Below are 72,089 nucleotides of genomic sequence, written 5' to 3' on the forward strand. Positions count from 1 at the left end.
CTAAGGTACCGGAAGGTTATGTTATGAGTGAAGAAGCAACTAGAGATATTCTTGCTTGTAATGATAGAGATGATCTAGAGAAATTATTACACAAGTATAAAGAAAAATCTCTGAATGCTAGAATGAAATGTGATCCTAAATTTGCTACTTCACCTATATTTTTTGATGACAAGGATTATGAATTCTCTATAGACCCAGAGTTAATTACTTTGGTTGAATCTGATCATTTCCACGGTTATGAAACTGAAACTGTTGTGGCACATCTTACTAAGTTGAACAATATAGCCACCGTTTTTACTCATGATGAGAAAACTCGCTATTACTTTACTCTCAAATTATTTCATTTATCATTAAAGGGTGATGCTAAAGCTTGGTACAATACTCTTGCTCCTGGTTGTGTGCGTAGTCCCTAGGATATGATTTATTACTTCTCTAAAAAATATGTTCCTGCTCATATGAAACAAGCTGCCTTACAGCAAATATTTAACTTTTCTCAAACTAAAGAAGAGAGTCTCCCAAAAGCTTGGGGGAGGCTTTGCCAGCTACTTAATGCTTTGCCTGATCATCCTTTTAAGAAATATGAAATACTTGATATCTTCTATAATGGACTAACCGATGCTTCTAGGGACTTCCTAGATAGTTGTGCAGGTTGTGTTTTTAGGGAACGAACTGTTGGACAAGCTGAAGAATTATTGAATAACATATTGAAAAATTATGATGATTGGACTATTCCTGAACCACCGCCTAAACCCACTCCAAAGAAGAGGGGTATATTATATCTCAGTCCCGAAGATATGCAAGAGGCAAAGAAATCTATGAAGGAAAAAAGTATTAATGCTGAGGATACTAAAAATTTACCTCCTGTTGAAGAAATACATGGGCTTAATACACCACCAATGCCTAAGGTGGTGGAGGTAAATTCTCTTATGAAGTTTAATGATAATGATAATCCTCACAATATGCATCCTAGTCAATGCCTTTATGAGTTTGAAAACTACATTAGAAAACAAGATCACTTCAATGCAAATGTTATGAAACAATTGAAATACAATTCTGATATGATTGCTCACTTGAGTGACTTTTTATTTAGAATATAAAATGATGTTAGAGGTGTTGGAAAACATGCTTCTATGGTTCAAACTCAATTAGAACAAGTTGCCAAATCTCAAAGGGAATTGCTTGATGAAATGAATCATAATATGCATGACTTCACTATTAGAGTTGCAACTAGAGGACGTAAAATTACTCAGGAACCACTTTATCCTGAGGGACACCCTAAAACAATTGAACAAGATTCACAAAGAGATAACACTAGTGCACCTAGTACTTCTAGAAATAAAAAGAAAAAGAAAAATGATAGGACTTTGCACACTTCTATTAAACCTGAAATAGAAAAACCTTCTGATAATGAAAATGAAATTTCTATCTCTGATGCTAAAACTCAATATGGTAATGAACACTCAACTAATGATAATGAAAAATATAATGATGAGGTTCATGAAGACTCTCAACCAACCAATGATAAAGAACCAGATAATGATGTTGAGGTAGAACCACCTGTTGATCTTGATAACCCACAATCTAAAAATAAAAGATATGACAAAAGAGACTTCATTGCTAGAAAAAACGGTAAAGAAAGAGAACCATGGGTTCAAAAACCTATGCCTTTTCCACCCAAGTCAATTAAAAAGAATGATGATGAAGAATTTGAACGCTTTGCTGAAATGCTGAGGCCAGTCTTTTTGCGTACTCGCTTGACTGATATCTTGAAAATGCCTCCATATGCAAAGTATATGAAAGACATCATCACAAATAAGAGAAAAATACCGGAAGCTGAAATCTCCACTATTCTTGCTAATTATACTTTAACGATGGAGTACCTAAAAAACTTGGAGATCCAGGAATTCCAACTATACCTTGCCCTATCAAAAAGAATTATGTGAAAAGTGCTTTGTGTGATTTAGGAGCTGGTGTTAGTGTTATGCCTTTCTCTTTATATAAAAGACTTGACTTGAATAAACTCACACCTACTGAAATATCTTTGCAAATGGCTGACAAATCAACTGCCATACCTATCGGTATCTGTGAGGATGTGCCCGTTGTTGTCGCTAATGTTACTATTTTGACTGACTTTGTTATACTTGAGATGCCCGAGGATGACAACATGTCGATTATCCTTGGTAGAACCTTCTTAAATACTGCAGGGGATGTTATTGATTGCAATAAAAGCAAGGTCACTTTTCATATTAATGGCAATGAGCATACGGTGCACTTTCGGAAGAAACAATTCCAAGAGAATGGTATTAGTGTTATTGAAAAATCTCCGAAAATCACTATTGGAAGTTTTCAAATACCTCTACCTACTGTCAAAAAGAAATATGAAATGCTTATTGTTGGGGAAATGCATATCCACATTGAGGTAACTTAGTGGTTTCTGAAAGTTCTTCGGTTTCATGCTAATCGAAAGTGGTTGTTAATAAGACTTGATCAACCTTATTAATGGATCATTTTTGAACGGTATGAAGTTGATGAATTTAGTAAGCACTACTTTTTATTATCTATTTTTATTAGTTAAATAAAATAAAATGTCATGTTTTGTCTGTTTTCTGAATTTCCCGTGTAATAAAAAAATGACCCAAAAATAAAAGTTCTCAGAATGCCCAGAAAATTTAATACGATTTTTTGTGAATATTTGAGAATTTTTGCTGCAATAAACATCACAGGGAGGTGCACCAGGTGGGCACAACCCACCTGGGCACGCCAACACCCCCAGGCACGCCCTGGTGGGTTGTGGTCCCCATGTGGCCCCCCTCGCTTATCTCTTTATCCCACATCATCACTTACCTCCAGAAAAAATCTCCATTGCTCTCTTTCCCGTGTTCTTGAGCTCAAACCCATGGATTTCGATCTCTTTTCTCGAAGCTCCCTTTCCGAAACTGTTTCAGGGGATTGTTGCTTGGTATGTGACTCCATCATTTGTCCAATTAGTTTTCGTTTTAGTGACTTATACTTTGAATAATTAGCTACTCTTGGTGCTGCTGTGGATGTGCCTGCATGTTGAATTCTTAGTGTTCTAAGTTGTTTGAATGCTTGTTATGGCCTCTATGTATCGGTATTATTAGTTGCTATAAATCTTACAAAGTTTTGTTGAAAAATTTTTGTCACTCCAAAATTTTTATTTTCAGAAATTGTACGCAGACATGAATATCTTCAGGAAGTTTGGCTCTAAGAAGAACTCCAAGGGTGTTATTGGGGAGTCTTCTGACACTGATCTCCACCCTCGGAGGTTGGCGGAGGTATAGCCGTGCGAATGGCCGCACACCCCATTCCTACAAGAGGCTGGAATTCTTGAGGAGTTCACGCAATATATTGCCAACGCCGGCCTCACTGACTTCATTGCAGATGAGTGTGACCAGCACCAAATCGTCACAAACATCTTTGCTCAGAGCTTTACTTTCTTGCCTAGAAATAATCCTCCTGAAGTGAGCTTTGATTTATACGCTGGAAACCATCAGATACCACTTACTGAGTTTTGTGACATATGCTTGATCCCGTCTGATGGGAGCTTGGCTGAGCCTAGACTGGCCGAGTTTGAGGCCATTTATCGCACTTTTACAATGGGTGATGAGAGAGTAGTGTCAGCCATCACTTCCGGTGGCTTACATTTTCCCGCTATTCATTACTTTAAACTTTTTATTGCCAAATGCTTGAAGGTGGGTGCATTTAGTTCACCAGACCTTGCTGTTTTATGTCGTGCATTAGAGGGCGACAACACTTATAGCTTGGGAGCTATTGTGGCTCGTCGCCTCCATCTTAATAAATTCCAGGGCAAAATACATGGTGGGATTTATGCTACTCGTTTGACGGCTCACTTCGATGTTGAGATACGCCCTCATGATTTCCCTCTTACCACAGTTTACCTAGACCGTGCAGCCATGGATCACCACCATTTCACTGATATCGAATCCCCTCACCTCCCTATTCCGTATAATCTGGTTTTTAGTGTGAGGAATCGTGTTGTTATTCCATTTCCTGCTCCTGCTTTGTTTGATTCTGTTGTCAGGGACGGATATAGGATTATGCCTGTAGACATCATCGCCTACCGGAATGCTCAGGCTGCTACTGAGGCAGCACACCAGGCACCTCCGCAGTGGGACCAGTGGATGCCCGGTCCTTAGGATCCCTACTACCCTCCAGGCTAGTGATTCATTACCAAGTTAGGCCAAAAGACTAAGCTCGGGGGAGTACGTGTCTCTCACCGACATTACATTCATGTTCACTTATTCTATTTGTCAGTGTTCACACTTTTTCATTGTATCATCCATGCTTAGATTTATTTTCTTGCTTTCTTATTGTGTGTTTGAAAAACTTTAGAAAAACCAAAAAAATTAATTATAGTTAATTTACTTTCTATGCATGCTTAGTTGTAGTATCAAAAAGAAAACCCAAAAAGATTTCCTTGTTCTTCTTTTGCTTGTTGGGAGCTTTCCGTGTAAATAGTTTTTCTCATTTTTGTTTTTTTCCTTATTTGCTTACTTTATAAAACCAAAAACTCCAAAATATTTCAGTGTGTTTCTATGAATTTCTTTTCTTTTATTTGAGTTGTACCGAGGAGAAGACGACAATGAAAATGTTGAGTGGCTCTGATTTGAATAATTGTTGAACTAATAGAGAGCCAATTTTACCTTGTCTTCTCCTGTTGAATAAAATATTTTGCAGATTCAACTTAGTCCATGGCACTCTTGCACTATTATTATTTTCATATCATTTGGTCATGCAAGTGAAAGGCAATAATGAAGATATTTGATGAACTAGCCGTGGCAAAAAGAAACTGGTATGAACTCGACTTGTCATGTATGTGTAAATATGTTTAACCTAGCATCCATGCTTCAGCCCATTATGATTAAACATGTTTGCAATGAAAATTAGAGATTATAGTTTCTCATGCCATGCATAAGTAGCTGGGAGTTAATAATGATTTATCTTGGATATCAACATAGCGTTAAGATGATTGTGATGTAGTATGATGATATTGTATCCTCCTCTGAATGTTCAAGTGCCTGACTTGGTACATGTTCATGCATGTAGTTGAATCAAAACCAACATAGCCTCTATAATGTTATGTTCATGGTGTTCATATCCTACTCATGATAGTGTCCAATGTTACTTATGCAAAATGCATTGTCATGATCGTTGTTGCTCTCTAGCTGGCCGCTTCTCAATCTAAATTGCTATCCTTCGCCTATACTAAGTGGGGATTCTGCTTGTACATCAAAAACCTTGAACCCAAAGTTATTCCAGATGAGTCCACCATACCTACCTGCGATATTACCCTACCGTCCTAAGTAAATTTGCATGTGCCACCTCTAAAAACTTCTAAAAATTATCCGTTTTGTGTGCCTGGATCGTTCATGGAACGACAGGAGGTGGTCGATATCTTCCGTGCTTGGCGGGTTATTCCCAGGTCAAGTATTTATTCACTCGCCATCACACGAGAAAATGGGCGGTAACAGGGATGCCCGGTCCCAAACTGCAAAATACAAAAAGAGTTCATCTCTTAAATAATCAAACAAAAACTCCCAATGGAGTCAGAACCTTTACTTTTACCGCTTGGGAACCGCCACTAGCGTCCTTAGCATGGAAGATGTTGATAACTGATGGTCGTGAAGTGAATAAGAAGGGTGCATGTCTCAAAATATCATTGATCTTTGTTTTAAAAATGGAGCTCTGACACCTTTGCAAATCACGGCTTCCCTCTGCAAAGGGACTTTCTATTTACTTTTATGTTGTGTCATCACCCTCTAAAAAACAAGCGCCAGAAACTGAGTAGAGCATAGCTGTCATGATTTATGCATTGTGTGTAGCTAATGTTGGGTGCATCATGACTGGATCTTTTCTACCATGAATTACAATGTTTAGTCATTGCTTGAACTTTGGAGGCGCTCTGCATTTATGTTTTGCGGTCTCAGAAAGGGCTAGCGAGATACCATTATTGTCATATTATATCATGGTTGTTTTGACAATGTGTCACCGTTTGAGATATCTTATTATTGCTCGCTAGCTGATTATATCATTGATATGAGTCATTATAATCTTTAAGAGTTATTGTCGACATGGTTAGTTATAATGCTAGCTAAAAACCTGTGTGTTGTTTAAGCTTATTTATGCAAACAAGAGCAAAAGAGTTCGTAAAAGTTTTTCTTTCTCACTTTCAGTTTATCAACTGAATTTCTTGAGGACAAGCAAATGTTTAAACTTGGGGGAGTTGATACATCTCCAACGTATCTACTTTTTCTCACGCTTTTCCTCTTGTTTTGGACTCTAATTTGCATGATTTGAATGAAACTAACCCCGAACTGACGCTTGTTTCAGCAGAACTACCATGGTGTTGTTTTTGTGCAGAAATAAAAGTTCTTGGAATGGAACGAAACTTTGCGAGGATTTTTAATATCAATAATAAGAATTTCTGGAGCCAAGACCCACCAAAGAGGGGCCCCTAGGTGGGCACAACCCACCAGGGCACGACCCCCTCTCCTAGCGCGCCCAGGTGGGTTGTACCCACATGGTGGCCCGCTGACGACACCCCTGATACTACAAAATCACATATTTCCAGAAAAAAATCAAGGAGAAAGAATTATCATGATCCACGAGACGGAGCCGCCGCCAAGCCCTGTTCTTCCTCGGGAGGGCAGATTTGGAGTTCGTTTGGGGCTCCGGAGAGGGGGGGGTCTTCGTTCTTCGTCATCACCAACCCTTCTCCATCACCAATTCCATGATGCTCCCCACCGGGAGTGAGTAATTCCTTCATAGGCTCGCTGGTCGGTGAGGAGTTGGGTGAGATTCATCATGTAATCGAGTTAGTTTTGTTAGGGCATGATCCCTAGTATCCACTATGTTCTTAGATTGATGTTGCTATGAGTTTGCTATGTTTAATGCTTGTCACTTTGGGCCCGGGTGCCATGATTTCAGATCTGAACCGTTTATGAATTCATCATTATATCCATGTTTTAGATCCGATCTTGCAAGTTATAGTCACCTACTATGGTTAAGATCGAACAACCCCAGAGTGACAACAACCGAGCCCACTCTCGATGATGACCGTAGTTTGAGGAGTTCATGTATTCACTATGTGTTAATGCTTTGTTCTGGTTCTCTATTAAAAGGAGGCCTTAATATCCCTTAGTTTCCAATATGGACCTCGCTGCCACGGGAGGGTAGGACAAAAGATATCATGCAAGTTCTTTTAATAAAGCACGCATGACTATTTACGGAATACATGCCTACATTATATCGATGAACTGGAGCTAGTGCCATATCACCCTAGGTTATAACTATCACATGATGAATATCATCCAACAAGTCAGCGATCCAATGCCTACAAATTTATCCTTATTGATCTTGCTGCATTACTATTGCTATCATCACTGTTACACTTGCTACAAACTATTGCTATCATTGTTACTGTTACCATTGCTGATGTCACTATTATGAAAACTATCAAACTACTTTGCTGTAGATAATTAATCTCCAGGTGTGGTTGAATTGACAACTCAGCTGCTAATACCTTCAAATAATATTTGGCTCCCCTTGTGTCGAATATATAAATTTGGGTTAAGTATTACCCTCGAAAAATGTTGCGATCCCCCATACTTCTGGGTTATCATGCAGCAGGGGGACACTTGGCCTTTTACAGGCCTATAAGAGGAAAGGGCAACAGTAGCAATCATCCTACGCTCCCATTCCATCACCCTTGCACGTGGAATCCTGAGCTTCGACGCCCAGATCCATTCTCAAATTCACCCATTTCCTCTAGCGCTCACATCTTCGACTTTCAGCAATGGCTACACCAACTTGAAGGGCCACTTGGTAGGCTCCCTCATCATGGAGGGCGTGATTCAGGAGCTCCAGAATGCCGGATACATCCGCATCAACGTCGCTTACTGGTCTCCAGAGCCAAACCGGCGGGTCCCTACTCCCAAGCCAGGGAGAGGGCTATCTTTTTTCCCCACCTCATATGAGGTTTGGGATTTCCCATGCACCCCTTTGTATGTCGGATCCTCTTCTACTATGGGTTAGATTTCCACCATCTAGCCATGAATTTGATCCTTCACCTGGCAGCATGAATCACTATTTGCGAGGCCTTCCTCCGCATTAAGCGGCACTTTGGCCTATGGCTGAAAACATTTGGCATCAAGCCGAAGAGCAGCAGCGATGATCTAGCAGAGTGCGGAGGAGCAATGATTAGCAAGATCCATACACTTACTTGGTTCGAAGGCACCTTCGTGGAGACAATTAAGGAATGACAGCAAGAGTGGTTCTACATTACTGAACCACTCATCGGCGGCCATGCCGAGGTCATAGCCTTCTCAGCGGCGCCTCCGAGGAGGCTCATCTCTTGAAAGAAGAAGGGCCTAGATTGGGGGCAAACCAGAAGAGTGAGGAGTTCATGTATTCACTATGTGATGACAACCCCGGAGTGACAACAACCGGGACCACTCTCTGTAATGACCATAGTTTGAGGAGTTCATGTATTCACTATGTGTTAATGCTTTGGTCTGGTACTTTATTAAAAGGAGGCCTTAATATCCCTTAGTTTCCAATAGGACCCCGCTGCCATGGGAGGGTAGGACAAAAGATGTCATGCAAGTTCTTTTCCATAAGCACATATGACTATATTCAGAATACATGCCTACATTATATTGATGAACTGGAGCTAGTTCTGTGTCACCCTAGGTTATGACTCTTACATCATGAACCGCATCCAGCATAATTCTGTATCACCGATCCATTGCATACGAGCTTCCATATATTGTTCTCCGCTTATTTACTTTTCCGTTGCTATTGTTATCATCACTATAAAACACCAAAAATATTACTTTTGCTATCGTTACCTTTTATCACCCTTACCATTATTATGATATTAATTTTCTACTAAACACTTTGCTGTAGATATTAAGTTTCCAGGTGTGGTTGAATTGACAACTCAGGTACTAATTGCTACCTCTTGAGCTTGCGTTGGATTTCCCCGAAGAAGAAAGGATGATGCAGCAGAGTAGCGTAAGTATTTCCCTCAATTTTTGAGAACCAAGGTATCAATCCAGTAGGAGGCCATGCTCAAGTCCCTCGTACCTACAAAAAATGATAGCTACTCGCTACCAACGCGATTAGGGGTTGTCAATCCCTTCACGGTCACTTACGAGAGTGAGATCTGATAGATATTATATTTTTTGGTATTTTTGGTATAGAGATGCAAAGTAAAAAGTAAAAGGCAAAGCAAAAAGCAAAGCAAGATTAAAGTGATGGAGATTGATATGATGAGAATAGACCCCGGGGCCATAGGTTTCACTAGTGGCTTCTCTCAAGAGCATAAGTATTCTACGGTGGGTGAACAAATTACTGTTGAGCAATTGACAGAATTGAGCATAGTTATGAGAATATCTAGGCATGATCATGTATATAGGCATCACGTCTGTGACAAGTAGACCGAAACGATTCTGCATCTACTACTACTACTACTCCACTCATCGACTGCTATCCAGCATGCATCTAGAGTATTAAGTTAAAAACAGAATAACGCTTTAAGCAAGATGACATGATGTAGAGAGATAAATTCATGCAATATGAAATAAACCCCTTATTATTATCCTCGATGGCAACGATACAATACGTGCCTTGCTACCCCTTCTGTCACTGGGAAAGGGCACCGCAAGATCGAACCCAAAGCTAAGCACTTCTCCCATGGCAAGAACTACCAATCTAGTTGGCCAAACCAAACGGATAATTCGAAGAGACTTGCAAAGATAACCAATCATACATAAAAGAATTCAGAGAAGATTCAAATATTATTCATAGATAGACTTGATCATAAACCCGCAATTCATCGGTCTCAACAAACACACCGCAAAAAGAAGAAGATTACATCAAATAGATCTCCACGAGAGAGGGGGAGAACTTTGTATTGAGATCCAAAAAGAGAGAAGAAGCAATCTAGCTAATAACTATGGACCCAAAGGTCTGAGGTAAACTACTCACACTTCATCGGAGAGGCTATGATGATGTATAAGCCCTCCGTGATGATGGCCCTCTCCGACAAAGCTCCGGAACAGGCCCCAAGATGGGATCTCGTGGATACAGAAAGTTGCGGTGGTGGAATTAGGTTTTTGGCTCCGTCTCTGTTCGTTTGGGGGTACGTAGGTATATATAGGAGGAAGAAGTATGTCGGTGGAGCTTCGGTGGGCCCACGAGGGTGGGGGCGCGCCTGGGGGTATAGGGCGCGCACCCCTACCTCGTGCCCACCTCGAAGCTTCCTTGGCGTAGGGTCCAAGTCTCCTGGGTCATATTCGGGAAGAAAATAACGTTCCAGAAAGGTTTATTCTGTTTGGACTCCGTTTGATATTCCGTTTCTTCGAAACACTGAAATAGGCAAAAAACAACAATTCTGGGCTGGGCCTCTGGTTAATAGGTTAGTCCCAAAAATAATATAAAAGTGGAAAATAAAGCCCAATATAGTCCAAAACAGTAGATAATATAGCATGGAGCAATCAAAAATTATAGATATGTTGGAGACGTATCAGGCATCCCCAAGCTTAATTCCTGCTCGTCCTCGAGTAGGTAAATGATAAAAAGAGAATTTTTTATGCGGAGTGCTACTTGGCATAATTTTAATGCAAATCTTCTTAATTGTGATATGAATATTCAGATTCGAAAGATTCAAGACAAAAGTTTATATTGACATAGAAATAATAATATACTTCAAGTATACTAACAAAGCAATTATGTCTTCTCAAAATAACATGGCCACAGAAAGTTATCCCTACAAAATCATATAGTCTGGCTATGCTCTATCTTCACCATACAAAGTATTTAAATCATGCACAACCCCGATGACAAGCCAAGCAATTGTTTCATACTCTAACTTTTTCAAAACTTTTTCAATCTTCACGCAATACATGAGCGTGAGCCATGGATATAGCACTATATGTGGAATAGAATGGTGGTTGTGGAGAAGACAAAAAGAGGGGAAGATAGTCTCACATCATCTAGGCGTATCAACAGGCTATGGAGATGCCCATCAATAGATATCAATGTGAGTGAGTAGGGATTGCCATGCAACGGATGCACTAGAGCTATAAGTATATGAAAGCTCATCAAAAGAAACTAAGTGGGTGTGCATCCAACTTGCTTGCTCACGAAGACCTAGGGCATTTTGAGGAAGCCCATCATTGGAATATACAAGCCAAGTTCTATAATGCAAAATTCCCACTAGTATATGAAAGTGACATAACGGGAGACTCTCTATCATGAAGATCATGGTGCTACTTTGAAGCACAAGTGTGGTAGAAGGATAGTAACATCGTCCCTTCTCTCTTTTTCTCTCATTTTTTATTTGGGCCTTTTCTCTTTTTTTATGGCCTCTTTTTTATCTCTTTTTTTATTTTTCGTCCGGAGTCTCATCCCAACTTATGGGGGAATCATAGTCTCCATCATTCTTTCCTCACTTGGGACAATGCTCTAAAAATGATGATCATCACACTTTTATTTTTCTTACAACTCAACAACTCGATACTTAGAACAAAATATGACTCTATATGAATGCCTCCGGCGGTGTACCGGGATATGCAATGAATCAAGAGTGACATGTATGACAAAATTATGAACGGTGGCTTTGCCACAAATACGATGTCAACTACATGATCATGCTAGCAATATGACAGTGATGGAGCGTGCCGTAATAAACGGAATGGTGGAAAGTTGCATGGCAATATATCTCGGAATGGCTATGGAAATGCCATGATAGGTAGGTATGGTGGCTGTTTTGAGGAAGGTATATGGTAGGTGTATGATACCGGCGAAAAGTGCGCGGTATTAGAGAGGCTAGCAATGGTGGAAGGATGGGAAAAAGTGCATATAATCCATGGAATCAACATTAGTCATAAAGAACCCATATACTTATTGCAAAAATCTAGAAGTTATCAAAGCAAAGTATTACGCGCATGCTCCTAGGGGGATAGATTGGTAGGAAAAGACCATCGCTCATCCCCGTCCGCCACTCATAAGGAAGACAATCAATAAATAAATCATGCTCCGACTTCATCACATAACGGTTCACCATACGTGCATGCTACGGGAATCACAAACTTTAACACAAGTATTCTTTAAATTCACAAGTACTCAACTAGCATGACTCTAATATTATCACCTCCATATCTCAAAACAATTATCATGCTTCAATCTTTTCTTAGTATTCAATGCACTCAAAAGAAAGTTTCACAAATCTTGAATACCAAGCTTGTTATTATTAAGAAAATTACCATGCTATTAAGAGACTCTCAAAATAATTTAAGTGAAGCATGAGAGATCAATAGTTTCTTTAAAACAAATCCACCACCGTGCTCTTAAAAGATCTAACTGAAGCACATAGAGCAAAATTATAATGCTCAAAAGATATAAGTGAAGCACATAGAGCAAAACTACATAGCTCAAAAGATATAAGTGAAGCACATAGAGCAAAATTATAACGCTCAAAAGGTATAAGTGAAGCACATAGAGCAAAACTACATAGCTCAAAAGATATAAGTGAAGCACATAGAGTATTCTATCAAATTTTAATTCATGTATGGCTCTCTCAAAAGGTGTGTACAGAAAGGATGATTGTGGCACACTAAAACACAAAGACACAAATAATACAAGACGCTCCAAGCAAAACACATATCATGTTGGTGAATAAAAATATAGCTCCAAGTAAATTACCGATGGAAGTGGACGAAAGAGGGGATGCCTTCCGGGGCATCCCCAAGCTTTGACTTTTTGGTATCCTTGGATTATCTTGGGGATGCCATGGGAATCCCCAAGCTTAGACTCTTGCCACTCCTTGTTCCATAATCCATCAAAAGAATTCATCCAAAACTTGAAAACTTCACAACACAAAACTCAATAGAAATCTCGTGAGCTCCGTTAGAGAAAGAAAACAAAAGACCACTTCAAGGTACTGTAATGAACTCATTATTTATTTATATTGGTGTTAAACTTACTGTATTCCAACTTCTCTATGGATTATAAACTATTTTACTAGCCATAGATTCATCAAAATAAGCAAACAACACACGAAAAACAGAATCTGTCAAAAACAGAACAGTCTGTAGTAATCTGTATCTAGCGCAAGATCTGGAACCCCAAAAATTCTAAAATAAATTTCTGGACGTGCGGAATTTAATATTAATCATCTTCAAAAGGAAGTACCTAAATATCACTCTCCAAATAAAAATGATGGCAGTTCTCGTGAGCACTAAAGTTTCTGTTTTTACAGCAAGTTCAACAAGACTTTCCCCAAGTCTTCCCAACGATTCTACTTGGCACAAACACTAATTAAACACACAAAAAACAACAAAAACAGATGCTAAATAAATTATTTATTACTAAACAGGAGCAAAAAGCAAGGAAAAAATAAAATTGGGTTGCCTCCCAACAAGCGCTATCCTTTAACGCCCCTAGCTAGGAATAAAAGCGAGGATAGATCTAGGTATTGCCATCTTTGGTAGGCAATCCATAAGTGGCTCTCATGACAGTTTCATATGGAAATTTTATTTTCTTTCTTGGAAAGTGTTCCATGCCCTTTTTTAATGGAAATTGAAATCTAATATTCCCTTCCTTCATATCAATAATCGCACCAACCGTTCTAAGGAAAGGTCTACCAAGAATAATAGGGCAAGAAGGACTGCAATCTATATCAAGAACAATGAAATCTACGGGCACATAATTCCTATTTGCAAAAATAAGAACATCATTAATCCTTCCCATAGGTTTCTTAATAGTAGAATCCGCAAGATGCAAGTTTAGAGAGCAATCATCAAAATCGCGGAAATCTAGCAAATCACACAAAGTTTTGGGGATAGTGGAGACACTAGCACCCAAATCACACAAAGCATAAAACTCATGATATTTAATTTTAATTTTAATAGTTGGTTCCCACTCATCATAGAGTTTTCTAAGGATAAAAACTTTCAACTCAAGTTTTTCTTCATAAGATTGCATCAAGGCATCAACAATATGTTCGGTGAAGGCTTTCTTTTGACTATAATCATGTGGAGAATTTAGCATGGATTGCAACAAGGAAATACAATCAATTAAAGAGCAACTTTCGTAATTAAATTCCTTGAAATATAATATAGTGGGTTTAGCAACATCTAGATTTTTATTTCTTTCAATCCCACTTTCATCAATTTCATCATAAAGATCTAAATACTCCGAATTTTTAGAACGCTTCTAGGTAAAGGAAGATCATATTCAGTTTCATCAAGATTCATATTGCAAAACAAAGATTTAATAGGAGACACATCAATAACTTTTAGATCTTCATCTTGATTTTCATAAGAATTGGAAGAACACGCTTTAATAAAGTCATCTTTGGAAGCACGCATCCTAGCGGTTCTTTCCTTGCACTCATCAAGGGAAATTCTCATGGCTTTGAGAGACTCATTGATATAATGCTTAAGAGGAATAGATCTAAGCTTTAAAGAATCAACCACAAGAGAAATTCTATCAACTTTCCTAGCCAAATCATCAACTTTAAGCAATTTCTCTTCAAGCAAAGCATTAAAATTCTTTTGTGAATTCATAAACTCTTTAACACTATTCTCAAATTCAGAGGGAATCTTATTATAATTTCCATAAGAGTTGTTGTAGGAATTCCCAAAATTATTAGAAGGATTACTAGGATATGGCCTAGGATTAAAATTCCCTCTATAAGAGTTGTTACCAAAATTATTCCTACCAACAAAAATCACATCCATAGATTCATTGTTATTCTCAATCAAAGTAGATAAAGGCATATCATTAGGATCAGAAGAAACACTCTTAGTAGCAAATAATTTCATAAGTTCATCCATCTTTCCACTCAACACATTGATTTCTTCTATCGCATGCACTTTTTTATTAGAAGATCTTGCAGTATGCCATTGAGAATAATTAACCATAATATTATCTAGGAGTTTAGTAGCATCTCCTAAAGTGATTTCCATAAAAGTGTCTCCCGCGGCCGAATCTAAAAGATTTCTAGAAGCAAAATTCAATCCGGCATAAAAAATTTGTATAATCATCCACAAATTCAAACCATGAGTAGGGTAATTACGTATCATTAATTTCATGCTCTCCCAAGCTTGTGCAACATGTTCATGATCAAGATGCTTAAAGTTCATAATATCGTTTCTAAGAGAGATGATTTTAGCGGGAGGGAAATACTTAGAGATAAAAGCATCTTTGCACTTGTTCCAAGAATCAATACTATTTTTAGGCAAAGACAAAAACCAAGCTTTAACACAATCTCTAAGCGAAAAAGGAAATAGCTTCAATTTAACGACATCATTATCGACATCTTTTTTGTTTCGCATATCACATAAATCAATGAAGCTATTCAGATGAGTAGCGACATCTTCACTAGGAAGGCCAGCGAATTGATCTTTCATAACAAGATTCAACAAAGCAGTATTGATTTCACAAGATTCAGTATTGGCAAGAGGAGCAATCGGAGTGCTAAGGAAATCATTATTATTGGTATTGGTGAAGTCACACAATTTGGTAGTATCTTGAGTCATCGCGACAAACAAGCAATCCAACACACGAGCAAACAAAAAGGCAAGCGAGAAAAAGGCAAACGAAAAAGAGAGGCGGAGAAGGAGATTGGGAACTTCAAAGTATCTGTGGGTCACCATATGATACACATCAATAGACCCTAATGTCACCTAGATACTCCAATGTCACCACAAGTATCTGTGGGTCAATTATATGATATGCATCAAACAACTTAATATTCATAATATTCAATCCAACACAAGGAACTTCAAAGAGTGCCCTAAGATTTCTACCGGAGAAACACGAATGAAAACGTGCATCAACCCCTATGCATAGATTACCCCAATGTCACCTCGGGAATCCGCGAGTTGAGTGCCAAAACATGCATCAAGGGAATCAATAGAACACCCCATTGCCACCACAGGTTTACCATGCAAGACATACATCAAGTGTTCTCAAATACATAATAGTATTCAATCCGATAATAGTGAAACCTCGAAGATAAAACTCAATTCATCACAAGAAGGTAGAGGGGGAGAAACACAATATGATCCAACTATAATAACAAAGCTCGTGGTGCATCAAGATCGTGCCAAATCAAGAACACAAGAGAGAGAGAGAGAGAGAGAGAGAGATAGAGAGAGAGAGAGAGAGAGTAATCAAACACATAGCTACCCTTAGCCCCAAGGGTGAACTACTCCCTCCTCGTCATGGAGACCACTGGGATGATGAACATGGCCTCCAGTGATGGTTTCCCCCTCCGGCACGGTGCCGGAATGGGCTCCCGATTGTTTTTTCATGGCTACAGAGGCTTGCGGCGGAACTCCCAATCTAGGTTTCTTTCTCAAGGTTTCTCTATTTATAGGAATTTTTGGCATTGGTTTCACGTCAGGGGGGTCAAGGCAGCGACAAGACAGGGGGGGGGGCATGCCCTCCACCCTTGCCACTTCCTCGTGAAGCTTCTGGTTCAACTCCGATGCTCCGTGGGCTTCTTCTGGTCCATAAAAAATCACTGTAAATTTTAAGCTTGCTTGGACTCCATTTGATATTCCTTTCGTGTATAACTCAAAAACAAGGAAAAAACAGAAAATGGCACTGGGCTCTGGGTTAATAAGTTAGTCCAAAAAATAATATAAAATAGCATATTAATGCATATAAAACATCCAAGTTAGATAATATAGTAGCATGGAATAATCAAAAATTATAGATACGCTGGAGACGTATCAAGCATCCCAAGCTTAATTTTTGCTCGTCGTCGAGTAGGTTAATTATAAAACCAGAATTTTTGATGTGGAATGCTACCTATCATATTTATCCATGTAATCTTATTTATTGTGGCAAGAATATACAGATCCATAAGATTCGAAACAAAAGTTTAATATTGACATAAAAACAATAATACTTCAAGCATACTAATAAAGCAATCATGTCTTCTCAAAATAACATGGCCAAAGAAAGTTATCCCTACAAAATCATATAGTCGAGCTATGCTCCATCTTCATCACACAAAGTACTAAATCATGCACAACCCCGGTATTAGTCAAGAAATTGTTTCATACTTAAGTATTCTCAAACTTTTTCAACTTTCACACAATACATGAGTATGAGTTATGGATATAGCACTATAGTTGGAATAGAATATGGTGGTTGTGGAGAAGACAAAAAGAAGGAGATTGTCTCACATCAACTAGGCGTATCAATGGGCTATGGAGATTCCCATCAATAGATATCAATGTGAGTGAGCAGGGATTACCATGCAATGGATGCACTATAGAGCTAGAAGTGTATGAAAGCTCAAAAAGAAACTAAGTGGGTGTGCATCCAACTCGCTTTCTCACGAAGACCTAGGGAAATTTGAGGAAGCCCATCATTGGAATATACAAGCCAAGTTCTATAATGAAAAATTCCCACTTGTATATGAAAGTGAAACCATAGGAAACTCTCTATCATGAAGATCATGGTACTACTTTGAAGCACAAGTGTGGTAAAAGGATAGTAACATTTTCCCTTCTCTCTTTTTATCTAAATATTTTTTATTTGGGCTCTTTGGCCTTTTTTTCTTTTTTTCGTTTTTTTTTATTTTCCATCTGGAGTCTCATCCCGACTTGTGGGGGAATCATAGTCTCCATCATCCTTTGCTCACATGGGACAATGCTCTAATAATGATGATCATCACACTTCTATTTACTTTATAGCTCAAAAATTACAACTCGATACTAGAACAAATATATGACTCTATATGAATGCCTCCGGCGGTGTACCGGGATGTGCAATGATCAAGAGTGACATGTATAAGAAATAGAATGGTAGCTTTGCCACAAATACGATGTCAACTACATGATCATGCAAAACAATATGACAATGATGAAGCGTGTCATAATAAACGAAACGATGGAAGTTGCACAGCAATATATGTCGGGATGGTTATGGAAATGCCATAATAGGTAGGTATGGTGGCTATTTTGAGGACGGGTATATGGTGGGTGTAATGCATCGACGAAAATTGTGCGGTACTAGAGAGGCTAGCAATGGTGGAGGGTGAGAGTGTGTATAATCCATGAACTCAACATTAGTCATAAAGAACTCACATACTTATTGCAAAAATTTATTAGCTATCGAAACAAAGTACTTCACGCACGCTCCTAGGGGATAGGTTGGTAGGAGTTAACCATCACGCGCTCCCGACCTCCACATAAAGGATGACAATCAATAAATAAATCATGCTCTGACTTCATCACATAACGGTTCACCATACGTGCATGCTACGGGAATCACAAACTTTAACACAAGTATTTCTACTAATCCACAATTACTCACTAGCATGACTCTAATATCACCATTTTTATATCTCAAAACAATCATAAGGAATCAAACTTCTCATAGTATTCAATGCTCTTTATATGATAGTTTTTACTATATCCTTGTTGCAACTAACAAACTACTCCAAAAAATTATAGGTGAAGATCAATGAGTAGTTGAATAATTATGTAGCTATGTGAAGAATCTCTCTCATAAATAAAATTTCAGATCTTAAGTACTTTATCCAAGCAGCAAGCAAAACAAAATAAAATTACATTCCAAGGATAGCACATATCATGTGAAGAAGCAAAAACTTAGGTTCAACCAAAACTGACCAATCATTGTTGAAGAAGAAAGGGGGGATGCCAACCGGAGCATCCCCAAGCATAGATGTTTGAGACTTCCTGAAATATTAACTAGGGACGCCTTGGGCATCCCCAAGCTTGAGCTCTTGTGTCTCCTTAATTCCTCTCATATCATAGTTTCCCATAATCTTAAAAAGTTCATGCACACAAAACTCAACAAGAACTCGTGAGATAAGTTAGTATAAATCCATGCAAAACCTTATCATTCTCTACTGTAGAATATCACTAAAATTATAATTTGATATTGCATATTAAATGCCTATGCATATTTAATACTCCTATCCTCAAATAGAATCATTAAACAAGCAAACATATGCAAACAATGCAAACATAACAGCAATCTGTCTACACAGAACAGTCTGCAAAGAGTGCAAGAGGAACCATGCTTCCCTACTCCAAAAATTCTGAAAACTTACCACACTGTACAATTTTTTTACTCATTGTGTAAAAATTTCAAGATTTTATCATGTTTTGACTATTCACAACTATTCATACAATGATAGAAAACTTTTTATTTTCAAGACAACAACATATAGACTTGCAAAATAAGCATGGTAAAGGCAATACTTGACCTTTTTATTGAACTAAAAGATCAAAAAATTACTCTAAATAACAATATGTAAATCCTAATAAAATAAAATGATGCTGCAAGCAAAACTCATATCATGTGGTGAACATAAAATAGCCTCAAGTAATTTTACCGATGGATCGAAGACAAAAGAGGCGATGCCATCTGGGGCACCCCCAAGCTTAGTTGCTTGGGTATTCCTTGAATGTTACCTTGGGGTGCTTGGGAATCCCCAAGCTTAGGCTCTTGCCACTCGTTATTCTGTAGTCCATCGAAACTTCACCCAAAACTTGAAAACTTCACAACACAAAACTCAACAGAAAACTCGTAAGCTCCGTTAGTATAATAAAGCAAATCACCACTTAGGTACTGTTGTGAACACGTTATTTATTTACATTGGTGTAATATCTACTGTATTCCAACTTCTCCAAGGTTCATACTGATACGTCTCCAATGTATCTGTAAGTTTTTATTGTCCCATGTTGTTATATTATCAATCTTGGATGTTTTATAATCATTTTATAGCCATTTTATATCTTTTTTGGTACTAACCTATTGACATAGTGCCAAGTGCCAGTTCCTATTTTTTCCGTGTTTTTTACATCGCAAAAATCAATAACAAATCGAGTCAAAATGCCATGAAACTTTACGGAGATTTTTTATGGACCAGAAGGAACAAGTTGAGCCCTGGTTGCACCTGGGGAGAGTCTCGAGGAGGGGACATGTAACACCCCGGATATGATTTACCCAATATGTACTCCAACTCTTTCCGTTTCCGGCCTTAAGTTATTTTATTTTCTCGGGTTCGGGTCTTTGTCTCCATGTGTTGTTATCGTTGTCATGCATCGCATATCATGTCATCATGTGCATTGCATTTTCATACGTGTTCATCTCATGCATTCGAGCATTTTCCCCGTTGTCCGTTTTGCATTCCGGCGCTTCGTTCTCCTCCGGTGGTCATTTCTACCTTTCTTTCATGTGTGGGGATTAACCATTTCCGGTTTGGACCCAGACTTGCCAAGCGGCCTTGGTTTACTACCGGTAGACCGCCTGTCAAGTTTTGTACCATTTGGACTTCGTTTAATACTCCAACGGTTAACCCAGGGACCGAAAAGGCCTCGTGTGTGTTGCAGCCCAACACCTCTCCAATTTGTCCCAAAACCCACCAAAACCTTCTCCATCATCTAGAGCGTTCGATCACGACCGCGTGGACTAAAACCGCACCTCATTTGGACTCTCCTAGCTCCCTCTATGCCTATATATAGACCCCTCATTCCAAATCTCGAATCCCCTCCTCGAAACCCTAAAAAAAACACCTCGCGCCGGCCGGACAACGTCCGCCGCCGCCTCTGGCCAACCGGGGCGCGCCACTTGGCCCATCGCTGCCTTCCTCCGCCGCTGGCCCGGGAGGCCCGAGCCGGGCCCCCGAGGCCCATCGCGGCCACCGCCGCCATCTTCGCCCCGCCTCCCTCTTCGCCCGGCCCCGCCACCATCTCCGCCGACGCCGGTGACCGGAGCCGCGCCGGCCGCCTCGCACCTCGCCGGCCGGAGCAAGCTCCGCCACGGCTGCTTCCTCCCGCCGGTGCCGACCACCGCCGCCACGACGCCGCCCGGAGTACGCCGCGCCACCGCGCCTCGCCGTCCTCCCCATCCGGCTCCCTCTCCTTCCTCCTCACCGCCACAGCAAGTCCGGCCACCACAACTCCATTTTCGCCGGCGACCTCGAGCTGCTACAGTGCATCTACAGTGCCAGATCTGAGATCTAAACTCGCGGTTGACTTTTTATCCCCGAAACCCTAATAATTTGCTATGTTCATCGTGCCGTAACTCCTCATCCGTAGCTCCGTTTTGGGCATATAGCATATCAAAATGTTGGTCTCAGAGAGTACATCATTTCATCTCATTGCATCATTTTCATTTGAGTTCATCTTGATGCCCTACATGCTGTTAGAAGAAGGCTATTTGAGATAATTGTCAGATCTGCTGCTCCAATTAGATATTTGTCATTTTTTCCATGAATATTGTGTGCATGATATGCCAATGAGATCTACATATGTTTTGTTACATGTTTTTCCATCTATCTAGGGGTGCAACCCATGTATTTTTGTGATGTGTGTGGTGACTAGCACAAGCTTGCAAAGTGAGGCATTCGTTAATGCTGATTTCAGGGACTTAGCATTTCCACCAAGTCCTTGACCTGTTTATCTCATATGGCCATATGTTCATGTTGTTTCCTAGTGATCCGTGCCTCTTTTGAGGTTGATCAGTAAGGATGTTTTGTTAATCTTGTAGTGCTCTCTCCATCCATTTCTTTGTTTGCAATTATGGAGCACCCTAGGTTGAGTCAATCGAGCTCTACTTTTGCTATTTCGTGAATCTGGGCAGATTGTCTACTTGTTAGCGATTTTGCCGAGGATGTTGTAGTTGATCCGTGCATGCTATGTTATTGTTCTTGCCATGTCTAGCTTGCATTTTGTGTATTCTTGATGGGTGTATGCTTAGCTTGTCATGGCTTGCTCTGTAGTGAGTGCATCGAGCTCGTAAACATGCCTACTTGATATCTGTTTTCAGCATGCTCCAGTTTTCACCAAGTCTGAGAACTGATTATGTTTTTGCCATGTTCACATGCTTGCAAATGTATTTTCTGATCCCTTTTGGCTCAAGGTCACTAAGGGACTTTTGTTAAGCTCTTTGAGTAGCTCCATGCCATGCTTTACTTTGCCATGTTCCAGGTCTTGTATCATGTAGTTTTGTTGCTCCAAAGAATGCTATCTGATCTGAAATTCCAGACAAGTGTTAATTTCACTAAGTCTGAAATCTGTTTGCCAAATGCATTTTTGCCATGCTTGTTTGAACCTGTTAATGGATGAATTGGCCGTAGCTCAGTGCTAGACTTTTGTTAAGCATCTTTAGTGGATCCCTGCCATGTATTTTGATGCCATGTTTGAGTGTTGTAGCATGTTCATCTTGTTGCATTTAGATGGCTACTTGCTGTAAATCGCAGACCGGTGTCATTTGAATCGCTTGCCATTTCCAAACCGTAACTCCGAATCCGGTGATCTTTATATCGTTTTCAAGCGATTTCATCTCATCTTTCCAGTGGCACACTTGGTTTTCCAAGTTGATGCCAGGTTCAGGCTTTCCTTGTCAATTCTTGCATATGCATCACATATCGCATCCCGCATAGCATACCATGTTTGCATCATATTGTTTGATCTTTGCACGTGGTTGATTGTGTCCTTGTTGCTTGTTTGTCTTGTTTGGGTAGAGCCGGGAGACGAGTTCGCTAACGAGGAGCCCGTTGAGTTTTCTTTCGAGGATCCAGTCAACTCTGACAACTTTGCAGGCAAGATGATCATACCCTCGAAATCACTACTATCTTTGCTAGATGCTCGCTCTTTTGCTATGCCATGCTACGATGCCTACCACTTGCTTTCAAGCCTCCCAAATTGCCATGTAAAACCTCTAACCCACCATGTCCTAGCAAACTGTTGATTGGCTATGTTACCACTTTGCTCAGCCCCTCTTATAGCGTTGCTAGTTCAGGTGAAGATTGGAGACCGTTCCTTATTGGAACCTTATTTTACTTGTTGGGATATCATTATATTACCATGTTATCTTAATGCATCTATATACTTGGTAAAGGGTGGAAGGCTCGGCCTCTCACCTAGTGTTTTGTTCCACTCTTGCCGCCCTAGTTTCCGTCATATCGGTGTTATGTTCCCGGATTTTGCGTTCCTTACGCGGTTGGGTTATAATGGGAACCCCTTGATAGTTCGCCTTGAATAAAGCTTTTCCAGCAATGCCCAATGTTGGTTTTACCATTTGCCACCTAGCCTCTTTTCCCTTGGGTTTCCGGAGCCCGAGGGTCATCTTATTTTAAACCCCCCTCGGCTAGTGCTCCTCTGAGTGTTGGTCCGACAGAGCTGCCTGCGGGGCCACCTCGGGGTAACTTGAGGGTTGGTTTTACTCGTAGCTAGTCTCATCTGAGTGTGCCCTGAGAACGAGATATGTGCAGCTCCTATCGGGATTTGTCGGCACATTCGGGCGGTGTTGCTGGATTTGTTTTAACCTGTCAAAGTGTCTTGAAGAACCGAGGTACCGAGTCTGATCGGAATGTCTTGGGAGGAGGTCTATTCCTTCGTTGACCGTGAGAGCTTGTCATGGGCTAAGTTGGGACTCCCCTGCAGGGATTTGAACTTTCGAAAGCCGTGCCCGCGGTTATGGGCAGATGGGAATTTGTTAATGTCCGGTTGTGGATGACTTGAACCTTAACTTAATTAAAACAAATCAACAGTGTGAGTTACCGTGATGGCCTCTTCTTGGCGGAGTCCGAGAAGTGGACACAGTGTTGGAGTAATGCTTGCCGCAGGATTTCTCTCTAGTTACTCGACCATGCTTTGCCTTCCCTTCTCGCTCTCTTTTGCGAACAGGATAGCCACCATATATGCTAGTCGCTTGCTGCAGCTCCATATATTTACCTTGTCTTACCTATTAAGCTTAAATAGTCTTGATCACGAGGGTGCGAGATTGTTGAGTCCCTGTGGCTCACATATTACTATTAAACCAGATGCAGGGCCTGATGATTCCGCTCCTGATGGCGCTCTTGAGCTCAAGTGGGAGTTCGACGAGGACTCTCAACGATACTAGGTTTGTTTTCCTGATGATCAGTAGTGGTGCCCAGTTGGGGTGATCGGGACCGTGTCGCATGTTGGGTTGTCTTTTATTTTGGCGCCGTAGTCGGGCCATGAGTGTTTGCATGTTGTAATGCTATTTATGTACTTGATTGATGTGGCGAGTGTAAGCCAACTATGTTTTCTCCCCTTTTATTATCTATATATTACATGGGATGTTGTGAAGATTGCCTAACTTGCGACATTGCTTTCAATGCGGTTATGCCTCTAAGTCGTGCCTCGACACGTGGGAGATATAGCCGCATCGAGGGCGTTACAGGACAACCCACCAGGGTGCGCTAGGAGGCCCAGGCGCGCCCTGGTGGGTTGTGCCCACCTCGGATGCCCCCCGGACCTCCCCTTTGCTCTATAAATACCCAAATATTCCCAAAACCCTAGGGGAGTCTACGAAATATTCATCCAGTCGCCACAGAGTCCAGAACCACCAGATCCAATCTAGACACCATCTCGGATGGGGTTACCCACCTCCATTGGTGCCTCTCCGATGATGCGTGAGTAGTTCTTTGTAGACCCTTCAGGTCCATAGTTAGTAGCTAGATGGCTTCATCTCTCTCTCTCTCTCTCTTGATTCTCAATACAATGTTCCCTTGGAGATCCATACGATGTAACTCTTTTGGCGATGTGTTTGTTGGGATCTGATGAACTTTGAGTTTATGATTAGTCATATCTTTTTATATCCATGAAGGTTATTTGAGTTTCTTTGATCTTTTATATGCATGATCTCTTATAGCCACATATTTCTTCTCCGATATTTGGGTTTTGTTTGGCCAACTTGATCTATTTATATTGCAATGGGAAGAGGTGCCCGGTAGTGGGTTCGACCTTACGGTGCTTGATCCCAATGACAGAAAGGGAACCGACACGTATGTATCGTTGCTACTAAGGATAAAAAGATGGGATCTATATCTACGCAATAGATACATGGATCTTGCCTACATCATGTCATCGTTCTTATTGCATTACTCCCTTTTTTCGTGAACTTAATACACTAGATGCATGCTGGATAGCGGTCGATGTGTGGAGTAATAGTAGTAGATGCAGGCAGGAGTCGGTCTACTAATCTTGGACATGATGCCTATGTAATGATCATTGCCTGGATATCGTCATAATTATTTGAGGTTCTCTCAATTGCCCAACAGTAATTTGTTTACCCGCCGTTTGCTATCTTTCTTGAGGGAAGCCACTAGTGAAACCTACGGCCCCAGGGTCTTCTTCCTCATATATTTGCTTGCGATCTACTTTTCCTTTGCATTTTTATTCATACCTATTAAACCAAAAATACAAAAATACTTTGCTGCACTTTATTTTATTTGTGATCTATTATTTCAATCTACTACAATTTTCTGGCATCGTTACCCGAAAGGGATTGATAACCCCTTCAACGTCGGATTGCGAGGTGTTGTTATTTGTGTGCAGGTCCGGGTCTCCCAGTTCCTTCCGTTGTCCGTTCTGAGCCCAGACAAACTTGCACGCGCCCGCGGCATGTTCGAAATAGTATTTTATAAGTGGCCGGAAAATGTTCTCGGAATGGGATGAAAGTCGGCATGCGGTGTTGTTTTATTGTCAGTAGACCGCTTGTCAAGTTTCATCGCATTCGGAGTCCGTTTGATGCCCCAATGATTAAATATAGCGGCAATATAGCCGGTCTAACGTCGGACATTTTTGGTCTCCGGAAACAGTCGCCGGGCCTCCCTCTCTTCTCTTCTCTCAGCTCGAGACCGTCTACACAGCCCACTACCTACCGCCAGATCCAACCTAAGCTCTCTCGTCATCCCGCGGTCCTCCTCACGCGCGCGTCCGATAGCTGTCCCGAACCCGACCCGGACTGTCGCCACCGTTGGGTTCGGATCATCCCCAAACATCTACAAAATATCTCCGTTTTCTTATTTGGGCGCCCTAGCCTATTTATCCGGGACCGTCCGATTTTGATCGGGTGATCCAAATTTCCCTCTTTTCTCTATTTATAGTCCAACCTCATACCTAATCTAGACTAACCCTAAAACCTAGGAGGTTTGTCCCATCCCTTCACCGCTGCCACTTGTCCTCAGAATCCTCCCAGATCTCATCGTCCAACCACGCACAGCCAAGGCTCCAACTTCTCGATCCCCGTCCAGCCTCCACCAATCCATCCAACTGCTTCGGCCCGAGAGCCTCGCTCGACCCCGCGCGCCACCACCGGCCGGTGACCTCGCCGGAGTTCTACCAGAACCACCAGGCCAGCTCCTCGCGACCCACTTTTTCCATTCCCTCGTCCCTGCAAATCTCTCTTCCTAATCCCTCATCTCTCTGTACCTGAACAAGAGACCAGCGCCATGGAAGCCTCCCGATGGACCCCGGCCTCCTCTTCGCCTCGTCGGTGCACGCCATAAGGTCGCCGTCTCGTTTTTCTCCTCCTCCTTTCCCTTTATTTTTCTCTCTCGTGCTCTCTGTCTAATCCTTCTCCCTCTCCATGCGTTTTCCTTCTTTGTTAGGATCTGCCTGAAGCGATGGCCGGCCTGAGCCGCCCTTCTCCCTTCGCCTTGCACGCTCGCCGGAGCTCGTGCACTGCTCTGCGTCGCGCCGCCGTGCCTGCTGGCCCTGTCATGCTACTCGGCTTCTCCCATTCGCCCGTTGACCGAGAGCACGATCATCTCGAGCAAGTCCCCTGCCTCCTCGTCAGTCATGTCGCCGGTGACCAAGGCCACCAGGACCCCCCCCCCCTCAACGGTGCAACATCGCCGGCCACTTCTCCAAGCAGAGCCGCCGGATCCAGCCGTCGCCTGCGTCCTCCTCGTCCTCCATCACCTGGAGCCGCCAGAACCACGTCAAGTCCGTCGCCGCGCCCCTGTTTTCCTGCCCGGAGCCCCGCGTCCCCGCCTCTGTCTGACCATCCACATCGCCGGCTCACTCAGCACATGAGCCCTGCCGCGCCTGAGTCCATTACCTGCTCGCCGCCGTTCTGCTTCACGCCGTGCCGCCATGCCCGATGCGCCTCGTCGAGCTACTCTGCTTCGCCCGCTCGTACCCGTTGACCGCGTTGGGGCTACGAGCGACCGCTAGTGGGCTTCCTAGATCCAGCCGGCCCAGTGCCTCCCTTGCCAGCCCCTCTCCTCATCGACTGGGCTTGGCCCATGGTGAGAACACCCCTGGCGCCCCACCCCTTTTTTCCTGTTGTTGGGCCAGCAGATCTGGCCCAGTATCTATTTTTTGAGGCTCTGCGAATTTAGCTATTATCCCAGGTTTTGCAGTTTTACAGAAAACCCCTTGCACAACATGCATATAATAACTCACAAACGGTGCATCATTTTAAAAACAAACTTTTATATGAAAGATGCTTAGAATTTTGTGTAGTTTCATAATATGTCATTTCCATCCATGTTCAAAATGTTTAAAATGTTGTTTGTTTAAATTTGCTTAAATAACTTGCTAAAATGCTTTAATTCCTAACTAAATAACCGTAGCTCCAAACCTAACAAACTTTATATGTAAATGGGGTAGAAAAATGCATAGTTTAACTTGGTGGCATCACTTTGCATGTTTAACAACTCTAAAATATGGTTTAGGACAGAACAGTACCAAATCCTTAAATTGCACATGGGGATTTTTCCGGACTTGTTGTTTGTTGTTCCAGCCTCATTTAAACTTTACTAGACAGGTAGTTTTACTTTGCTTCACCCTCTTGCCATGTTTAACAACATTTAATATTGTTGGGTACATAAACGAGATCGAAGTAAATAACTTGAATGTGGTGTTTCTTCAATATGCAACGGGGTTGCATGTTGAGCTCCACTTAATTTGTAGGATTGTTTGTGCATTTTGCCATGCCATGCTTCATTTAACCGGACATGCATCATACTTGACTATGCATCATGCCATGTTTGTGTGATGGTTGTTTACTATGTTGTTTGCTTTCTTTCTGGTGTACTTCTTCACGGTAATCCGGTAACGTCGTGTTGTGAGGATTCGTTTGACTACGTCCGTTTGTCTTCTTCATGGACTCGTTCTTCTTCCTTGCGGGATCTCAGGCAAGATGACCATACCGTCGAAATCACTTCTATCTTTGCTTGCTAGTTGCTCTCTCTAATGCTATGCCTATGCTGCGATACCAACCACTTGCTATATCATGCCTCCCACATTGATAAGCCAAGCCTCTAACCCTCCTTGTCCTAGCAAACCATTGTTTGGCTATGTTACCGCTTTGCTCAGCCCCTCTTATAGCGTTGTTAGTTGCATGTGAAGATTGGAGCTTGTTCCATGTTTGGAACATGGATATTTGTTGGGATATCACAATATCTCTTATTTAATTAATGCACCTATATACTAGGTAAAGAGTGGAAGGCTCGGCCTTATGCCTGGTGTTTTGTTCCACTCTTGCCGCCCTAGTTTCCGTCATATCGGTGTTATGTTTCCGGATTTTGTGTTCCTTACACGGTTGGGTTATAATGGGAACCCCTTGACAGTTCGCCTTGAATAAAACTCCTCCAGCAAGGCCCAACATTGGTTTTACCATTTTCCACCTAGCCTTTTCTTTCCCTTCGGTCGACCAACCCAAGGGTCATCTTTAGTTTAACCCCCCTGGGGCCAGTGCTTCTCTAAGCGTTGGTCCAAATTGAGCGATGTCCGGAGCTACCAGGGGCAACTCTGGGCTAGCCTACCCGACGTTTGGCTCATCCGGTGTGCCCTGAGAACGAGATATGTGTAGCTCCTATCGGGATTTGTCGGCACATCTAGGTGGCTTTGCTGGTCTTGTTTTACCATTGTCGAAATGTCTTGTAACCGGGATGCCGAGTCTGATCGGATTGTCTTGGGAGAAGGAATATCCTTCATTGACCGTGAGAGCTTGTGATGGGCTAAGTTGGGACATCCCTGCAGGGATATGAACTTTTGAAAGTCGTGCCCACGGTTATGGGCAGATGGGAATTTGTCAATGTCCGGTTGTAGAAAGGTACTCGTCGCTTCGGTATCAAAGGGAAGCTTGCCCCTAGATACGTGGGACCTTTCAAGATTGTCAGCAAGAGAGGCGATCTCGCCTATCAACTCGAGCTTCCTTCAAACTTTGCAAATGTTCATGATATGTTCCATGTCTCTCAGCTTCGAAAGTGCTTCAAGACTCCTGACCGCACCATCAACTTTGAGGACATTGAGCTCCAAGAAGATCTCTCCTATCGTGAGCACCCCATCGCTATTATTGAAGAGACTGAACATAAGACTCGCAACAAGTCAATCAAATTCCTCAAAGTCAAGTGGTCACACCATTCCGACCGTGAAGCTACCTGGGAACGCGAGGATCACCTCCGTTCTCAGTACCCGGCGTTCTTTCACTCCTAGATCTCGGGAGGAGATCCTTTCATAGTGGTGGAGTGTTGTAACACCCCGGATATGATTTACCCAATATGTACTCCAACTCTTGCCGTTTCCGGCCTTAAGTTATGTTATTTTCTCGAGTTCGGGTCTTTGTCTCCGTGTGTTGTTATCGTTGTCATGCATCTCATATCATGTCATCATGTGCATTGCATTTGCATGCGTGTTCATCTCATGCATTCGAGCATTTTCCCCGTTGTCCGTTTTGCATTCCGGCGCTTCGTTCTCCTCCGGTGGTCATTTCTACCTTTCTTTCGTCTATGGGGATTAAACATTTCTGGGTTGGACCGAGACTTGCCAAGCGGCCTTGGTTTACTACCGGTAGACCGCCTGTCAACTTTCGTACCATTTGGATTTCGTTTAATACTCCAACGGTTAACCCAGGAACCGAAAAGGCCTCGTGTGTGTTGCAGCCCAACACCTCTCCAATTTGGCCCAAAACCCACCAAAACCTTCTCCATCATCTAGAGCGTTCGATCACGACCGCGTGGCCGAAAACTGCACCTCATTTGGACTCTCCTAGCTCCGTCTATGCCTATATATAGGTCCTCATTCCAAATCTCGAATCCCCTCCTCGAAACCCTACAAAAACACCTCGCGTCGGCCGGACAACGTCCGCCGCCGCCTCCGGCCAACCGGGGCGCGCCACATGGCCCATCGCCGCCTTCCTCCGCCGCCGGCCCGGGAGGCCCGAGCCGGGCCCCCGAGGCCCATCGCGGCCACCGCCGCCATCTTCGCCCCGCCTCCCTCTTCGCCCGGCCCCGCCACCATCTCCGTCGACGCTGGTGACCGGAGCCGCACCGGCCGCCTCGCACCTCGCCTGCCGGAGCAAGCTCCGCCGCGGCTGCTTCCTCCCGCCGGTGCCGACCACCGCCGCCACGACGCCGCCCGGAGTACGCCGCGCCACCGCGCCTCGCCGTCCTCCCCATCCGGCTCCCTCTCCTTCCTCCTCACCGCCACAGCAAGTCCGGCCACCACAACTCCATTTTTGCCGGCGACCTCGAGCTGCTACAATGCATGTACAGTGCCAGATCTGAGATCTAAAACTCGCGGTTCACTTTTTATCCCTGAAACCCTAATAATTTGCTATGTTCATCGTGCCGTAACTCCTCACCCGTAGCTCCGTTTTGGGCATATAGCATATCAAAATGTTGGTCTCAGAGAGTACATCATTTCATCTCATTGATTCATTTTCATTTGAGTTCATCTTGATGCCCTACATGCTGTTAGAAGAAGGCTATTTGAGATAATTGTCAGATCTGCTGCTCCAATTAGATATTTGTCATTTTTTCCATGAATATTGTGTGCATGATATGCCCATGAGATCTACATGTGTTTTGTTACATGTTTTGCCATCTATCTAGGGGTGAAACCCATGTATTTTTGTGATGTGTGTGGTGACTAACACAAGCTTGCAAAGTGAGGCATTCGTTAATGCTGATTTCAGGGACTTAGCATTTCCACCAAGTCCTTGACCTGTTTATCTCATATGGCCATATGTTCATGTTGTTTCCTAGTGATCCGTGCCTCTTTTGAGGTTGATCAGTAAGGATGTTTTGGTAATCTTGTAGTGCTCTATCCATACATTTCTTTGTTTGCAATTATGGAGCACCCTAGCTTGAGTCAATCGAGCTCTACTTTTGCTATTTCGTGAATCTGAGCAGATTGTCTACTTGTTAGCGATTTTGCCGAGGATGTTGTAGTTGATCCGTGCATGCTATGTTATTGTTCTTGCCATGTCTAGCTTGCATTTTGTGTATTCTTGATGGGTGTATGCTTAGCTTGTCATGGCTTGCTCTGTAGTGAGTGCATCGAGCTCGTAAACATGCCTACTTGATATCTGTTTTCAGCATGCTCCAGTTTTCACTAAGTCTGAGAATTGATTATGTTTTTGCCATGTTCACATGCTTGCAAATGTATTTTCTGATCCCTTTTGGCTCAAGGTCACTAAGGGACTTTTGTTAAGCTCTTTGAGTAGCTCCATGCCATGCTTTACTTTGCCATGTTCCAGGTCTTGTATCATGTAGTTTTGTTGCTCCAAAGAGTGCTATCTGATCTGAAATTCCAGACAAGTGTTAATTTCACTAAGTCTGAAATCTGTTTGCCAAATGCATTTTTGCCATGCTTGTTTGAACCTGTTAATGGATGAATTGGCTGTAGCTCAGTGCTAGACTTTTGTTAAGCATCTTTAGTGGATCCCTGCCATGTATTTTGATGCCATGTTTGAGTGTTGTAGCATGTTCATCTTGTTGCATTTAGATGGCTACTTGCTGTAAATCGCAGACCGGTGTCATTTGAATCGCTTGCCATTTCCAAACCGTAACTCCGAATCCGGTGATCTTTATATCGTTTTCAAGCGATTTCATCTCATCTTTCCAGTGGCACACTTGGTTTTCCAAGTTGATGCCAGGTTCAGGCTTTCCTTGTCAATTCTTGCATATGCATCACATATCGCATCCCGCATAGCATACCATGTTTGCATCATATTGTTTGATCTTTGCACGTGGTTGATTGTGTCCTTGTTGCTTGTTTGTCTTGTTTGGGTAGAGCCGGGAGACGAGTTCGCTAACGAGGAGCCCATTGAGTTTTCTTTCGAGGATCCAGTCAACTCTGACAACTTTGCAGGCAAGATGATCATACCCTCGAAATCACTACTATCTTTGCTAGATGCTCGCTCTTTTGCTATGCCATGCTACGATGCCTACCACTTGCTTTCAAGCCTCCCAAATTGCCATGTAAAACCTCTAACCCACCATGTCCTAGCAAACTGTTGATTGGCTATGTTACCACTTTGCTCAGCCCCTCTTATAGCGTTGCTAGTTCAGGTGAAGATTGGAGACCGTTCCTTATTGGAACCTTATTTTACTTGTTGGGATATCATTATATTACCATGTTATCTTAATGCATCTATATACTTGGTAAAGGGTGGAAGGCTCGGCCTCTCACCTAGTGTTTTGTTCCACTCTTGCCGCCCTAGTTTCCGTCATATCGGTGTTATGTTCCCGGATTTTGCGTTCCTTACGCGGTTGGGTTATAATGGGAACCCCTTGATAGTTCGCCTTGAATAAAGCTTTTACAGCAATGCCCAACCTTGGTTTTACCATTTGCCACCTAGCCTCTTTTCCCTTGGGTTTCCGGAGCCCGAGGGTCATCTTATTTTAAACCCCCCTGGGCCAGTGCTCCTCTGAGTGTTGGTCCGACAGAGCCGCCTGCGGGGCCACCTCGGGGTAACTTGAGGGTTGGTTTTACTCGTAGCTAGTCTCATCTGAGTGTGCCCTGAGAACGAGATATATGCAGCTCCTATCGGGATTTGTCGGCACATTCGGGCGGTGTTGCTGGATTTGTTTTAACCTGTCAAAGTGTCTTGAAGAACCGAGGTACCGAGTCTGATCGGAACGTATTGGGAGGAGGTCTATTCCTTCGTTGACCGTGAGAGCTTGTCATGGGCTAAGTTGGGACTCCCCTACAGGGATTTGAACTATCGAAAGCCGTGCCCGCGGTTACGGGCAGATGGGAATTTGTTAATGTCCGGTTGTACATGACTTGAACCTTAACTTAATTAAAACAAATCAACAGTGTGAGTTACCGTGATGGCCTCTTCTTGGCGGAGTCCGGGAAGTGGGCACGGTGTCGGAGTAATGCTTGCCGCAGGATTTCTCTCTAGTTACTCGACCGCGCTTTGCCTTCTCTTCTCGCTCTCTTTTGCGAACAGGATAGCCACCATATATGCTAGTCGCTTGCTGCAGCTCCATATATTTACCTTGTCTTACCTATTAAGCTTAAATAGTCTTGATCACGAGGGTGCGAGATTGTTGAGTCCCTGTGGCTCACAGATTACTATTAAACCAGATGCAGGGCCTGATGATTCCGCTCCTGATGGCCCTCTTGAGCTCAAGTGGGAGTTCGACGAGGACTCTCAACGATACTATGTTTGTTTTCCTGATGATCAGTAGTGGTGCCCAGTTGGGGTGATCGGGACCGTGTCGCATGTTGGGTTGTCTTTTATTTTGGCGCCATAGTCGGGCCATGAGTGTTTGCATGTTGTAATGCTATTTATGTACTTGATTGATGTGGCGAGTGTAAGCCAACTATGTTTTCTCCCCTTTTATTATCTATATATTACATGGGATGTTGTGAAGATTGCCTAACTTGCGACATTGCTTTCAATGCGGTTATGCCTCTAAGTCGTGCCTCGACACGTGGGAGATATAGCCGCATCGAGGGCGTTACAGGACAACCCACCAGGGTGCACTAGGAGGCCCAGGCGCGCCCTGGTGGGTTGTGCCCACCTCGGATGCCCCCCGGACCTCCCCTTTGCTCTATAAATACCCAAATATTCCCAAAACCCTAGGGGAGTCTACGAAATATTCATCCAGTCGCCACAGAGTCCAGAACCACCAGATCCAATCTAGACACCATCTCGGATGGGGTTACCCACCTCCATTGGTGCCTCTCCGATGATGCGTGAGTAGTTCTTTGTAGACCCTTCAGGTCCGTAGTTAGTAGCTAGATGGCTTCATCTCTCTCTCTCTCTCTTGATTCTCAATACAATGTTCCCTTGGAGATCCATACGATGTAACTCTTTTGGCGATGTGTTTGTTGGGATCTGATGAACTTTGAGTTTATGATTAGTCATATCTTTTTATATCCATGAAGGTTATTTGAGTTTCTTTGATCTTTTATATGCATGATCTCTTATAGCCACATATTTCTTCTCCGATATTTGGGTTTTGTTTGGCCAACTTGATCTATTTATATTGCAATGGGAAGAGGTGCCCGGTAGTGGGTTCGACCTTACGGTGCTTGATCCCAATGACAGAAAGGGAACCGACACGTATGTATCGTTGCTACTAAGGATAAAAAGATGGGATCTATATCTACGCAATAGATACATGGATCTTGCCTACATCATGTCATCGTTCTTATTGCATTACTCCCTTTTTTCGTGAACTTAATACACTAGATGCATGCTGGATAGCGGTCGATGTGTGGAGTAATAGTAGTAGATGCAGGCAGGAGTCGGTCTACTAATCTTGGACATGATGCCTATGTAATGATCATTGCCTGGATATCGTCATAATTATTTGAGGTTCTCTCAATTGCCCAACAGTAATTTGTTTACCCGCCGTTTGCTATCTTTCTTGAGGGAAGCCACTAGTGAAACCTATGGCCCCAGGGTCTTCTTCCTCATATATTTGCTTGCGATCTACTTTTCCTTTGCATTTTTATTCATACCTATTAAACCAAAAATACAAAAATACTTTGCTGCACTTTATTTTATTTGTGATCTATTATTTCAATCTACTACAATTTTCTGGCATCGTTACCCGAAAGGGATTGATAACCCCTTCAACGTCGGATTGCGAGGTGTTGTTATTTGTGTGCAGGTCCGGGTCTCCCAGTTCCTTCCGTTGTCCGTTCTGAGCCCAGACAAACTTGCACGCGCCCGCGGCATGTTCGAAATAGTATTTTATAAGTGGCCGGAAAATGTTCTCGGAATGGGATGAAAGTCGGCATGCGGTGTTGTTTTATTGTCAGTAGACCGCTTGTCAAGTTTCATCGCATTCGGAGTCCGTTTGATGCCCCAATGATTAAATATAGCGGCAATATAGCCGGTCTAACGTCGGACATTTTTGGTCTCCGGAAACAGTCGCCGGGCCTCCCTCTCTTCTCTTCTCTCAGCTCGAGACCGTCTACACAGCCCACTACCTACCGCCAGATCCAACCTAAGCTCTCTCGTCAGCCCGCGGTCCTCCTCACGCGCGCGTCCGATAGCTGTCCCGAACCCGACCCGGACTGTCGCCACCGTTGGGTTCGGATCATCCCCAAACATCTACAAAATATCTCCGTTTTCTTATTTGGGCGCCCTAGCCTATTTATCCGGGACCGTCCGATTTTGATCGGGTGATCCAAATTTCCCTCTTTTCTCTATTTATAGTCCAACCTCATACCTAATCTAGACTAACCCTAAAACCTAGGACGTTTGTCCCATCCCTTCGCCGCTGCCACTTGTCCTCGGAATCCTCCCAGATCTCATCGTCCAGCCACACACAGCCAAGGCTCCAACTTCTCGATCCCCGTCCAGCCTCCACCAATCCATCCAACTGCTTCGGCCCGAGAGCCTCGCTCGACCCCGCGCGCCACCACCGGCTAGCGACCTCGCCGGAGTTCTACCGGAACCACCAGGCCAGCTCCTCGCGACCCACTTTTTCCATTCCCTCGTCCCTGCAAATCTCTCTTCCTAATCCCTCATCTCTATGTACCTGAACAAGAGACCAGCGCCATGGAAGCCTCCCGATGGACCCCGGCCTCCTCTTCGCCTCGTCGGTGCACGCCATAAGGTCGCCATCTCGTTTTTCTCCTCCTCCTTTCCCTTTATTTTTCTCTCTCGTGCTCTCTGTCTAATCCTTCTCCCTCTCCATGCGTTTGCCTTCTTTGTCAGGATCCGCCTGAAGTGATGGCCGGCCTGATCCGCCCTTCTCCCTCCGCCTTGCCCGCTCGCCGGAGCTCGTGCACTTCTCTGCGTCGCGCCGCCGTGCCTGCTGGCCCTGTCATGCTACTCGGCTTCTCCCGTTCGCCCGTTGACCGAGAGCACGATCATCTCGAGCCAGTCCCCTACCTCCTCGTCAGTCACGTCGCCGGTGACCAAGGCCACCAGGACCCCCCCCCCCACCCTCAACGGTGCAACGTCGCTGGCCACTTCTCCAAGAAGAGCCGCCGGATCCAGCCGTCGCGTGCGTCCTCCTCGTCCTCCATCGCCTGGAGCCGCCAGAACCACGTCAAGTACCATCGCCGCGCCCCTGTTTTCCTGCCCGGAGCCCCGCGTCCCCGCCTCTGTCCGGCCATCCACATCGCCGGCTCACTCAGCAGATGAGCCCTGCCGCGCCTGAGTCCATCACCTGCTCGCCGCCGTTCTGCTTCACGCCGTGCCGCCATGCCTGATGCGCCTTGTCGAGCTACTCTGCTTCGCCCGCTCGTACCCGTTGACCGCGTTGGGGCTTCGAGCGACCGCTAGTGGGCTTCCTAGATCCAGCCGGCCCAGTGCCTCCCTTGCCAGCCCCTCTCCACACCAACTGGGCTTGGCCCATGGTGAGAACACCCCTGGCGCCCCACCCCTTTTTTCCTGTTGTTGGGCCAGCAGATCTGGCCCAGTATCTATTTTTTGAGGCTCTGCGAATTTAGCTATTATCCCAGGTTTCGCAGTTTTACAGAAAACCCCTAGCACAACATGCATATAATAACTCACAAACGGTGCATCATTTTAAAAACAAACTTTTATATGAAAGATGCTTAGAATTTTGTGTAGTTTCATAATATGTCATTTCCATCCATGTTCAAAATGTTTAAAATGTTGTTTGTTTAAATTTGCTTAAATAACTTGCTAAAATGCTTTAATTCCTAACTAAATAACCGTAGCTCCAAACCTAACAAACTTTATATGTAAATGGGGTAGAAAAATGCATAGTTTAACTTGGTGGCATCACTTTGCATGTTTAACAACTCTAAAATATGGTTTAGGACAGAACAGTACCAAATCCTTAAATTGCACATGGGGATTTTTCCGGACTTGTTGTTTGTTGTTCCAGCCTCATTTAAACTTTACTAGACAGGTAGTTTTACTTTGCTTCACCCTCTTGCCATGTTTAACAACATTTAATATTGTTGGGTACATAAACGAGATCAAACTAAATAACTTGAATGTGGTGTTTCTTCAATATGCAACGGGGTTGCATGTTGAGCTCCACTTAATTTGTAGGATTGTTTGTGCATTTTGCCATGCCATGCTTCATTTAACCGGACATGCATCATACTTGACTATGCATCATGCCATGTTTATGTGATGGTTGTTTACTATGTTGTTTGCTTTCTTTCCGGTGTACTTCTTCTCGGTAATCCGGTAACGTCGTGTTGTGAGGATTCGTTCGACTACGTCCGTTTGTCTTCTTCATGGACTCGTTCTTCTTCCTTGCAGGATCTCAGGCAAGATGACCATACCGTCAAAATCACTTCTATCTTTGCTTGCTAGTTGCTCGCTCTTTTGCTATGCCTATGCTGCGATACCTACCACTTGCTATATCATGCCTCCCACATTGATAAGCCAAGCCTCTAACCCTCCTTGTCCTAGCAAACCATTGTTTGACAATGTTACTGCTTTGCTCAGCCCCTCTTATAGCGTTGTTAGTTGCAGGTGAAGATTGGAGCTTGTTCCATGTTTGGAACATGGATATTTGTTGGGATATCACAATATCTCTTATTTAATTAATGCACCTATATACTAGGTAAATAGTGGAAGGCTCGGCCTTATGCCTGGTGTTTTGTTCCACTCTTGCCGCCCTAGTTTCTGTCATATCGGTGTTATGTTTCCGGATTTTGCGTTCCTTACACGGTTGGGTTATAATGGGAACCCCTTGACAGTTCGCCTTGAATAAAACTCCTCCAGCAAGGCCCAACATTGGTTTTACCATTTTCCACCTAGCCTTTTCTTTCCCTTCGGACTACCAACCCAAGGGTCATCTTTATTTTAACCCCCCTGGGGCCAGTGCTTCTCTAAGCGTTGGTCCAAACTGAGCGATGTCCGGAGCTACCAGGGGCAACTCTGGGCTGGCCTACCCGACTTTTGGCTCATCCGGTGTGCCCTGAGAACGAGATATGTGTAGCTCCTATCGGGATTTGTCGGCACATCTAGGTGGCTTTGCTGGTCTTGTTTTACCATTGTCGAAATATCTTGTAACCGGGATGCCGAGTCTGACCGGATTGTCTCGGGAGAAGGAATATCCTTCGTTGACCGTGAGAGCTTGTGATGGGCTAAGTTGGGACACCCCTGCAGGGATATGAACTTTTGAAAGTCGTGCCCGCGGTTATGGGCAGATGGGAATTTGTCAATGTCCGGTTGTAGAAAGGTACTCGTCGCTTCGGTATCAAAGGGAAGCTTGCCCCTAGATACGTGGGACCTTTCAAGATTGTCAGCAAGAGAGGCGATCTCGCCTATCAACTCGAGATTCCTTCAAACTTTGCAAATGTTCATGATGTGTTCCATCTCTCAGCTTCGAAAGTGCTTCAAGGCTCCTGACCACACCGTCAACTTTGAGGACATTGAGCTCCAAGAAGATCTCTCCTATCGTGAGCACCCCATCGCTATTATTGAAGAGACTGAACGCAAGACTCGCAAAAAGTCAATCAAATTCGTCAAAGTAAAGTGGTCACACCATTCCGACCGTGAAGCTACCTAGGAACGCGAGGATCACCTCCGTTCTGAGTACCCGACGTTCTTTCACTCCTAGATCTCGGGACGAGATCCTTTCGTAGTGGTGGTGTGTTGTAACACCCCGGATATGATTTACCCAATATGTACTCCAACTCTTGCTGTTTCCGGCCTTAAGTTATTTTATTTTCTCGGGTTCGGGTCTTTGCCTCCGTGTGTTGTTATCGTTGTCATGCATCTCATAGCATGTCATCATGTGCATTGCCTTTGCATACGTGTTCATCTCATGCATTCGAGCATTTTCCCCATTGTCCGTTTTGCATTCCGGCGCTTCGTTCTCCTCCGGTGGTCATTTCTACCTTTCTTTCGTGTGTGGGGATTAAACATTTCCGGGTTGGACCGAGACTTGCCAAGCGGCCTTGGTTTACTACCGGTAGACCGCCTGTCAAGTTTCGTACCATTTGGACTTCGTTTAATACTCCAACGGTTAAACCAGGGACCGAAAAGGCCTCGTGTGTGTTGCAGCCCAACACCTCTCCAATTTGGCCCAAAACCCACCAAAACCTTCTCCATCATCTAGAGCGTTTGATCACGATCGCGTGGCCGAAAACCGCACCTCATTTGGACTCTCCTAGCTCCCTCTATGCCTATATATAGACCCCTCATTCCAAATCTCGAATCCCCTCCTCGAAACCCTAAAAAACACCTCGCGCCGGCCGGACAACGTCTGCGCCGCCTCCGAACAACCGGGGCGCTCAATGTGGCCCATCGCCGCCTTCCTCCGCCGCCGGCCCGGGAGGCCCGAGCCGGGCCCCCGAGGCCCATCGCAGCCATCGCCGCCATCTTTGCCCCGCCTCCCTCTTCGCCCGGCCCCGCCACAATCTCCGCCGACGCCGGTGACCGGAGCCGCGCCGGCCGCCTCGCACCTTGCCGGCCGGAGCAAGCTCCGCCGCGGCTGCTTTCTCCCGCCGATGCCGACCACCGCCGCCACGACGCCGCCCGGAGTATGCCGCGCCACCGCGCCTCGCCGTCCTCCCCATCCGGCTCCCTCTCCTTCCTCCTCACCGCCACGGCAAGTCTGGCCACCGCAACTCCATTTTCGCCGGCGACCTCGAGCTGCTATAGTGCATCTACAGTGCCAGATCTGAGATCTAAAACTCGCGGTTGACTTTTTATCCCCGAAACCCTAATAATTTGCTATGTTCATCGTGTCGTAACTCCTCATCTATAGCTCCGTTTTGGGCATATAGCATATCAAAATGTTGGTCTCAGAGAGTACATCATTTCATCTTATTGCAGGTGACACAACCAAGCTCAAGGAGGAGCTCGATGAAGATCGTGTTCGTTATGTTCCGTTTCCAGTTGATCAGTAGTGGAGCCCAGTTGGGACGATAGGGGATCTGTAGCATTTGGGGTAGTCTTCTTTTATTTTGGTTCCGTAGCCGGACCTTGAGTGTATCTAGATGTTGTAATGATTTATTCATGTATTGTGTGAAGTGGCGATTGTAAGCCAACTATGTATCTCTTTCCCTTGTGTATTACATGGGTTGTGTGAAGATTACCTCACTTGCGACATTGCTTACAATGCGGTTATGCCTCTAAGTCTTGCTTCGACACGTGGGAGATATAGCCACATCGTGGGCGTTACACCAGCTAAAGGCCCACGAGATTTCACCGACATTAATGGGCCGGCCCAGCTATAGGCCCACAAGATTTTGAGGACCCTAGTAGGCCGGCCCATTAACTGGCTGCCATGTTTTGGGACAAATGCCGGCCCATATTTGATCCGGTCCATTAACGGCCTGCCACATTCCGGGCCTGATAATGGCCCATATGAGATCCGGCCCGTTAAAAGCCTACCACATTCTGGGCCAAAATACGGCCCAGATTAGGTCCGGACCTTTAAGAGGCTTTCGGCTAAATTATGGCCCATATCAGATTCGGCCCGTCAACTGGACTCTATGCTTTTGCGACCACTTGCTAAAGGCACATTTAGTAATTCAGCCTAATATTAGTTTCGGCTTGTTAAGGGCCCGTTTAACATTTCGACCCTATATTAATTTCGGCATGTTAAAAGCCCGTCATATAGTTGGGCCTAACTACGGCCCGGTTTGCATCCGGCCTGCTCGCAGCCGATAATTCGATTGGGCCAAACAAGGACCGAGCCAAATTTGGCCTGTTATAAGCCCACGATTTGATTGGCACATTCATGGGCCGGGGTCTATTTCGGCCTACTACCGGCCCGTGAGCTGTTCGACACGTGTCAAGCCAAACCTACTTTTCAGCCTCCTAAAGGCCCATTGAGTTTTCTTGGGAAAATAGGGCCGGCGATTTACTCAGGCTATTAAAGGCACGAATCTACTAGTGGGTCATTTTACATTTAGGCCTGTTATCGGACCAAGATGACGGGGCCCATGATGCGGATCATACATGGTGATATGCATGACGGCCCGATTATGTACCATAATTTTATGGTTAGGCCATTTTACTGCGAAGACAAGATATATATACAGTAAAGTAACAGTAGCATCGTGAATAAGAAAAAAAACCTAGACTATAAAATAAATAAATTACGGCATATTACATCCACTGGGCATCAAAGTTCGCCACTATGATAATAAAGCACAAGCAGAGAGCAGATTACATACACTTGGCATCAAAGATCGCCACCAGTGCAACTAAACACGCTGCCAAAATAATATACAAAACCGATAGCACTTCAATAGAGTTCAAGAAAGGTTAGCCCTTCTTGGGAGCTGCAGCGCAAGCAGCTAAGCAAGATGGTGAGACTGCACTTATTTGACACTTATATCCTCCTCACTCTAAAAGATAAACAAGCAGACAAATGATAGGTTTTGCACATATAAGTATCAGTGCTGACAATTCATCACATTTCCTACTGACGAATAAAGTGACTCAGTTTAAAATAGCATTAACACAATATGGTATTGTTCAGATCAAGACATGGCAGGAAATGACATTGTGAAGGAGTTGGCAGCTTCACGACACCATTGTATTATAGATCAAGAACTCATAAGTATTAATGGTTAGTGTGCTGTCAATTTATCCCATTTCAGATTGGCAAAATAAGATCACTTGCTCTGTATAGTTTAATTTACATGGTATGAAGAAGGAACTTGGTTGTATAACTGAAAACTTAAATTGAGAAGGACAAACTTTTGTTTACGAACTAGAGTACATAATAAACTTTAAACATGCAATTTAATGCAAAAACCAAAAATAAACGGCTATTGCAGTCATGCCTAACCAAATATACACAACAAGGTTTGGAGGATTGAGAAGGACAAACTTACATTATTGGTGAAGGCAGGCTCTATAAAGCCCTTGTCCATGCTGATTGGGGGGGGGGGGAATCAAGAAGTTTACCACAGAATCTTCTTCATAAGCATTGCCTTTATTCTATATTTTGTGAAGAGTAAATATAGATGTGACAATATAAGAAAAAATGGAGAATATTTAAGATAAGATGACGAGTGATGCTACATAGCCAAGTAGCTATAAATGGAAGTACAGCGATACAGGCAAAAGGTAGAGCCAAGAGCAATGCAGAGCTAAACTTCTTCAGTACCATCGGTGTTGTCCGACCTGATGGTAAGAGTAAATATAGATCTGATGTGTAGAAAATGGAGGGCAAAGGAAAATAAGCTGCAGAGTGATGGCACATGAACAACTACATGTCAATATAAGTACATTGATAAAGGACAACAGGTACTTAGAAGAACAATGCAGAGCTAAAAAATTTCATTGGCATTGGATATATTCTACACTAATGTAACCATTCATACAGATCAGATAATTTGGAGCGAACAATTGATAAGCAAGCTATCATGCATACTGCTGTCACATAATGAACCAGGTATGTACGCAAGTACAGTGATATAGGATAACAAGTACTAACAAGAGCAAAGCAGGGAGCATCATATTTGCGATGTCTTGTCGTTCTTTTCAAACCAGAATTCTTTTTCGAGCAGATTTCCTGCAAAAAAGATATGTAAGGCACATGTGGAAAAGTAGAAGTTCAAATTGTCATGCGATATCATAGACAGCACCTCATCCTCGAAACAAGACCAGTGCATAACAAGGTTTTTCTATTCAATGTCTTCTAAATTTAACACAGGAAACTTCACCAAAAATTCATTTATAGACTTGCCATCAAAGTGTGATTCCTCAGGTAACACCAATATTGCTGCAATGCTTCCTTGAAAAGCGCAAGCAACCTTTGCTCGTCATGACTATCCAGATTGACCCTCGCCTACTTACAACAATGTAATGTAAATCATTGATGTGTTCAATCAGTAGAAAATAGGAAAATAATCACCATGAATAATAGCACTTACACATTAGTGGGACAGGAAGATGTGAAAATGGTGTTTGTCTTCACTATAATCTTCCCATGATGGGAATATATGCACGTAGTCCCTAACAACATTGAAAGCATTGTCTTTTACCCTGGGAATAACTGGAATGGGGTTCCAATCTGCAGGAATTGGCCGTCTCTGCAGTTGGGATAGGTCTTTGGCCGGTGGAATTGCTATACTTTTTGTTGGAGCTGGATTTTTATGTGGTACGGCTAGTGCTATGGCAACTGAAATCAGCATACCTTTTGCTGGAGTGCAGGTCCTGTGTGGTGCAGCTAGTGGTGTGGCCAGTGAAGTATGGGTACAGTCTACTGGAGTCGGTCCTACGTTTTGTGCCACTGGTTGTACAGCCAATATAAGTGGGGTGTTGTCTCATTTCTCCGACACAACCACATTTTTCAGGGACTTTGCTGGTGCTCTTTCAGGTTCGGCAATCACCCTCTTCCTTTTTGATGTCCGATGCACAAGAACAACATTTGAGTGGAAAAACATGGTATGATGACGGATGGAAAATGTATTGATAATGGATGGGCATGGCATCTCGACATATATGATGAGTAAACTAAGAAGATGGCGGTGCAACAAACTAGAAGAAATGCAAGACAACATATGCAAGATACACGAATCAATAAAACCTTGCCAAATTAGAACAGGCACCTTGATGAGTGAACAGGACAGGCCATCTGCCTTTGACTCCTCGAGGTTAGAATAGTCATTAGGATCATATTCTACACAAGAATCAACAAGTGGGGAGCGTATGAGTTTCATTGCATCCATAATGGCACTCAATGCCTTGGTGCCAATTTTGTAAGTCATTGCGGTGTTTAGCTTCAAGAGTGGACTGCTGCTAGTGCGACACAAAGCAGCTACACAGATCATAGTGTAGATATAACGGGAAAACTGTAAGCATCAGAGTAAAATTAGCAAAGTGGAACTTGCTGGAATATATGTGCTAGTATTGCCGGTACGGCTAGAAAGGCTTCAGATACCAGCTCTCTTCAATTGAAGCTGCGGTACTGTTAATATCAGTGTAATTCTCAAAGGCGACACAGCTCCCTGCATTTCCTTGCTATTCTTATAGGATTCAAGTGGGAAGGCCACTAAAATCCTATTCCTATGTTTACAAAATCCTACGAATCAAAGAGGCCTGAAGAGTTCAAAGTGTCCATACCAACTGACCGTATAGACCTCTACACTGCAAATGCCCCTGCTCATCTTTTCCAAAAGATACATACTGTACTACTATCATACTCCATCCGTTCCAAAATATAAGTCTTGGTAGAGATTTCCACTATGGATCACATACAGATGTATCCAGATACATTTTAGAGTGTAGATTCACTCATTTTGCTCCATATGTAGTCCATGGTGGAATCTATACAAAGACTTGTATTTAGGAACAGAGAGAGTAATTATTAAATAAGAATGGAAGAGGAACATGCTAAAGAAGAGCAAGCCGATTTTGGATAATAAAATGTTTGTTGCGCAGTGCCCACACATGATGAAACAGAACGCATTAAGAAAGCAACTCCCTGCTGTCTCTCTATATGTGGTGCACATGCTTTTTCGAAAGTAAAGTAGGAACATTAGTTGACCAATTAAATGTTATCTGTTTTAGTAATATCAGCATCATATCAGATTCGTACTTGAGCAACAAGTTTGGAATTATGAGTGGCACGTTGTTTAGCTTGATGGATTCAGGAGCAGTGCTAAGCAGGTACGATGATGGTACTCAATATAAAGGCATGTCTACATGCAAGTTGCGTGACTTTTGTCATTTGGGTCAGTCGACCATTTCAGGCGGTTGGATGAAGATCCTACGTCTCCTAACTCTTCTTCTTCCATGTCTCTGATTCTTCCCATACAAAACACCGCATGGGCCGCCGGCCGGACCACCAGCCCCCATCGCCTGTGTTCCTCCGCCACCCCCACCCCCACCCCTGCCCACCCGCGTCGAGTTTTCTTCGTTCGGCGAGGCCCCACCACCACCCCCCCATAACCAAAGTCCCCACCCGAGCCCCTTCGTTCACACCGGCGAACTCCGGTGAGCTCGGAAAAAATCGACTGACCCAATTTTGAAATTTAGTCTACTGTGATTTAACTAGTGTGGAATATAAAAGGGGGAAAACCATAAGCATTGGGAGTATAGTGTTGAGTGTGCCATGGCGGATCTGAAGGTGCAAACCAGACAAAGGCAACTTCACAACCAATGTTTTCTTTCAACTAGCAAGTAAGTGATGGACAAGAAATCAGAGTAAAGCATTGGTGATCTATTTTCTTGCTGCGATAAATAAGTTGAGCAGATACGAAAGAGTACCGCCTTTGGTGCGGCGCCGTGTATGCATCTGCTGAGATTTTGACGGTGCTGCGGTAGCGATGGCTGTCGGCGGTGTGGAAGCAGATCTAGGAGGGTAGACAGTGGCGGCGGGGCGCGGTGGACGAGAGGGTTGTAGGAGCGGCGCCGGAAAGGTGGACGATGGCGGAGATGAAGCGAGAGGACGGGATGCAAGGATCCTGGTCCAAATCCATGGATGAGAGAGGTCGATATCTTGTAATGGACGTCGGCATCGGGGTATCAGCTCCGGCATGGTGGAGGAGGGCGGCGGTGGATGGGGTGGCGGACGGAGGAGGCTGGGGTGGAGATGGTGTTTTGGCGCCCACAAAGTACAAATGGGGAAATGGAGGTGGAGAGGAAGGGGGAAGCATGTCTTCAGGGCATGCTTGTCTCAAATGCGAGCAAATTTACAAACTTAGCCCCCGTTTCAAATTTCCTACATCACAGCTGACGGAGTAATGGGCCACGGGTAGGCCAACCCGAGCCCCAGAACCTTTCAAGACATTGGGGCAGGCCGCGCCCCTCAAGACCCCAGGACGAAGAGCCGCCTTCGAGAAGTCGACGGCAAGATGGTCGGCTAACCACTCACGGCCGAGTCCCAGGGACGGCTTCAGGGAAAGCCGACTCCTGACTGGCGACTTCCAGAGAAGCCGGCTTTGGGGAGTCGGCCTGTGACTCCTACAAACCCCATGACCTCATCAAGTGGGACGGGGCAGAGGAGTGGCTACAGTGAAGCCCACTCCCGCCCCTTACCAAGGGCAGGCATGGCCACAGCACGACGTACCCCGGAAGATCTCCGCGCGGCGTGGCACTGTTGCCATGTCGGCCCTGACATCAGCACCGCAGGACCGAATCCTGCACCCACGACGGCTTGTCTGTACGGCCCAGATGCAGCGGGTCCCACCAGTTAGTGAGACCCCCGGAGATGGCAAGAGGACCACCAGTCGGACCCGTCGGGAGCCAGCCCCGGGGAGTCGGGCGAGCCCTCCCCCAGGGCCCACGCGCCATTAATCAAGATGTGATGGAGAGTGGCAATAGTGATCGCCCGCCAGGCGGCGGGGCTGTTGCCACGACCCCATGATCAAGCTCGCGTCATGAGAAGCACGGCTACAGTAATCAGCAGCCGGCAAGACCCGCCCGCGGCGGACGCGGCCTGTCGGCTCCGTACCAGGCCAGTCGGCGGGGCCCACCAGTCAACGGGCCCCAGCAGTCGGCGGGGAAGACGAAGGCCAGTGGCGCTGACAGTTGGGCCCGCGTCCAGCCAGATTACCATTGTACCCCTGGGGGGTAGGCCTATATAAACCCCCAGGGCACCCATGCAAAGGGTTGGAATCCATTAGTTCTAGACCAGATCATATAGGAGGGAGAGAGCTAGCCTTGCCCTCTCCTACCTCCAGGAAACAGCTCAAGGAGCAATCATGTAAGCACTTCGCCATAGTGATCATGCGGAGACCCCGTAGAGCAGCAGTAGGGGTATTATCTCCCCGAAGAGCCCTGAAGCTGGGTAAGATTCGCCGGCGTGCATGTATTCGCCTCATCCCGTTTCCAGGCACCGGCGATGTTCTACTCGCCCCCACCATGATAAGCCATCCTTTGGCATATGTCGCACCTAACCCCCGACATTTGGCGCCCACCATGGGGCATGGTACACCGCCGTCCGGAGACCTGTTTTGGACGGGAACCCTTTTCCTCCCTGGCGAGCGCAGCCAGCCAGGCACACCAGACGGAGTTTGTGCCGACGCGCGGCGCGGCGTTGAGATCACCTGCGTAGCCGGCTGCCTGGCCGACCTTGTCGGCGAGGTTCGCCTCTCCGACGATCCTGCATCCAACGCAGGCACGGACGGCTCCGGGAGCCTCCTCGCGGGCCTCCTCGATCAACTCCACGTTTCCGGCGAGCCTGCCGTAGACTTGGAGTCTATAGGCTCCACTGACCCGATGCTGGTCGACTCCGACACCGCGTCGCTCGACGCGTTCCCCACTAATGTGGTGGTCTACGACGAACCTCTCCCTCACGCGGAGAGCGATGGAAGCACCGTCACTGAGGTGCTCCTCATCATTCATGACGACCTCCCCGGTGGAGGAGCGCGCGACTCCCTCGGCGCGGCGCTACAAGACCTAACTACGCCCATTCCGGAAGACGCTGACGCAGAGACGTTGGAGGCGCGCCGCCTTCAGCTCGTTGAAGGCGCGAAGAAGTTGGCCGGCATGAGACGCTTGTCAGAAGCCTACCAGCGGGAGATGGATCGCGCCGTTAGCGGCTCGCCGGCCCCGGCGGGGCCCAGCCGCCTTGGCACGGTCCAGCAGCGTGGCGTAGCCATCGCCAACCTGTTTGGGGCAAGCCGCCCTGTGTATGCTACACCAGCGGAGAACATCCGAGCCGCCCAGGCAGCGGCGGATGAACTGGACAATTTCGAGGGCGAAGAACGCCGCCTGATGATGGAGCGAGTCCAGCAGCTCCTCGACACGGCTGCCGCGCAGAACGAGGCCGGCTGCCGCACGGAGGCACCGCAGCGGCAAAACGACGACCTTCGCCGAGATCAAGGCGCGATGTCTCGGACGCTGACTGGCGGCGCCCGAGGAAGAAGAGACAAGGATCCGGCTGTCAGCCGCAGTCAGACTCGCATTACCATAGAGCGCGACCGAGACGGCTGCCCGAGAGCAGTGGAACGACGGGACGACTGTCCGCCTCCCCCTCCTTGCAAGGAGAGGCGAGTCTCCCCGCCGCCTGTTGACCATCCGACTCTCGGCGACCGCCTTGGCCGTTGAGAGGGAGTTGGAGAGAATGACGCCCGCCACCGGATCGACCAACTTCACCGATCCCTAGCATTGGAAGAAGAAGACGAGTTGGGTCCGCCTTGTTTCGGGCCCCGCATTCGAGACGAGCCCTTTCCCAGAGGGTTCACGCTCCCAAGAGACACGCCCAAGTATACCGGCTCTGTGAAGTCAGAAGACTGGCTAGTTTACTACTCCACGGCTGTCAGCATAGCAAACGGCAACAAGCGTGTCGCCGTAAAGTACGTTCCGCTCATGCTCCAGGGCACGGCCCGGACATGGCTGAACAGCCTGAAGCCCCGCAGCATCAACAGCTGGGTCGACTTCACCGAAGCATTCATCCGCAACTTCACCTGCACGTACAAGCGTCCTCCCAAGCCTCGTCAGCTCTCCTTGTGCGTACAAGGCCCCGATGAGTCGACTCGCGATTACCTTACGCGTTGGGCCGAGCTTCGGAACTCCTGCGAGGGCGTGCACAAGGTGCAGGCCATCGAGTACTTCATAGCCGGGTGCAGAGAAGGCACCCTCCTCAAGCACAAACTCCTCTGCGACGAGCCAGAAACCCTCGACAAGCTGCTGATCATAGCGGACAAGTACGCCACGGCCGACTCCTCCATGAAGGAGGAGATTCAAATCAGCACAACTGGCAAAGTGGCCCCTCAAGCTCCAAAAACTCTAGCGGGAGACGCCAACCGACGACAACAGCAGGGTGACCACAAGCGCAAGGCCCCGCTGCCGGCTTCCAGCAGCCGGCAGGTCGCGACCGTTGAAGCCCAACAGCCGGACGGGCAGCCTCCGCTCAAGCGACAGAAAGGCGGCAAGCCAAACTGGTTGTCGGCCTTCTCCTACGAGCAGACTCTGGATGGACCTTGCAAGTTCCATAGCGGCGCGAAGCCGTCGAATCACACCACCCGGAAGTGCCACTGGCTCATGAGGATCGCCAAGGGAGACGGCCACCTGCCTCCCCCGCCTGCTGGGCAGCCGCCTCCGCCTCCGCCCCAGTAGCCAGCTATCAGGCCAGTCGGCGCAGTACAAGACGAATACCCTAAAGAGCACGGAGCCTACATGGTGTTTACCAGTATGGCTGATGATCGACGCAGCAGACGGCTGCAGCGACAAGAGGTGAATGCAGTAGCATCAGAAATGCCAGAGTTCATGCATTGGTCCGAGAAACCCATCAGCTGGAGAAGGGCTGACCACCCAGAGGTGATGCCAAGTACGGGCTCCTATGCCTTGGTCTTGGACGCCACCTTTGCTACGGATAGACGAGCCGCGCGTTTCTCGCGGGTTCTGATAGACAGAGGCAGCAGTATCAATATCCTGTACAAGGACACCATGGAGAAGTTAGGAATCAAGCAAAGACAGCTTCAGAACAGCCGGACTGTGTTCCACGGCATTGTTCCTGGGCTTTCCTGCTCACCAATCGGCAAGATCCTGATGGATGTCCTCTTTGGAGACAAAGATCACTTCCGCCGAGAGTCTGTTTGGTTTGAGGTGGTGGACCTCGAGAGCACATACCATGCGCTACTCGGCCGACCCGCCTTGGCTAAATTCATGGCGGTCCCCCACTACGCCTACCTCAAGATGAAGATGCCCAGTTCCAGGGGAATTCTGACTGTGGCCGACGAATACCAGAAGTCATCTACCTGCGCAGCTGAGAGCAGTCGGCTGGCCGAGTCCCTGGTAATCACGGCCGAGAAGCGGCTCCTTGAGCGAGTTGTGGAGATGGCCGGCAAGCAGCCAGAGGTATCGCCCAACCCGAAGGAGTCGGAGGCTGAAGGTTCGTTCAAACTGGCCAAAGAGACAAAGAAGATACCCTTGGATCCGAAGCACCCAGAGAGGTACGCTATCATAGGTGCAAACCTCGACAGCAAATAGGAAGGCGAGCTCGTCGATTTCCTCCGTGAGAATCGGGACATCTTCGCATGGTCCCCCAAAGACATGCCAGGTGTACCGATAGAATTCGCCGAGCACAAGTTACATGTCCGATCTGATGCAAAGCCGGTCAGGCAGCCCCTGCGCCGCCTATCAGAAGAGAATAGAAGAGTTGTCGGAGAAGAGATAGCCCGACTCCTAGCAGCCGGCTTCATTATGGAAGTGTTCTTTCCAGAATGGCTAGCAAATCCGGTCCTGGTACTGAAGAAGAACAAGCAGTGGCGAATGTGTATTGACTACACGAGCCTCAACAAGGCCTGCCCCAAGGACCCGTTTGCTCTACCAAGAATCGATCAGGTGATAGACTCCACAGCCGGATGCGAGCTATTGAGTTTTTTGGATGCATACTCAGGATATCACCAGATCAAGCTGAACCCGGCTGACAGACTGAAGACCGCCTTCATCACACCATTTGGAGCCTTCTGCTACCTCACCATGACGTTCGGCTTAAGGAATGCCGGCGCCACCTTTCAGCGTTGCATGCAGAAGTGCCTCCTCAAGCAGCTCGGCAGGAACGCCCACGTCTACGTGGACGACGTGGTGGTGAAGACGGAAAAGCGTGGAACATTGCTGGAAGAACTCAAGGAGACCTTTGAGAACCTGCGCCGATTCCAGATCAAGCTCAATCTCGAGAAGTGTGTCTTCGGAGTACCAGCCGGCCAGCTCCTTGGCTTCCTGGTCTTTGAACGCGGCATAGAATGCAACCCTGTAAAGATCAAGGCCATTGAGAGAATAGAGGTACCCAGCCGACTGCTGGATGTGCAAAAGTTCACCGGCTGCTTGGCGTCCATCAGCCGACTCATGAAGAAGACCACTTTTTTCGAGTGGAACCATAAGGCAGACGAAGCTTTTCTCCAGTTGAAGAAGATGCTGACTACTCCACCCGTCCTGGCGGCTCCGACTCCCAAGGAACCTATGCTCCTGTACATCACCGCCACCAGCCGGGTAGTCAGCACGGTCATTGTAGTGGAACGCAAGGAGGAATGCAAGGCACTACCTGTCCAGAGACCGGTATATTACCTGAGTGAAGTACTGTCGACCTCCAAGCAGAACTACCCCCACTACCAGAAGATGTGCTATGGCGTGCACTTTACTGCCAAGAAATTGAAGCCTTACTTTCAAGAGCATCCAATCACAGTGGTCTGCACGGCTCCGCTTGTCGAGATCATTGGTAGCCGAGATGCTTCTGGCCGAGTGGCCAAGAGGGCCATAGAGCTGGCTCACTACACCATCCACTACCAGCCCCGCACCGCTATCAAGTCACAAGCACTGGCCGACTTCCTCGTCGATTGGGCCGAGACCCAGTACCTACCTCCAGTGCCTGACTCCACCCATTGGCGGATGCATTTCGACGGCTCCAAGATGCGCGCCGGCTTGGGAGCCGGCGTCATCCTCACCTTTCCTAAAGGCGACAAGCTCAAATACGCACTGCAAATCCATTTTGCCGCCTCCAACAACATCACCGAGTACGAGGCACTCATTCACGGGCTCTGGCTTGCCAAAGAACTTGGCATCCGCTGGATCTTGTGTTATGGCGACTCGGACTTAGTGGTCCAGCAGTCATCTGGCGACTGGGACGTGAAAGATGCAAACACGGCGAGTTTCTGTTTCCTTGTGCAGCAACTCAGTGGGTATTTCGAAGGGTGCGAGTTCCTCCATGTGCCAAGAAATGACAACGACCAAGCAGACGCCTTGGTACGAATCGGATCTACCTGCCAAGCAATACCATACGGCGTCGCCCTTCAACGCCTCCTCAAGCCGTCCGTCAAGTCTTCACCAGAATCAGACTCCATCTTTGTGCCGGCTCCTCCCAAAGACGTCAAATCCGACTCCAGAGCCCCGGCAGACGGTACGGGGATTTTGGCAGATGGCTCCAAAGCCGCCACAGTCGAACCCGGCCCGGGGACTGTGGCGGCGGACTCGAAGACTCCAGAACTCGACACAAGGGCCGGTCCAGTCGGCCTGGGGACTTCATTAACCCAGCAAGCGGTTGTTGCCTCCAACCCGCCGCCTCCCAGCCCAACCGCCCTCGTCCAAGTCGCAGTTCTGGCAGTCGAAGAAATAGCAGCACCCTCATGGGCCCAGCCCATCCACAAATTCCTGGTGAGCAAAGAGCTGCCGACTGATGAGACCTCAGCTCGGCAAGTACAACGCCGGGCGGCAGCCTACACCATAGTCAACAGAGAGCTGGTCAGGCGCAGCGTCACTGGTGTCCACCAGCACTGCGTAGAGCTAGAGCAAGGCCAAGCAATTCTCAAAGACATCCATCAAGGCGAGTGCGGCCACCATGCGGCTTCAAGAGCACTCGTCGCAAAAGCCTTTCGACACGGTTTCTTCTGGCCGACTGCCTTAGAAGAGGCCAAGGAATTAGTCCAAAAATGCAAAGGGTGCCAGAAGTTCAGCTCCAAGCCACACCAGCCGGCTTCTGCTCCAAGCTGCATTGCCTGGCCTTTCGCAGTTTGGGGTCTAGACATGGTAGGACCATTCAAGACAGCACGAGGTGGCTTAACTCACTTACTCGTCGCAGTGGACAAATTCACCAAGTGGATAGAAGCAAACCCAATCAAGAAACTGAACAGTCCGACTGCCGTAACTTTCATCTCCGATATCACAATTCGGTACGGCATACCACACAGCATCATCACCGACAACGCCACAAATTTTGCCAAAGGCGCCTTGGCCCGTTTCTGCGCAACACAGGGCATCCGACTGGACCTAGCGTCTGTCGCCCACCCACAGTCAAATGGCCAGGTAGAGCGGGCAAACGGCCTCATCCTGTCCGGCATCAAACCCCGGCTGATTGAGCCTCTGGAATGCTCGGCTGGCTGCTGGCTGCTGGCTCGACGAGCTACCAGCCGTCCTCTGGAGTCTGCGCACGACTCCAAACAAGTCAACCAGCTTCACGCCTTTCTTCCTCGTCTACGGTGCCGAAGCCGTCATCCCAACGGACATAGAGTTCGACTCTCCACGAGTCACCATGTACACCGAGGAGGAAGCAGAAGAAGTATGACAAGACGGCGTCGATCTGCTGGAAGAGGGCCGGCTGTTGGTACTCAGCCGGTCCAGCATCTACCAGCAGAGCCTGCGCCGATACCACAACAGGAAGGTCAATCCAAGATCTTCCCAAGAAGGCGACCTAGTGCTCCGGCTGATCCAGCGAACAGCCGGCCAGCACAAGCTGTCGGTGCCTTGGGAAGGCCCTTTCATCATCAACAAAGTACTGGACAACGACTCCTACTACCTGATTGACGCTAAGAAGCCCCGAGCACGCAAGAGAGATGACTCAGGCAAGGAGACAGAGCGTCCATGGAATGCAAATCTCCTCCGAAGATTTTACAGTTGATGCAGTATGTACCACGCTACCTTCTGTATTAAAGTATCAAGACTTCGGGCCCCCTAAGACGAGCTCGGGGACTGCCCTCTTTTGTCTGTATGATAAAAATCATGCCTACAAGTATTTTACTCTTTGTTATGCCACTTGGCACCGGGCTCGACAAGTCGGCCCGGGGACTTGCCGCCTTGCACTATGAAATGCTTCCTGCAGCCGGACAAGTAGTATGTAACACCTAAACCGTCTCCCGTCAGAAGCCGCAGCTCGCAGAGTGACTGTACGGTGGGCAGAGGTAAGGTAGAATGGGCGTTCACATGAAAAATGGCTAAGGACTCAAAGCATGAAACATAGCTCAAGACGGCTTCCAGCCTTTTTACGCAAACCGACTCTCAAATAGTCAGATTGCCGCCTTCTATTCAAATTGCTCAAAAACTCTTAAAAACGGCTAAGTACTCGCTTTCCCAAAGTAGCCAAGCATTTGACCCAGCGACAGTCCGCAGAGCGGCTGTCCGATTGGCAAGGCAGGCAACTAAGAGAAAGCGGCAAAGGAAAAAAGCCAAAAGAGCAATGAGCAAGAAAAGATAGAATTCGGATAAATATATTTACATAACATAGGCCCTTGGCCGAATCTTCGAGCAGAAGTTCAAAATACACCCCGCGGGTGGAATTGTGCGAATTGACAAGTTCTTCAAAGACTACTAAAGCAGATAAAACAAAGATAAGGCGGCAGCTTAGGAAGCAGCAGACGGATTCTAAGGGTTGGAGGAGGCGGCAGCATCAGGCATCGGGGCGGCTGGCTGGGTAGTCTCGGCTTGATCGCCTCCGGCGGCAGTTGGCTCGGTCGCACGCGGCTCATTGCAGGAAGCGCGGTCGAGCTGAGGCTGGCCGTCTGCTCCACCTTCTGGTGCCTCCGTCTCGCCTCCGTCCTCCGCCTCACCTTCCTCCTCGACGCTGGAGCCGATCACCTCCACCGAGTCTTCTCCGTAGTCTGGGTTCATCCCAAACCACTCCGGTGGTACCTCCTCACCGTCTTCAGATCGCTCGGGGACGAAGATGCTGGTGTCGGTGTACTCGGCGATCGCCGCAGCATGCTTGACGAGGGCGTCTTTCGTAGCTGCCAGCTCTGGCTGGGCCTCTGACCGAAGTGTGGTCAGCCGGTCTAGATCCAGCCCCGGATACCATGCCTTGATGAACTCCAAGGCCCGGCATGCTCCAGCTCGGGCCGAAGAACCCTTCCAGGCCTCAAGACAACCAGCCGTGACCTCTAGCCAGTCGGCCATCAGGCTGGGGGTGCGCGGAGCCTGCATGTCTAGCCACAGGGCGGCAAGCGCCTGGGCACCGACACGCTGAAGCTGGCGCAGCATCCGGTGAGTCGGCCGAAGGCGAGCCTCGATGCTCAGGATGTGCTTGTCAAGGGTTCGGGGGGCGTCGGCGGCAATCTCTGCGCCCTCCACCCTCCGACCTTCACAATCAGCCTCGATGGCTTGGATGGCAGCCTGCGAGTGCCCAGGAAAGAAGTCTGCCAAGACGGAAGAAACGAAGAAGCAAGTCAAAAACCAGGAGTCGGCACGACTTATAATCGGCAGCTCGAAGAAAGAAAGTAAAGAAACTCACCATCAACGATGTCTTCAATCTCTTGGAAGCCGGAGGCCAGCATCGCCTCCTTGTCAGACCAAGAGGAGCGCTCGCTCGCGAACTCGGCCAGGAGGGCGGTTTCTGTCTCTTTCGCCTCCCTCTGCGTCTTCGCAAGCAGCTCCCTGTGCTCTACCAATTGAGTGGCCAGCAGATCGCGCTCTGTGGCGAGCTTGCTGCACTCCTCTCCTTTGGCGTGGAATGCCGAGTTGGCTTCCCTCAGCTGCTGTTGAAGAGAAGCGTTGGCTCCTGAAAAGAAGGAAGAATGAAGGCATTAAGTTATCAATAAAGAAGGTCTCCGGGGAGATCCGGCCCGACTGCTCAGCAGTCGGCCCGAATCTCGGGGACTAAAGCCCGCGGGTGCGCCAGCGCGCCCCCGCGAAGAAGAAAAGGACTTACTCCGGCTCTCCGACAAGTCGGCGGTCCGCTTGCCTAGCTCTTCAACATTATGGTTGAAGGCAGTAACACGGAGGTTGTGGTAGTCCTGCGACAAGCGTTTCAGACAAAAAGTTAATACCCAGAGTTCATCAATTGGAGTTCTGGGCCGCCTGCTCAGCAGCCAGCCCAAAACTCGAGGACTAGACCTAGTGGGTGCGGTGGCGCGCCCTCACAGAGAGGAACAAGAAAACAAAGACCAAAGGAAAAAAACATACCCGGACGGCTCCCCACGATGCCAGGTACGCCTTGGTGCAATTCTGGAGAGCGTCGCCCTCAGCACGAAGCTTTGCCTGGACGTCCAGAAGCGCCTGGTTCAGCGGCCCTGTGCCGCCTCCGCACCCACCCAGTGGGCGCGGCGCTCGTCGCTTCGGCGTCTGGGATCGCTGAGCTGGCAGTGCCGGCCTCCAGGAGGTGGGGTGCCGAAGTCGCCTTCTCCATACGGCGACGTGTTGGTGAGCCGACTTGGAGGAGTAGCCTCACCACGGCCTCGTCTTCAGTCGGCGGCACCAGAGGGTCCGCTGGCTGCTTGCCTTGCGCGCTCCCGGACGGCGGCAGAGGCGGCAGTGGAACGATCATGTCCGGCGTAGAAGGGTCGCCGCCTTCCCTCTCCATGACGGGGTTCTCGCCGCCGGCTTCCCCAGTCTGCCCCGTGAACTCCGGAGGCGGCGGCGTAGAGTTCAGCGGGGTGACGAACACCGCCGATTGGCGGCATGTGGCCTCCTCAGCCTGCCGCTTCGTCGCGGCGGCGGCTTCGGCCTCCGCCAGTTTTTTCTTGGCGGAGGCCTCCGCCCTATCAGCCTCCGCCTTCTCCAGGCAAGCGGCCTCTTCTTCGTTGCGCTTCTCCTGCGCATTCCTCTTTGTCGCCTCCCGGAGGTCAGCAGCGGGGTCAATCCGCCGAGTGGTGGCGGACGTCTCCGCTGACCCCATGAAGGAGGCGGCGGTGACCCTCTCAAGAGTGAGGGGAGCCCTGAAGCAAGGGAAGCAAGGAGAAGACTCAGACAAAGCCACAAAGAAAGAATAAAGCATTGAAACAGAATACTCACGCGGAGACCAACGGCGGCTTCTTCACTTCCTTACGGAAGCGGATGGCCTTCGCAGTCGCCTCATCCCGCCGGGTCGTCGCAGCCGAACCCTTGGGCTTCTTCAGCCGACTGCCGAACAAGGTCGGCGCAGCCTTGCGCTTCTTCCCGCCGCCTGGAGCACCCGGCGCGGCAGAAGAGCTGCGCCAAGCTAGCTGGCTCCTGGCTGATGGCGGGGGGCGACTTCTCCCTCGACATCATCGTCAGGCCAGTCGGCGAAAGTGGCCCAAGGCCTGAAGTCGCCTGCTGCTCCTCCTCCTCCCTCGGTGTTGTCCTCCAGAGCCGCCGCCCCCAGATCGGGGTCGTCGACGTCGCTCTCCGCCCGGTCGGCAAGGAACTCGCGGGCCGGCTCCGAGGTGCCAGCTGGTGGATGGAGGAGGGGATTCTGACCAAAGTCGACTGGTTAAAACAAACTCGGCGAGAAAGAAGACAATCCAAAGAAAGAAAGAAAAGGAAACTCACCACGGGCGGGGGGTTGGCGCGGGAGTATGGCTCCTTGCCGAACCGCCAATCCTCCAGGAGCTTGCTGTCTAAGAGGTAGTTCACCATGAAGGCCACCTCCTCGTGAGGCATGTCCTTGGTGCACATCCAACTCGGGTCACGGTGCCCACTCATTTGGCATATCATATGGGGGCGGCCTTGGAGCGGGAGAACTCGGCGCGCCACGAAGGCGGCCAGCAGGTCTGGACCAGTCAAGCCCTCCGACTGCGTCAGCACTCGGAGTCGCGCGATGGCGCCGGCTCCCGCAGGCGTCAGCGACTTGGCCCGGTACGACCAGTTGGGCAGTCTCCCAGCCGGCGGGCCGGCTTCGAAAGCCGGCAGGTTGACCCAGTCGCCCCTCGCGGAGACGCTCCTGACGTAGAAGTAAGACCTCTGCCACATCTTCACCGACTTTATCAGCGAGATGGAGGGGAAGGGATTGTCGGCCCCCGACCTTCGCACGGTGATGAAAGCATCGCATTGAGCCGGCACGCCTGCAACCTGGGTGGCGAGCTTGGAGAAGAAGAACTCTCCCCAGAGCTCGAGGGTGGGGAGGACTCCGAGGAAGCCTTCGTACAAGGCCACGAAGGCGGACAGCAGCACCACCGTGTTGGGCGTGAGGTGGTGCGGCTGGATGCCGTAGAACTCCAGGAAGGAGCGGAAGAAGCTGCTCGCCGGCAGCCCCAACCCGCGTAGGCAGTGCGAGCGGAAGATGACCCGCTCGCCCTCCTGCGACGTGGGGGAAATCTCCCCCCTCGGTGCAAGACGCACCCGCACGTGATCCTCGTCGGGGAGCCGACGAGTCTTGCGGAGGAACTCGATGTGGTCGTCGTGAACTTCGGAGCCGTCCCAGGTGCCGGAGCGCACCGGGGAAGGCGCAGCGGCAGTGGAAGAGCTCATCATGAGCTGATCGCCACGGCGTTCGTCGAAGCTTGGGCGCGCGGCGGTGCGAAGAAGAAGAAGAAGGAGGAGAGCGAGGGGCAGTGAGAAGGAGGAGAGCGAAGAGTAGTGGGAAGGAGGGGCGTGCGTGCTCCGCCGCGCCCCCTCTCTCCCCTACTTATAGCCTCGCGGGCTGTGAAGCCGAGGGGGCGGTCGTGGGATTTACTGCGCCCACGGCCCCACGACCCCCACGATCCACGACAAAGTTACTGCGCGCGATAACTCCACGGGAATCCCAACCGTCCGCCGGGGCCGCAGCGGATACGCTTAGGCGCCGAGGCGCGGTAGTGGCAGGCCTCGCCTACGGGCATGTCCCGTCGCGCGCGTAGGCTGGCAGTATGGCCCAGCCACGTGTTATCACATGACAGGCCTAGAACGGGCGGCGGCCCGGAGGCTTAGCCAGCACGCTACTTGGATCCCGCCGCGACGTTCGAAATATTGTGCGAGTCGGAGTTGGGCGAGTCCGACTCCTTCTAGCCGGCCCGGCAGAAGTCAACCAAGAACCATGTGTTGAGCACCCGGAAAGAGAAACTGCTGAGGCTTCTCGGTCGATCGTCCATGGCGCCTCACCAGCTTCGGGGACTACTTACGGAGTAATGAGCCACGGGTAGGCCAACCCGAGCCCCATAACCTTTCAAGACATCGGGGCAGGCTGCGCCCCTCAAGACCCAGGACGAAGAGCCGCCTTCGAGAAGTCGACGGCAAGATGGCCGGCTGACCACTCACTGCCAAGTCCCAGGGACGGCTTCAGGGAAAGCCGACTCCTGACTGGCGACTTCCCGAGAAGCCGGCTTTGGGGAGTCGGCCTGCGACTCCTACAAACCCCATGACCTCATCAAGTGGGACGGGGCAGGGGAGTGGCTAAAGTGAAGCCCACTCCCGCCCCTTACCAAGGGCAGGCATGGCCACACCATGCCGTACCCCGGATGATCTCCGCGCGGCGTGGCACTGTTGCCATGCTGGCCCTGACATCAGCACCGCAGGACCGAATCCTGCACCCATGACGGCTTGTCTATACGGCCCAGATGCAGCGGGTCCCACCAGTCAGTGAGACCCCCGGAGACGGCAAGAGGACCACCAGCCGGACCCGTCGGGAGCCGGCCCCGGGGAGTCGGCCGAGCCCTCCCCCGGGGCCCACGCGCCATTAATCAAGATGTGATGGAGAGTGGCAATAGTGATCGCCCGCCAGGCGGCGGGGCTGTTGCCACGACCCCATGATCAAGTCCGCGTCATCAGAAGCACGGCTACAGTAATCAGCAGCCGGTAAGACCCGCCCGCGGTGGACCCGGCCTGTCGGCTCCGTACCAGGCCAGTCGGCGGGCCCCAGCAATCGGCGGGGAAGACGGAGGCCAGAGGCGCTGACAGCTGGGCCCGCGTCCAGCCAGATTACCATTGTACCCCTAGGGGGTAGGCCTATATAAACCCCCCAAGGCACCCATGCAAAGGGTTGGAATCCATTAGTTCTAGACCAGATCATATAGGAGGGAGAGAGCTAGCCTTGCCCTCACCTACCTCCAGGAAACAGCTCAAGGAGCAATCGTGTAAGCACTTCGCCATAGTGATCATGCGGAGACCCCGCAGAGCAGCAGTAGGGGTATTATCTACCCGGAGAGCCCTGAAGCTGGGTAAGATTCGCCGGCGTGCATGTCTTCGCCTCATCCCGTTTCCAGGCACCGGCGACATTCTACTCGCCCCCACTATGATAAGCCATCCTTTGGCATATGTCGCACCTAACCCCCGACAACAGCAATATTAGTTGGTTGGGATAGGACGGTAATCTACACCAAATATTTGCTGATGAGAGTTTGTTTTTGGCGCCCACCATATATGAATAGGGGAGGGAGTCGATTTCGGTCGAGGACACACTGTGTTTTGGCGCCCACCATGTATGAATCCGGGTGAGAGGTGGTTATGTCATGTTTGAGTGAAATTACAAACCTACCCCTATTGAAACCTATAGAAATCGAGCAGATAGGCTTTGCGTGGCAGGGATAGGCAGTAGTAATTTCCATCTCACAGATTTTGGTTTCGGGCGGTTACTGCGACTTACCCCGCTTCATTCAAATTTTGCAGAGTGCACGTTTACCATGCCAACTCAATTCGAATCTCGTTTGTATTCTAATTTTTTCACGCGGGATCCACTTTCGATTGGAATAAGATTCTATATACATCATTTTTTATATATACTTTCAAAAGCACAACACCCTTTATACATAAATATGGTTTACAAATGGCATGATCTTAGATTCATAAGGTTGTATCCATCAATTCAGATTTTCAAATATTTGAAACCACTTTATGTTGAAATCCAATGTATGCATTCCTCGCAAACTGTCTCCAATTAATGTGTGTTTCATGTGGGTTTTTTACTTCTCAAATATGTATAATCTGTTTCACACACGCAACATATAGTGTAATCCCGTTTAGACATTAATTGCATATAAACCATGCATTGTTTCTAATTAAAGAATCTATGGATCACCAATATTGATAAACTATATAACATTACACGTGTCCCCAAATTCAAATGAATATGCTTGTTTGATACAGCAATTTGCTTTATGATATTATAGATGTCATGATCTCTAGTTTAAATATTTGAATCCCATTTAATCCAGATATTCCTCTCATATAACTATCACTCATGCTTATATAGGACTCTCTCTCTAGACCTATACGTGTTCATCGTCTCTCGGGTATCTCTCGTGCTACCTATATGTCGACAATGATCTTTTATCTTCGTAACACACTGACGGTACTCTCTCCCTCAACCTTCATCACTCTATCTCTCTCTAAGTATATCTCACTCCCTGCTATGTGCCTCTAACTATGATTCTCCTTGTGGAATCTCTTTCTCTCACACAAACACAAAACTTTGTCTTCCGGGGTCTCATTTCTCTCTACTATTCCCATGTGTGCCACTTGCACACCCCTCATACAGATATGTCTTTCGCTCCTTAGGTACGAGAACCTATGACTCTTCCTCTTAAATATCTCTTTCTCACACACAAACACAAACTCTGTCTCCCAGGGTCTCATATTTCTCCACTGTTCTCTTGTATGTCGCTCACACACAATCTCTCTCCCTAGAGATATCTTGCGTTCCCTCATATGTTTCTCTAGCTGTCACTCTCGTTTTTAAATATGTTACTCTCTCGAAGACACAAAACTCCATCTCTCAGGATCTCATTTCTCTCTGATATTTGTTTGTATGTGAGTCACATGCACCCTTTCTTCATCTCTCTCACACCCACTCCCATAACTCAGCCTTCTGATCCACTTGACTCCTATCTCTAATGCACACTAGCTAGCATCTTTATCTTTCTATTTATCTGTTTCTCCATCAACTTTCTTTCATTTATAGGTTGATCACTTTTGCACAATCGTTGTGCCTTACTCCCTCTGCTCGCCATAGATGCATGCTCCAGCCCACGCCGCTATCTCTTAAAGACAAAAACACATGCTCAATTGTCGGACCTTCTTCCCTGCATTCTCGCATGCATGCATATTGTCATACCGATCCGTCTCTCTCATGTCGTTGATCTTAGCTTATGACTTATGTCTTCTTTCTTTTATCTTGATCATGCGCACACACACACACACATCCCATGTATACATGTATACCTCTCACACATGCACGTTGAATGTCTCTATGTCTCCATACGTAGTTAATTACCCTCAACCCTAACGCCACATCGAATCGTTCTCTTCTTGTCTGCACATTACTTCCGCCTGGATGGGTAAAACACACACTCACACTTAACAATCTCCTTGTAGCTACCCCCCCCCTCTCACTCTTCCCCTATATCCCCGAAACCAATAAGACCATCCCTTCGTTTAATTCCCGCCTATATGCACCATCGATATATAGTAGTCTTCCTTGGTGTCTCTCGAGAAAACACGTTCTCTTGATGTCGACTACTCTCACGCGCACACACCTTCTCTTCCCTCTCTATGGGTATTTTGTCTCTCGCACCCGATCGTTGGTGGCCTCTGCCATACACATCACCTCTCTATGATGAAGCCATGCAAACTTAAATTACATCCGCCACCGAGGACCCCGCGACACAGACACACACACACACACCCACACACACACAAACACACACACACACACACACGCATGCATGCACGCACCCACCCACACACACACACAAACACACACACACACACAGTAAGACTCCATCACACACACGCACATACACACTAAGAATCCATCTCTCTCTCTCTCACACACACACACATAGACGGACTCCATCTCACACACATGCTCTAGGCGGAGCATTTGTTCCTACCACCCTTCATCCACCCTTACCCGTTGTAACACCCCATAGGTTTAACCATGATTTATTAATCAAAATTTGGTCATGGTAAATTAAATTTTTATTTTCTAGATTTTCTTTTATTTCAGAACCACCCTTTTCTCCTGAATTGTGGAGTTTTCACCCAAGTCAAAACCTTCCAAAATATTGTTGGACTTGTATATCTTTCCAAGACCATTTCTTTTATCAGTGGAATTATTTCTACAATTATTTTTCCTCAGCTTTATTCCTTTAAAAATGGTTTTTCATAAGTTTTAGGGTTCCATTTGCACTGCAACCCTTTCAAATACTTCATTAAAATCCCCACCAAAATTTGGGTATGTCATGTGATGTTCCCACATCACTTTTATGCAAAAACCTCTTTTAGTCATTTGGAAACTTTGAGCCCTACCTCAAGTTTTCAAATCTGGATCAGTTTGTGGTTTGCACTGCAACCTATTTAAATATTTATTTAAAAATTCCACCAAAGTTGGGAGATGTTAGTAGGAGTATATAATTCAACTTTATGCAAAAACCCATTGGTGTTCTTTGAAAATTTTGAGCAAATCATCCTCTTTTTCTCTCTGGCCCAGTTTGGTATTTTCTACTGCAACCCTATTTTGTTTTGCTCTAGTGCCCATGAGATCTTTCCTGCTTATAGTCCACTCTACCAAACCCTTAAGTCCAGGAGATTGGACCCACTGGAGTATTTTTGGCCCATGCAATAATGCCCTTTACTTTTTGTCCAGATTTGGTTTTCTCAAAAACTTGCACTAGGGAGTTTTTGTTTTTGTCAAACTAACCTTGTCAACCTCTTTATCATCTAAAGAGACTCTGATCGGGAGTTTTTGGCCACCCCAAGAGATGCCTAGATGACCATAGCATTCTGTCGAACACCTTGAGTTCATGAACAAAATTGGCATGAAACCTAGTTTGCATTTTGAACCTCCTTGCTTTGCCTAAATAACATGTCTCATGGCTCTACCTTACTCTATAGCCCCACCCTGCTAAACCTCATGTAGATTAGAGCCCCCTCGCACGCATTGGCATTTTGCCGAGCACCTCACGTGCGTGCTCTGGGCATGGCCAGAGCGTGCGTTTTGCACGTGCGTGCGCCTGAGTCGCCGTGTCTGGCCCCTGGCCTTTGCTCACCCCCAGAGTCACGCCCTGCCCTCGCCCGCTTGCCAGAACCCTCCAAGCCACCCTGGCGCCCTACAGCACCACCGTCAGAGCTCCCTTGGTGGCACACCGGCGTCCACAGCAGGCTCCTGCCATGGACGGCGCCGCCCGAGCCACAGCCACGCGCCAGCTCGCCCCTGAACAGCCCGGGCTCAGCCATTCGCCCTGCCAAACCCCGCCAGCCATCGCCATGCGCCCCCTGGCTACAGAATGGCGGTTCGCCGGCGTTCTTATCCACAGCTGTGGGAACCGACCTCTTCGGGCTATAAATAGCCCTCCCGATCACGCCTGAGCTCGTCAGCAGCCTTATTCAAGTGGTAGGAAGCCCCCTCCTTCCCCAGTTTGGCCAGAGGCCATCATCTCTCCCATCTCCGGCAGGTTTGGCCACCGCCACGTTCCGGTAAAATCCGGCCAAGACCGAGGCCCCTAACCCCTCCCGTACTTCCATCCTCTTCCCCTTGATCCTGCGGAGCCACCCCACCTCTCAAACCCGATCGGGAGCCACCATAGCTCGAGACCCCAATCCTACCGAAAACACCGTCTGCCGCGGAGCTCGCCGCCGGAGACTCCCTTCGTCCCCACCAGCCCTTCAACCATTGGGAGGACCACCCTGGACCGGCGGATCCATCCCTGCCCTCGAAACCCCATGGGGAGCCGCCGTTCGTCGACGGTGATCGTCGGAGCCCCGCCTCTGCTCGGCCAGAGGAGGAAGGAGGCGCGGGCGACTTGTCAAACCTGACTAGTGGGCCCGATGGACCCACTGTCAGTGACCCAACCCCGCCGAAGCATGTTTTAAGTGGAAGCGCATTCCACCAAATACGCCTTCACTAGAGGAAAACGTAAGTGCTGCCGAACCGTTTTCTTTTTCTGACTATTATTAAAAACAGATTTTGACTAAACTTTGACTAGCTATAACTTTTAAAATACAAGTCCAATTGATTTGATTCTTTTTCTGTTGTTTCTCTAATTTTTTCTAGTTTATTTTCATATTTATTTGAAAAAATTTCAAACAACTTTTTTGTACTGTTTCGAAACTATGTGTTAATTTGAATTTTTCTTAAATAGGATTTTGGAGAGGGAGGCAACTTTCAAAAAATGCACCCCCACTTGCATACTCTTGAAGGCAAGCATTTTAAACCCTGGCATAATATTGTTGTGTGCTGTTTGATATGGTTACAACACCACCTTGACTCGAAGTATTCATTATTTTATGTGATGACATGATCATACTCATGAGTGCATATTGATGATTCCGTGCTATTGGAATTTGATATGTTTGTGATAGTAGTCACCCGCGTATGCCGTTCATGCCTACCGGAAGGAATCCGGGAAAGTCTCTGCCTTGGGTAGACACAAGCTTGTCTCTAGTTCTTCGTCGAGACGGTTATGTCCGGTAAGGCATGGTGAGGTGTGATGAGTGGTGATTCTGTCTGATTGGTGTGAAATATATTTCTTATCTTATCATGCAGGAAATGATTTAACCTCTTGAGTCGACCATAGATTGAGTCTTGTTCCAGTAACCCCCATACTTGTTTCGTACTACCACTTGTCCCTACCATAGGTAGGGTACGGTTCAGTAAGTTGTCAACCCCTTCCTAGCACACACCTTACAAAGAGGCCATGGTGGAAGATGTCGGCTGCATCCGGTAGGCATGCCACCTGGTCCGGGGGCATGGGTGTTTCCGGTTGGAGCCGAGGGGGTAGCTCCCCTAGTTTCCGCGTGTTATAAATTTGTGATCCCATGCTAGTCGAGCTTGTAGCCTCCCCACTTAGAGTTTCACTTAACGGGTGTTGTGGGTGATTCCAGACACCGGTAAGTTAGGCTGGTGTGTGCGGTCAGGTGTGTTTTCAATTAAAAGACCGTAGATGGAATTAGTCCCGATGGACTAAAGGAATCCATTACTCGTGGGTAAAGAGTACACCCTCTGCAAAGATTATATCTATTCGAATAGCCGTGTCCATGGTTAAGGACTACAGTGTGGGATGGGTCAAGTGTCGGTCTTAGTGTCGGTCTTTGGAGGAAAAACTGCTAAACCAGAACATGGATCATGACTTGTGACTTATGATGATTATGATTACTATTATTATGGACTAACCTTTTACATTATTTAAATTATTGGGTATCCCTGGGACGGTTCTACCTCCTGGATATTCACTATGACTACTCTCATATAAGCCCTTTATGTGGTGTCGCGGAGATGCCCGACTATGGCATGCTTGTTACTCATTTACTTTAGAAGCACTTTATGTGGTGTCGCTCAGACGCCCGACTGAGGCATGCTTTATATTATTATCCTTTCGAGGCGTCATTTCAGACACCCGATTGGTGAATTCTATTTCTACTCCCTTACTGCATATTCATGTTATATATGAATAACCTGCTTGCGTGCATCATGGATTCTTATTTGGTGACTGTCGTTGTGATCATAAAATGTTTCAGAGCATGATTATCAATTGTTATATTATACCTGTGTTCATAATGTTTGCGAGTACATTCAAAGTACTCACTGGCTTGTCCCTGGCTATTGTCTTGGCCAGATTTCTTGCATGGAGAGGAGCGTCGCGATGACAGCCCCGGAACCTACGCAATGGTGATAGCAGCCCCGCGAAGATAGGAGTTATCCTGGTCAGCTGTTCCTATGGGAAATAGAGCCCCATAGATGCTGGTGAACCACAAACCGCTTCCGCCTTCAACTACTAGAAACCATTTGTTGTACTCATAGGCCAGAATGGTTTTGTACTACACATTTTGTATTTTGCTTGGAGTTTCTGTATCAAGTTGGTGTCTAATCAGCTAACAGTATTCCTGGGGCTGATGAGCCCAAGGGCCATTTTCTGGGAAATTAATATCCCAAAAATCCGGTCCTGACAACCTTGGTATCAGAGCCAGGCTGACCATTGGCTAATCCTATCTTGGCCAGGTCAATAAACCTAGGTTGACCAACCCACCAGACCTTAACCTAACCCGGCCAAGCTTCTCATGTAAGATAGCCACACAATAACCCCGACACCTTTTGGCAGTCGGTGCCTAACCTATCAGCCTAGCCCGTCAACCAGTGACCGACACCTAAATTGTCTCTTTCAAAAGTGTGCGAAGGAAGACTCCGTCCCCTTTTTCTATAAAAAGGGCGCGCTAGCCTCGACCCAGCATAACGCAGCCTCTACCCCAAACCGAGCTATAATGCCTGTACCCATTGTTCACATTGAGACCACAACAACCAACCTTGGAGGTTTTGTGACCGTGCTAGCAAACCTCACCCGCTGTGCCTTTGCATTAGAAGAGCCCCCAGAATATGTTGTGTACCAAGGGCCCATGAGCGGTGAGAGCCGTCAATTATGGGCCACTATGCACGTCTATGGTAGGGGTCTATCGCCAGAACGCCCCTACAGGTTCACCGGAAGGACAACTTCCTTTGAGCCACAAGCCATCCAACTAGTGGCTCGAGAGGCTATAGTTCAACTCCGGCACTTGTCGCCCAGAGTTAACTGTCGCTCGTTCTACTACTACCCCAGCCGTGACGGGTATGGTAGGCCACCCTAGGTTGCCAACGGCGATGACGAGATGGATCCTACATTGTTGCATCTGGTGCGCTATGTAAGTGCACTAGAGGGACTGTTCGATCAAATCACCCTTGATCTGATCGCAGCTCGTGGAGAACTGGTCCGCCGAGCCCCGGCAAGAGGAGAAGATGAGCCCGACGCCGACAACCCAATCGTACTATTCGGACAACCGATTGATTCCTTGAGGTCTGCCCCAGCCATCGACCAAAATGCTTTCGTGTCCCCAGAAGTGCTTCGTCGCCTTTTGGGAACATGCTCCAATGGGACCGTGGCCAACAACCCCCGCAATGGTCATCATCGCTACCCCGACCCTGCAGCTCCTCAGCCCCATCCAGCTAACTCCAACGGTGAAACCGTGGAGAAGCCTCGACGTCCATAAGGCATGCCCGCTTAGATATAAACGAGGTAGACTAAGTCACTCGAGTAGTACCGAGTCTTAGTATGTCCACGCCCTGTAATTGTGTGATCTTGTATCGCCATAATTAAATACTGTCTGCTTATGCACCCCTATTTTAAATAATAGCCATGCATAAGTATGTTGGCGTACGATTGCATTTTTAATTCCGGGCGTAGCTACCAAAAACCACCCCGACGACACCCACAGTGATACATCACTTTTGTGAGATATGTGTATCTGTGGCATTGACCCCGACCCCATAGAGCAGAACCGACAAACAAGTTGCACCTTGCCGTGATAAATGACCCAGCCCAGATGCTATATAAAAGGCCACCTCGTGACCTTACCAAGCATCCCTTCCCTCGTGCACAGCTCTCACAACCATTCCTTTGCCATGCCGAGCCCTAGTATCCATCTGAGAACTCCAGATGCAACCCCAGGTAGTTTTGTTAAAATATTGTGGGATTTTACCTGCAGTACCATGAGTTCTACCCATCCACCCCAGTACGAGTTGCTCAAATCGAGGATCACCCCATCTACCTCGAAATATTGGGCAGTGGTGCACATCCCTGCCGCAAACCCAAACCAAGACCCAACGGAAGTCTCCTTCATGGGAAAATCTATGCCGACTCCGCAAATGGCCATAGAAGCTGCTGCATACGAAGCGCTTGCTCGCCTTCGATTCGCGGTACCTTATGCCAGCGAACGAGGGTATTATTACTTCCCGAGTCATGCAGCACCCGGAGAAGTAGCATCTTTTCCTGGTGGACGAATTGAGAGAGATCAGTGCTGGCCAACCTTGCCCAGTATGTCATCGCTCAAGAGCGTTTGACCCAGCGGGTAATGGGCTATCTCCAGAGCCTTGCTGATTTAAACCCTCAGATCGCTATTGGCAGACCACTAAGGCCCGACCAGGAGAGATGCATTAATCGACTAGTCAATCCGCTTCCCCCGATAGAAGAAGAGTGTGCCCCAGTACCAGAGACGTTTCCTCAGGACCCTGTCTTTCTGCCACTTTCATTGTAGACGTTACTGCTATGTTTATTGTCCCAACATTTATTTATGTGTTGCAACTTATGCGTGGTATCCTAAATTTGTGCGATGAATTAAATATTTTTTTTTCAATTAACGAGAGTAGTTTTTACTGTTGTTAATTTTTATTAACTAATTTCACTCTCGGTAATTTCTGAAGTGAGATTTTTCCCCTGAGTTATTACAGCATATGTCTCTTCACGACATAGATTTTTATTCATGCAGCACCACGACAGCAGACTCACAACCCCAACCACTTGACTGCGTACACTAATTGCAAATCCACATGCACCTAACTGATCACCCCCCTTGCACACCACAGTCTCTGAAGGAGAGATTTGTGGGTAATTATTCGGGTGCAAGTTGCCTACAACACACTGACAACAGTTAGCACCTGACACCAGCACCTAATCCTCATGATCACCGCCACCGCGGAGAGCTAACACTCGAGCAGCAGCATCACGACGATCATCGAGGATCATTGCGCACAAGAGCACGGAGAACCCCAGCAATGCTGCCAACCCTACGCACACCAGGATCATGTACCAGTCCGGCATCACCTCCGCCATTAGAGCCTCGTCTCGAGCTCCTGCAAACAGAAATGGAGGAGAAGGAAGGAGAAGGAGAAGCGAGGCCAGGTGTGAGGAAGAAGAAAGGAGCACCTATGTCATTTTATAGCTCGAGATCGGTGTATGGTGGGCGAAGTCCACCAGCGCCGCTCGTCGCTCGATCACCAGTGTTCGGAGACGAATCCGCGAGCAGTGCCGACAGCGCACTGGCCCACAAGGTGAGTGCACGCTGCACCGGCAGCTAGCACGCGGCGCACTACCGCAGTACGACCTAGATGCCCTACGCGCTAGACGTCGCTGGTGGAGAAAGTGTGGGAAAGCGCGGGAGAGAGAGGAAGAAGAGAGAGCCAGAGGTAGAAGAAGAGACTGACAGTGGGCCCCGGGTCCATCTGTCAGCCAAAGAGAGCACTGTGCTCTCGGGTACGACCAGCGTATTTTAGAAATTTAGAAATTTATTCTAAATTCACTGTAACCAAAAGTAGAAAATTCTCGTTTTCCCCAACCACACGCAGCACCAGTATTCCACACTGTAGTTTACACCACTTATTTGCCCATTCACTGTAGCCACATTTTATTGCATGGGTAGGATGGTTATTTTGTGATATTATTCTGAGATAGTACGAGTAATTCTTTTTCAAAACAGCCTCTAGAAAATCTCGAGGACGAGATTTTTCTTAAGGGGGGGTAGTGTTGTAACTCCCCAAAAGTTTAACCATGATTTATTAATCAAAATTTGGTCATGGTAAATTAAATTTATATTTTCTGGATTTTCTTTTATTTCAGAACCACCCTTTTCTCCTGAATTGTGGAGTTTTCACCCAAGTGAAAACCTTCCAAAATATTGTTGGACTTGTATATCTTTCCAAGACCATTTCTTTTATCACTGGAATTATTTCTACAATTATTTTTCCCGAGCTTTATTACTTTAAAAATGGTTTTTCATAAGTTTTAGGGTTCCATTTGCACTACAACCCTTTAAAATACTTCTTTAAAATCCCCACCAAAATTTGGGGATGTCATGTGATGTTCCCACATCACTTTTATGCAAAAACCTCTTTTAGTCATTTGGAAATTTTGAGCCCTACCTCAAGTTTTCAAATCTAGATCAGTTTGTGGTTTGCACTGCAACCTATTTAACTATTTCTTTAAAAATTCCACCAAAGTTGGGAGATGTTAGTAGGAGTATATAATTCAACTTTATGCAAAAACCCATTGGTGTTCTTTGAAAAATTTGAGCAAATCATCCTCTTTTGCTCTCTGGCCCAGTTTGGTATTTTCTACTGCAACCCCATTTTGTTTTGCTCAAGTGCCCATGAGATCTTTTCTGCTTATAGTCCACTCTACCAAACCCTTAAGTCCAGGAGATTGGACCCATTGGAGTATTTTTGGTCCATGCAATAATGCCCTTTACTTACTGTCCAGATTTGGTTTTCTCAAAAACTTGCACTAGGGAGTTTTTGTTTTTGTCAAACTAAACTTGCCACCCTCTATATCATCTAAAGAGACTCTGATCTGGAGTTTTTGGCCACCCCAAGAGATGCCTAGATGACCATAGCATTCTGTCGAACACCTTGAGTTCATGAACAAAATTGGCATGAAACCTAGTTTGCATTTTGAACCTCCTTGCTTTGCCTAAACAACATGTCTCATGGCTCTACCTTAGTCTATAACCCCACCCTGCTAAACCTCATGTGGATTAGATCCCCCTGGCAGGCATTGGCATTTTGCCGAGCAACTCGCGTGCGTGCTCTAGGCGCGGCCAGAGCGCGCATTTTGCACGTGCGTGCGCCCGAGTCGCCATGTCTGCCCCCTGGCCTTTACTCACCCCCAGAGCCATGCCCTGCCCTCACCCACTCGCCAGAACCCTCGAAGCCACCCTGGCACCCTATAGCGCCGCCGTCAGAGCTCCCTTGGCGGCACGCCAGCATCCACAGCAGGCTCCTGCCATGGACGGCGCCGCCCGAGCCACAGCCACGCGCCAGCTTGCCCCTGAATAGCCCAAGCTCAGCCATTCACCCTGCCAAACCCCGCCAGCCATCGCCACGCGCCCCCTGGATACAGAACGGCGGTTCGCCGACGTTCTTATCCACGGCCGCGGGAACCGACCTCTCCGGGCTATAAATAGCCCTCCCAATCACGCCTGATCTCGTCAGCAGCCTTATTCAAGTGGTAGGAAGCCCCCTCCTTCCCCAGTTTGGCCAGAGGCCATCGTCTCTCCCATCTCCGGCAGGTTCGTCCGCCATGTTCCGGTAAAATCCGGCCAAGACCGAGGCCCCTAACCCCTCCCGTGATTCCATCCTCTTCCCCTCGATCCTGCGGAGCCACCCCACATGTCAAACCCGATCGGGAGCCACCGTAGCTCGAGACCCCAATCCTCCCGAAACCACCGTCCGCCGCGGAGCTCGCCGCCGGCGACTCCCTCCGTCCCCGCCAGCCCTTCGACCACTGGGAGGACCACCCTGGACTGGCGGATCCATCCCTGCCCTCAGAACCCCATGGGGAGCCGCCGTTCGTCGACGGCGATCGCCAGAGCCCCGCCTCTGCTCAGCCAGAGGAGGAAGGAGGTGCGGGGCGACTGGTCAAACCTAACAAGTGGGCCCGATGGACCCACTGTCAGTGACCCAGCCCCGCCGAAGCGTGTTTTAAGTGGAAGCGCATTCCACCAAATACGCCTTCACTAGAGGAAAACGTAAGTGCTGCCGAACCGTTTTCTTTTTCTGATTTTTATTAAAAATAGATTTTGACTAAACTTTGACTGGATCTAACTTTTAAAATACAAGTCTAATTGATTTCGTTCTTTTTCTGTTATTTCTCAAATTTTTGTCTAGTTTACTTTCATATTTATTTGAAAAAAATTCAAACAACTTTTTTGTACTGTTTTGAAACTATGTTTTAATTTGAATTTTTCTTAAATAGGATTTTGTAGAGGGAGGCAACTTTCAAAAAATGCACCCCCACTTGCATACTCTTGAAGGCAAGCATTTTGAACCCTAGCATAATATTGTTGTGCGTTGTTTGATACGGTTACAACACCACCTTGACTCGGAGTATTCGTTATTTTATGTGATGACATGATCATACTTATGAGTGCATATTGATGATTCCGTGCTATTGGAATTTGATATGTTTGTGATAGTAGTCACCCTTGTATGCCGTTCACGCCTACCGGAAGGAATCCGAGAAAGTCTCTATCTT

The sequence above is a fragment of the Triticum dicoccoides genome, chromosome 5A (assembly GCF_002162155.2).
Source record: "Triticum dicoccoides isolate Atlit2015 ecotype Zavitan chromosome 5A, WEW_v2.0, whole genome shotgun sequence".
NCBI classification, from domain to species: domain Eukaryota; kingdom Viridiplantae; phylum Streptophyta; class Magnoliopsida; order Poales; family Poaceae; genus Triticum; species Triticum dicoccoides.